The 60,948-nt window shown below is 45.9% G+C and overlaps 1 protein-coding gene across 7 annotated transcripts; it reads left to right on the top strand.

Moving 5' to 3' along the window:
• The first annotated feature begins 13,927 nt into the window (after positions 1 to 13,927).
• LOC122921731 (phospholipase DDHD1-like) lies at positions 13,928 to 46,636 on the top strand. 7 transcript variants are annotated; one of them, XM_044271928.1, is made up of 13 exons: positions 13,928 to 14,691; positions 21,457 to 21,630; positions 24,220 to 24,321; positions 26,339 to 26,467; positions 27,935 to 28,106; positions 28,474 to 28,583; positions 30,136 to 30,242; positions 32,411 to 32,667; positions 35,356 to 35,422; positions 38,037 to 38,186; positions 39,830 to 40,073; positions 40,321 to 40,503; positions 45,780 to 46,636. In XM_044271928.1, exons 1-13 carry the CDS (start codon positions 14,118 to 14,120, stop codon positions 45,971 to 45,973), a joined length of 2,463 nt encoding a protein of 820 aa, XP_044127863.1. In that variant the 5' UTR covers positions 13,928 to 14,117; the 3' UTR covers positions 45,974 to 46,636. The 7 variants fall into 7 exon arrangements, with proteins under 7 accessions (XP_044127863.1, XP_044127864.1, XP_044127865.1 ...); XM_044271929.1 differs by having other exon boundaries at positions 45,789 to 46,636; XM_044271930.1 differs by having other exon boundaries at positions 27,959 to 28,106.
• Positions 46,637 to 60,948: the final 14,312 nt, after the last annotated feature.

Raw genomic sequence — 60,948 nt, forward strand, 5'->3', positions numbered from 1 at the left:
GTTGGTGGCACAGTGTGCCAACCACCATCGCCCCCCCCCCCTCTATAGCAGTAACAACATTGGTGGCAGTGTGCGGCCTCCCATTCCCCCCCCCCCCATCATTGGTGGCAGCGGAGTTCCGATCGGAGTCCCAGTTTAATCGCTGGGGCTCCGATCGGTAACCATGGCAACCAGGAAGCTACTGCAGCCCTGGTTGCCATGGTTACTTAGCAATAGTACAACAGTAGAAGATTCATACTTACCTGCTTGCTGCTGCGATGTCTGAACGGCCGGGAGCTCCTCCTACTGGTAAGTGACAGTTCTTTAGCACTGCGCCGCACAGACCTGTCACTTACCAGTAGGAGGAGCTCCCGGCCGGACACAGACATCGCAGCAGCAAGCAGGTAAGTATGAATCTTCTACAATTGTACTATTGCTAAGTAACCATGGCAACCAGGGCTGCAGTAGCGTCCTGGTTGCCATGGTTACCGATCGGAGCCCCAGCGATTAAACTGGGACTCCGCTGCCACCAATGATGGGGGGGGGGGGGGAATGGGAGACCGCACACTGCCACCAATGTTGTTACTGCTATAGAGGGAGGGGGGGGGGGGCCGATGGTGGTTGGCACACTGTGCCACCAACGATTTAATACAATAGAGGGAGGGAGGGGGGGGCGATGGTGGGCGCACACTGTGCCACCAACGATTTATTACAATAGAAGGAGGGAGGGAGGGAGGGAGGGGGGGGCGATGGTGGGCGCACACTGTGCCACCAACAATTTCTAACATTAGAGGGAGGAAGGGGGGGCCCGATGGGGGGCGCACACTGTGCCACCAACGATATTCAAACTGGGGAGGGGGGGGTCTGCCCCCTGCTGCCTGGCAGCCCTGATCTCTTACAGGGGAATATGATAGTACAATTAACCCCTTTAGGTGCCGCACCTGAAGGGGTTAATTGTGCTATCATATCCCCCTGTAAGAGATCGGGTGCTGCCAGGCAGCAGGGGGCAGTCTTGTACAAAGTTTGTAGTGTATTCTAACCTGAAGCGTCCCCATCACCATGGGAACGCCTCTGTGTTAGAATATACTGTCGGATCTGAGGTTCACGAAGTAGCTCATATCCGACAGTATATTCTAACATAGAGGCGTTCCCATGGTGATGGGGACGCTTCAAGTTAAAATATACCATCGGATTTGGAGAAAACTCCAATCCGATGGTATAAAAGAACTCCAGACTTTACATTGAAAGTCAATGGGGACGGATCCGTTTGAAATGGCACCATATTGTGTCAACATCAAACGGATCCGTCCCCATTGACTTGCATTGTAATTCAGGACGGATCCGTTTGGCTCCGCACGGCCAGGCGGACACCAAAACGACTTTTTTTTCATGTCCGTGGATCCTCCAAAAATCAAGGAAGACCCACGGACGAAAAAACGGTCACGGATCACGGACCCCGTTTTTGCGGACCGTGAAAAAAACTGTCGTGTGCATGAGGCCTAAGGCGAATATCGCGCATTTAAATTAACTGTCACAGAAATGCGCTTTATTTTCTGAAATAAGAAAAAAAAAGCTTATTTTAAAGCTTCTTCTGTGAAGAAATAGTGCCACACAGTGGTTGGAACTGGAATTTCCTTTAAAGCTTTCTTGAATCTTTCTACTTATTAAAATTGTAGTATGCAATCAAAAAAGTCAAAGATCCCATTAAGTGGTGGTGTGTTTTTTTTAGATGGTTAGAATAAAAAGAATAAAAAAGTTTAACGGGGAAATTAATCTCTGTTTTCTTTCAACTTTTCTAGTAAATTGAGGCTGCAAATGGAAAAGATCACAGTAGTAGTGACCACTGCAAATTAGGCCTCATGCACTCGACCGTTGTCCGTTTTGCGGTCTGCAAATTGCGGATCTGCAAAACATGGATGGCGTCCGTGTGCGTTCTGTGATTTGAGGAACGGCACGGACAGCCATTGATATAACTGTCTATTCTTGTCCGCAAAACAGACAAGAATAGGACAGGTTATATTTTTTATGTGGACCACGGAACACAGTGACGGATGAGGACAGCGCACGGCGTGCTGCCCGCATCTTTTGCGGCCCCATTGAAGTGAATCGGTCCGCATCCAAGCTGCAAAAACTGCGGCTTGGATGCGGACCAAAACAACGGTCGTGTGCATGAGGCCTTAAACGAATGAGAGATCTGACATATCACTTGTGCTCTCAGCTACCAAATATACGTAAGGTTATAGCACAAAACCTTGCCCAGCCCAGAATTCTATGCAATTAAAATAAAAGTGAATAGGCGATCTATACGGGGTTAGGTATGGGTTTATGGGTCAAAAATGCATTTATATGGAAATCACTGTTAGACTACTTTCACATCTGCGTTGTGCTGTCCGGTTTTGAGCTCTAGCAGAGGGTCTCAAAACCTGGAGGAAAACTATTCAGTTTTGTCCCCATTCACTGTCAATGGGGACAAAACTGAACAAACCGGAACGGAGTGCACCAGCATGCATTTCATTCTGGTTTGTTGTGTTCCCATGCACGACACAAAATTGCTGCAAGCAATGTCTGTGTGCGGCATCGGAAACTGAAGAAGCCGGACCCAGCACCAAAAACCATGTAAGTCAATGGTGTTGGATCCATTTTTTTTCGGACATGCAAAAACAAGATCTAGAGCTCATTTGCTTACAATGGTTTTTGTGCCAGATCCGGTTTCTTCATTTTCGATATAATACAACTGGATCTGTTGTGAACGGATGCAGCCGGTTTAATTATTATAACGGCAGTGTTTTGCTGCAGTTTTGAGATCCCATGTCGGATTTCAAAACCGGACAGCAATAACGCAGATGAGAAAGTAGCCTTATCTTGGTATAAAATCATATGTTTTTGTTAAGAAAACTTACTTGTCTCAAACTTTTTTTCATCATCTCTAAAGCATTGAAGAGATGATCATTTTATCAGGATTCCTCCTGTAAGAAAAAAAAAATGTATTAAACACATGACTTGCTGGAGAGAAGCATGGCAGGAGCCACTGATTAGTTCCCATCTCATTTGCAAGCAGTGTGATGTCTGATGAAAGGGGAGTGATTTCAGGTGAGAATGTCATTCACAGGACAGTGGATGAAGCCCCTTTCCATGGGTCTCATAAAAGCCATATAGAGGAAGATTTATAAAAACTGGTGCAAAAGAAAACTGGCAACCAATCAGATTCCACCTTTCATTTTTCAAAGGAGCTCTGAAAAATGAAAAGTGGAATCTAACTGGATGCTATGCGCAACTAAGCCAGTTTTCCTTTATACCAGTTTTGATAAATCTCCCCCATAAGGGGCCATTACCCCATCACCTACTTCCCATTAGTGACAGAAAACCTTGACAGTAGTTGATCTACTTTCAATCGAGATAAACTGTACACTAACGGAAAATTAAAAAAGGAAGACTTAATGCAACTTAATTGATTAAATGTATAAACTGCTAGCGGTGCTTGGTCAAAGCTGGTGCCCCCTTTATTTTGTGTTCAGTAGCAGTGTACATGTTGATTCTGCCACTATACTGCAATGCACTGGGTGAAATCTGCAGCCTAACACCAGGAGCTCAAAATGCAGTGTGCACTGTTGCATTGAATGAATGGACATACGGTATTTTACACCAAATAACTGAAAGGTGCAGTATTTTATAGACATATATGGATAAAACATGGCACAGTATAAACCCACATCATCTAGGATCTGCCATCGCTGTGGTCTGGGCTGCTGTGTTGTATCCTCTGAGCTTTTTACTCCACAGATAACATATCCTCTCTCTAGTACGGTGAGTAAATATTGGGCATTTCCTCTACATGTATTGATCCTACAATGACTTCATTAGGCCATAAATTAAGGACTCTTTGCAGACGTGCATCAGCTGCACCATAACATGATTGACAGAGAGAGCGTGCTCAGGTCTAGAAATAAACTGTAAGGCCCCTTTCACACGAGCGAGTTTTCCGCACGGGTGCAATTCGTGACGTGAACGCATAGCACCCGCACTGAATCCTGATCCGTTCATTTCAATGGGCCTATGTACACGAGCGTTTTTTTCACGCATTAGTTCTGTGTTGCGTGAAAAACGAAGCATGTTCTATAGTCTGCTTTTTTTACGCAGCCCTGGCCCCATAGAAGTGAATTGGGCTTCAGTGAAAAACGCATTGCATCCGCAAACAAGTGCGGATGCAATGCGTTTTTCGCTGATTGTTGCTAAGAGATATTGTTTGTAAACCTCCAGTTTTTTATTATGCGCGTGAAAAACGCATTGCACCCGCGCGCAAAAAAAACTGACTGAACTTGCTTGCTAAATGGTGCGAGTTTCTCTGAACGCATCCAGACCTAATCCGTCACGCTCGTGTGAAAGAGGCCTAATGCTTCCAAATGTCTCCATCTGTGAGGTGAATAATTCATTATTCAGAGACTGATGTCCTCACCTTCTATACCTGCCTGTCACTCCTATCTACATGACCTTCATGCACCCGACAGTATTCATTGTGCAGTCTGCGACATACGGATGACGGCAGTGTGCATGACGCAATTTTCTCACTCCCATTCCTATTCTTGTCTGCAAAACGGACAAGAATAAGACATGTTCTATAATTTGCAGAGCGCCCCGCACAGATGTGAATAACAAACGGGTGACAACCGTATGCTGTATGCTGCATTTGTTGGGGATCACATGTGGACCAAAACTGTGCATGAGGCCTTAGGCCTAGTTCACACGAACGTATGGCTTTTATAGTTTTTTGCGGTCCGTTTTTCACAGATCCGTTGTTCCGTTGTGTTTCCGTTTCCTTTCCGTTTTTCCGTTCCGTTTTTCCGTATGCCATGTACAGTATACAGTAATTACATAGAAAAAATTGGGCTGGGCATAACATTTTCAATAGATGGTTCAGAAAAAACGGAACGGATACGGAAGACATACGGATGCATTTCCGTATGTGTTCTGTTTTTTTGCGGACCCATTGACTTGAATAGAGCCACGGAAAGTGATTTGCGGGCAATAATAGGACATGTTCTATCCTTCAACGGAACGGAAATACGGAAACGGAATGCATACGGAGTACATTCAGTTTTTTTTTGCAGAACCATTGAAATTAAAAACGGCCCGTACACTCGCAAAAAAAACGTTCGTGTGAACTAGGCCTAACCCTGGGTTCACACCTGAGCGTTCTGAAAGGAGCGCTCTGTATGCGCGATTGTACCGGCGTTTACAATCGCGCATACAGAGACAAGCGAACGCCCATTGTCGCGCGTTCCTGAAAGTCTATGTACGGGAACGCGCGACAAAACGCCCCAAAGAAGCTCAAGAACTTTTTTGAGCGTAGGGCGTTTTACAGCGCGTTCCAACGCGCTGTAAAACGTTCAAGTGTGAACCAGGGCCATAGGGAAGCATTGGTTTTCATGTGTTGAGCGTTTTACAGCGCGTTTGAACGCGCTGTAAAACGCTCAGGTGTGAACCCAGCGTAAGGGTATGTTCACACATGCAGGTTGTTTAAAAAATTTTTGCCGTTTTTGTAGCTAAAGTCAGGTGTGGATCAGAAAAGCAGAGAAAGTATAAAGGACAAATTCTAATTTCTAATTTTTTTTTCTTTCTAATCCACTCCTGGCTTTGGCTTCAAAAACTGCATCAAAATTGCTGAAAAAAACCTGAACATGTGAATATTGTGGACAGAAAATCTGCAGCCCGTTAGGGTCCATTCACACGTCCGCAAAATGGGTCCGCATCCGTTCCGCAATTTTGTGGAACAGGTGCATACCCATTCATTTTCAATGGGGCCGGAATGTGCTGTCCGCATCCGCATTTGAGGATCCACACTTCCAGATCCACAAAAAAATAGAACATGTCCTATTCTGGTCCGCAATTGCGGACAAGAAAAGGCATTTTCTATGAGAGTGCCGGCGATGTGTGGTCCGCAAAATGCGGAACGCACATTGCCGGTGTCCGTGTTTTGCGGATTTGCAAAACGCATAAGGAGGTGTGAATGGACCCTTACAGTAACAGCACAGCGAATGAGACTTCGGCCTCTTTCACACGAACGATACGGATTGGCTCGGTATAAGTTCAGGATGCGTTCAGTGAAACTCGCACCATTTTGCAAGCAAGTTCAGTCAGTTTTGTCTGCAATTGCGTTCAGTTTTTCCCGTGCGGGTGCAATTCGTTTTGATGCGTTTTTCATGCGTGTGATAAAAAAACTGAATGTTTACAAATAACATCTCCTAGCAACCATCAGTGAAAAACGCATTGCATCCACACTTGCTTCCGGATGCAATGCGTTTTTCACTGAAGCCCCAATCACTTCTATGGAGCCAGGGCTGCGTGAAAAATGCAGAATATAGAACATGCTGCATTTTTCACGCAACGCAGAACTGATGTACACAGATCCATTTGAGGCTGGGTTCAGACCTGAGCGTTCGGGATGGAGCGCTCTTTATGCGCGATTGTATGCGCGTTTACAATCGCGGCTCCGGAACAAGCGAACGCCCTTTGTCGCGCGTTCCCGCTGAAGTCTATGTACGGGAACGCGCGACAAGACGCCCCAAAGAAGCTCCTGTACTTCTTGGGGTGTCGGGCGTTTTACAGCCCTCCCCATAACGGTGCCATCCACAGATCCCCCTCCCCATAACGTATGTGTGAATAGAGCCTTATGGGGAGGGGGATCTGTGGATGGCACCGTTATGGGGAGGGGGATCTGTGGATGGCACCGTTATGGGGAGGGGGATCTGTGGATGGCACCGTTATGGGGAGGGGGATCTGTGGATGGCACCGTTATGGGGAGGGGGATCTGTGGATGGCACCGTTATGGGGAGGGGGATCTGTGGATGGCACCGTTATGGGGAGGGGGATCTGTGGATGGCACCGTTATGGGTAGGGGGATCTGTGGATCCCCTATGGGGGGGGGGGGGAATCTATGGATGACACTATATAGCATCTTATGCTATATGTGTCATCCACAGATCTCCCCCATAGCAGTGTCATCCACAGATCCCCCTCCCCATAAGGCCTCTTGCACATTCACTTTAATGGGTCCGCGATCCGGCCATTCCGCAAAAAGATAGGACATGTTCTATCTTTTTGCGGAACGGAAGTACGGGACGAAACCCCATGGAATCATTTCGTAGTGCTTCCGTAAGGTTCCGTTCCGTACTTTCGTTCTGCATCTCCGGATTTGCGGACCCATTCAAGTGAATGGGTCCGCATCCGTGATGCGGAATGCCCACGGAATGGCGCCCACGTATTGTGGATCCGCAATATGGCCATGGAGCGCACATGTTCGTGTGAAAGAGGCCTTACAGTGCTATCCACAGATCCCCCTCCCCATAACAGTGCCATCCAGAGATCCCCCTCCCCATAACAGCCCCGGCCCCGCCGCTCACAGCAGTATTCCTTAACCGGCAGTAACTTTTACTTTAAATCACTGCATCTTTATTACCTTACAATGAAGCTCCAGTAACAGGCAGAGCGGGCGGCAGCGTAACGACACTTACTCACGTGATGCGCCTGCTCCGCCCACTTTATGAATGAAGCAGGCGGAGCATGCGCATCACGCGAGTAAGTGACGTTACGCCGCCACCCGCTCTGCCTGTTACTGGAGCTTCATTGTAAGGTAATAAAGATGCAGTGATTTAAAGTTCAAGGACCCGTGGGCATAGCAACGAATCGGCCGATTATTGGATAACGGGATTCGTTGACAACGTCGATTAATCGTTGCAGCCCTAGGCTTTTTCCTGACCTATTTATGTAGGTGCGCCTATGACTAGTAAATAAAAAGGCCTAAGGGTTAACTTTTTATTTACTAGTCATATCTACTGAGCTGTGTGCGGGCTCATTTTTTGCGGGACGATCTGTAGTTTTTATTGATACCATTTCGGAGTGTGTGTGACTTTTTGATCACATTTTATTACATTTTTCTGGTTAAGAGAAGCAATGAAAAAAATGGCAAATCGGCTATTTTGACCCTTTTTTGCCGTATTGGAAAAATATTTTTATATTTAATAGTACGGGCGCTTTTGGACGCAGTGATGCTCCCGATGTTTATATTTTTTTGTTATTTATGTATTTATTTTTTAATTATACAGAAAGGGGGGCGATTTAAACTTTTATATTGTTTTACCTTTTTTATATTTATATTTTTTTTTTACTTTTTTATGGTTTTGTAGCTCGTGTTTGAGGCTACAAAAAGTTTTTTTTTTTTTTTATTCTTTTACAATATGTTATATATCAATATTGGTACAGAATTGCTAATTTCTTACGTCACCGGCATACTCATTGGCCGCAGAGGATACCGGTAAGGCTACATTCACACTTGCGTTCAGAGCGGATCCGTCTGGGGTCTGCCCAGACGGATCCGCTCATATAATGCAGACGATGGGATCCGTTCAGAACGGATCCGTCTGCATTATATTGTAGCAAAAATTCTAAGTATGAAAGTAGCTTCAGACGATCCGTCCAGACTTTACATTGAAAGTCAATGGGGGACGGATCAGTTTGAAAATTGAGCCATATATTGCCAAATTCAAACGGATCCGTCCCCATGGCCAGGCGGACACCCGAACGCTGCAAGCAGCGTTCAGGTGTCCGCCTGCTGAGCGGAGCGGAGGCCAAACGCTGCCAGACTGATGCATTCTGAGCGGATCCGCATCCACTCAGAATGCATTGGGGCTGTACGGATCCGTTCGGGGCCGCTTGTCAGAGCCTTCAAACGGAACTCACAAGCGGAGCCCCGAACGCAAGTGTGAAAGTAGCCTAAGAGGCCCGGAAGGGGGAGCTTTTGGGTTTTTCAACCTTTAGATGCCGTGATCACACTCGAACACAGGATTTAAGGCTTTAATGACCGCAATCGACATTATTGCCAGTCGCGGTCATTAACCGTGGGTCTCTGCTGTTTGAAACCAATGGGGAACGTTTACTAAAGTGTTTGGGCCATGTTTGCCTGTCGCTCCAGGGCTGTACATATATGGCGCTGGTAGCGAAAGGGTTAATAAATATACGGCAAAAGAAAGACAAATTAAATACGCCAGGCTAAGGCCTCATGCACACGACCGTTGTTTTATTCTGTGTCCGTTGTTCAGTTTTTCGTGATTTTCTGCGGACTTATTGACTTTCAATGGGTCCTTTGAAAACTCGACTAATGCACCGTTTGTCATCCGCGTCCGTGATTTCAGTCCGTCAAAAAAATATAACCTGTCCTATTTTTATCACGGAAAATGGTTCGCGGACCCATTCAAGTCAATGGGTCTGTGAAAAAACATGGAGGCTCACAAGATTGTCATCCGCGCGTCAGTTTTTTTCCTATCATTTGCATGGCAAACTTGACTTAGACTTTTTTTTACTTTCCTTCATGTCTGGTGATCCTCTAAAAAAACAAAAAAGGAAGACACACTGAAACGGATCACGGAACAACGGAACCCCATTTTGCGGAACGGAACGGTCGTGTGCATGAGGCCTAAACTTTATGGCCAAAAACAGGAGAGCTTGATAAACGCGGCCAATACTATTTTCCGCAAAAACTGCAGCCTCATAGAAAACCACACAGAAACCCGCACGCGTTTTTTGCCAATGTGGTTTTCATGCTGCTTCAACCACCAGACCCGAAGTCAATCACAAACAGAAATCTTGCTTGTCACAGTGTATCGGCGCAGGAAACGCAATCAAATCTGCGTCGGAGCCTCCGTTGCAGATTCCGTCCTTTTGCACCAGAAAAACTGCGCTGCATGCGGACACCTAAGCAGATCCCAACGGATGCCATGTTACATCAATGGGGTCTGTCTGGCACCGTCGGCGCCCGGCGATTTTGCAAAGCGTTTACGGTTATGGCAGGAACCACAACATTAATGTGAACGGAGCCCAAAACGTATCCAGAATGGAAACCATGCTGCATATCTTCTGGAGGATTAACTAGACCAATACATTGTAACAAACCCTCAGCTGTGAGAAGGTCTGTACAGGTATTCAGGCTCAGGATGTAAACCCTAATGTTCCCATTCACTGACAGCAAGCTGAGATCTTGAAAACGGCAAAGTAGTTTTATTGTTTCTAGTTTTGGGTACCAAAAAAAAAGGCGTCGGGGCTGTGCTCCATAAGCTTAGGACCCCAGGAAAGCGGTGTGGTGACCCCTTCGACGTGGTAAGAATTATTGCACTCCTCTCAAGTGGCCTGGGACTTTTTACCTCACAGGGAAAATTACGGTTGCGGCCATTTTATTACTCAAGGCTCTATTGGTTGTCACCCAGCTTTCCCAGAAACAGATAAAAAAGAAAAAATTCACAAGATTCCCCTTTTTCTCACAGCAGATAACCCAAATCTTGAGGACTTCAATTTACTAGACCATTTTAACCTCCAATTCTGACTGAAATCTCACCTGCCACCTCAGAAAATCCCCATTATCACCCACTAAACAATAGTACTATATTGCCATCTTCTTATTTGTGCTGTTAATCACACTTTTTACCTCAGAACATTGTATAATTCCCCTTTTTAGCAGCAGACAACTGGATTTTTCCACAGACTTGCTCTCGGCCACCATTTTGTCACCCATTTCCTCAGGCAGTGTCCAGCAGGCTCCGCCCCCTCCTTCAGCCAGACAGGTTTCTAACTCCTCCATGCAGTTTCTAGCACTCTCCTCCCCTTGTAATTCAATTGTGTGCACCCTAAGGTGCTGTTATAGTGGGTGCTGAGGTAACAATCACATTTGGGCCCCTTTGCCTGCCAAATTTCATCATGCCCAGATGGAGGGTGTCCAGGGGGGAGACACCACAAGGGCCTCCAAACACAGCGCGGTACAATAAAACCCACTATGGCGAGCGGGTTGAGTGACTGCGCAGTGAGGAGGGCGGTAACGGGGGGTTTATTTCACACATGAGGTACTTCTGAAAGTTGTTTATCACAACACCAGAGTAATGGAATTTCTGAAAAATTCCTTTAAGAAAAAAAAGGGTGCGGAACTGTATTCACATGCGGCAGTTTTGGTGCAGGTTGTATTGCTGTTTTCCCCATGTACTTAAAACAGATTTACCTGAGGGGGGGGGGGGGGGGGTATTTATCAAAACTAGAACTGGCTTAGTTGCCCATAGCAACCAATCAGGTTCCAGCTTTCATTTTTTAGCATTGCTTTGGAAAAGGAAAGGCGGAATCTGCTTGGTTGCTATGGGCAACTAAGCCAGTTTTACTGTTAGGCTACTTTCACACTAGCGGCAGGACGGATCCGACAGGCTGTTGGATCTGTCCTGACGCTATTTCGACGTGCCGCCGCTCCGTCCCCATTGACTATAATGGGGACGGGGGTGGATCTCCGGCGCAGCACGGCAGTGCACGGCGAGAGGCCACCGGACTAAAAGTACTGCATGTCCGACTTTTTAGTCCGGCGCCCTCTTGCCATGCACTGCCGTGCTGCGCCGGAGCTCCGCCCCATCCCCATTCTAGTCAATGGGGACGGAGCGGCAGTCAACTGTCAGGCGGCACGGTGAAATAGCGTCAGGACAGGTCCGACAGGGTGAACAGCCTGTCGGATCCGTCCTGCCGCTAGTGTGAAAGTACCCTTAGGCGCGCTTGATAAATCTCCCCCAGTGTGAATTTCAGGCAGATTTTGGCTTCCCTGCCATAAAAGCATCGGGCGGCTGCGCAGTAACCCTCCTCCCCAGCAGGGCGCGCTGCAGTTCATGTGGCGTGGTTTACTGCCGCAAGAAAGGCTATGTCAGGGAGCTTTTTGGTGCACAATTCTGCTTGTTGACGTCGCTGCATGAACGGTTTTTGGTGCAACTAAAACCGTATCAAAAGAACATGTTTCACCTATAAAAAAAAAGAAAAAAAGCCATGATGAAAACTACGGCAAAAACACATACGCTTTTTCCTATGTAGTTTTATGTTTAAAGGGGGTGTTCCATGAAAAATCGGAATACTTTTGTAATTGCATGTAATGAAAAATATAGCAAAGCCACTGAGCTATTCAATAAAATGTAACTGTATAGCGCCACCTGCTGTTCTTTTTCCTATTTCTTTGTCCGGCTCATTGAGATGGCCGCACATGCTCAGTTTCATCCCTCAGCAGAAGGACATGCCTTCTGAGCTACAGCGGAAAAGACACGCCCCCTGGGATGCAGCAGAAAGGACACACCTCCTGAGCTTCAGCAAAAAGGACACACCCCCTGAGCTGCAGCAGAAAGGACACGCCTCCTGAGCTACAGCAGAAAGGACACGCCTCCTGGGCCACAGCAGAAAGGACACGCCTCCTGGGCTACAGCAGAAAGGACACGCCCCCTGGGCTACAGCAGAAAGGACACGCCCCCTGGGATGCAGCAGAAAGGACACACCTCCTGAGCTGCAGCAGAAAGGACATGCCTCCTGAGCTACAGCATAAAGGACACGCCTTCTGAGCTACAGCATAAAGGACACACCTCCTGAGCTACAGCAGAAAGGACATGCCCTCTGGGATGCAGCAGAAAGGGCACACCTCCTGAGCTACAGCATAAAGGATACACCTCCTGAGCTACAGCACAAAGGACACGCCCCTGGGATGCAGCAGAAAGGACATGCCTCCTGAACTACAGCAGAAAGGACACTCTCCTTGAGCTTCCAGCTTGATATAAATCTAGCAGAGCAATAAATGTGGAGTTCTCTGGATCCATGTGAGGTCCAGGGCTGGTTCCAGCTACCTACGGGCTCAGACGACTGTATCTGTTTTGTGGTCCGCAAAGTGTGGATCCGCAAAACACGGATATCGGACATTTAGCGTAACGGAGCGGCCAGACCTATGATAGAAATGCCTATTAAGAATAGGACACGCTCTGTCTTTTTTTGGGGGGCCGCGGAACAGAACTATCGGCGCAGATAAAACCCGGTGTACTGTTCGCATCTTGAAATGAATGGGTCTGCCTCCGAGCCGCAAGATTGCAGAATGGATGTGGACACGACTGTGCGGTCGTGTGAATGAGCCCTTAGAAAAGGATTGTCATGTGCTGCATGATGTCTGATTTTCATGTTTTACGTCATTCATGGGACAACCCCTTTAACTGCACCGTCTGAATACACCCTTAGGCCTTATGCACACGAATGTAGTTTCTGAAGCGAATGGGTCCGCATCCAATCTGGAAAAAATGCGGATCGGGTGCGGACCCATTCTCTTCCATAGGCCGGCAAAAGACATGGACAGCATCCACACATCCGTTCCGAGGCCCCACAAAAAAATAGAAAGTGTCCTCTTCTTGTCTGTCTTGCAGACAATAGGCTTTTGTAACACGCTGCGGAAGGGAAAAGGCGGGATGCACCCGGCTGGTATCCGTGTTTTGTGGAACGCAAAGATTGGGGGTGCCGAGAGTCGGACCCCCACTGATCTGATATTGATAACCTGTCTTGAGGATGGGCCATCAATATCAAATTTCCGGAGAACCCCTTTAAAGAGATATTCCCGCCTGGGATATTTATTTATTGGCTCTGGGACCTGCACCTATCGGACATTTCTATGCATATCCTATCGGTATATACCAGAAATGTCCCAGATGAGAAGCCCCCTTTAAATAATGTCATTAAAGATACAGCAACAGAAACATATAAAAACTACAGCTCTTGGAGGTGGGCAAAAAGAAAATTGACTGTGGCATCACGGGGTTAAAAAAAAATCCTCTTCCCAATTCCTTCACTTCCATGTTGTCCATGAGGAAGTCACATGACCACTGTGACCAATGGCAATGAGCTGTTGCAGTCATGTGACAGGGTCAGGAGTGACACATGATAAAAGTGAATAGTGGGATAAGTTTATTTGTTTTTTCTTATAGGTAAGGAGTGAAAAATAGTTCAGCCTGGCCCTAGACAATTAAAGGGGCATGTGGTTGGGTTGTCACGTGGTGCACTGTACATTCGCGTCTCTGACATCCAGCAGCACTGACAGCCTCCTTGGAGTCACATGACCCGGCTGGACGTCACGTGACAGCGCCCGGAGCGCTCTGTAACTGGGGGGCGGCGCGCACGTCACTGGAGCTCGAGTAGGGAGCGGGTGCGTGCCCGGCAGCCGGTGTGGGACTGCGGGGAGCACGCGGCGGAATAACGGTGTCCGCGGACGGTGCGGCCTCCATGCCGGGGCCGAGAGGATTCATGAGCACTGAGAGAAGCTGGCCGTCGCCGGAATGAGTCGCTCCGGGCACCAGTCACCGGAGAAGAACGGCGAGTGCGACTGGGGAGAGGAGGAAGAAGAGGAGGACGGGGAGGCCGGGACAGAGGAGAGGCAGGAGCGCCGCCGCCGCCGCCGCCCTTCTTCCATGTCCCGGGGCCTGGAGCTGCACCTGACCGGTCATGACTTCCCTCCGGTGCCGGGCTTGGCCGGGTCCCCCTCTGAGGGTGAGGATGTGGAGGACAGCCTGCAGCTCCCGGGCAGGCGGCGGACCCGCTCCAGCAGCTCCCGGCCCCGCTATGAGATCGTCACGGAGCTGGGCGCGGAGGAGGTGCGCTGGTTCTACAGGGAGGAGAAGAAGAGCTGGAAGCCGTTCATCGGGTACGACTCCCTGCGCATCGAGCTGGCCTACCGCCGCCTGCTGGAGCTGAGCGCCGCCCCGGAGGGTGCAGCCCCGGAGCCGGGGGAGGCCGCCGGCCTGGACGTGGTCAACATCGGGGACGTGGCCAAGATCGAGCCGGTGTGTGTGAGGAGCGGCCTGTACGAGGTGGACGTCACCGAGGGGGAGTGCTACCCGGTGTACTGGAACCGTAAGTGGGGCCCCCCATCACCCCTAGTGCCCAGTGTCCACGCCATCTGGTGCTGCAACTGTGCTCCTGGTGCTGGCTCCTAAGGCTCCATTCACACGTCCGTCGTGTGTTGCGGACCCGCAAATTGCGGGTCCGCAACACACCAGCCCGGCACCCCCATAGAAATGCCTATTCTTGTCCGCACGCTGCGGACAAGAATAAGACATGTTCTATCTTTTGCGGAGGCGCGCTCCGCAATTGCGGATGCAGACAGCACACTGTTTGTTGTCCGCATCCATTCCGTCCCTATAGAGAATGAATGGGTCCGCACCCGTTCCGCAAAATTGCGGAACGGATGCGGGCACATTCTGCGGACGTGTGAATGGAGCCTAACTCTGCTCCGCCCTGGCATCTGCTCTTCCTCAGCTCTGCCCTGGTGCATGCCCTTCCTGTGCTCCACCTTTCCTCTGCTCTGCCCTGGTGCCCGCTCTTCCACTGCTTCAACTTTCCTCTGCCCTGGTGCCCGCTCTTCCACTGCTTCAACTTTCCTCTGCCCTGGCGCCCGCTCTTCCACTGCTTCAACTTTCCTCTGCCCTGGCACCCACTCTTCCACTGCTTCAACTTTCCTCTGCCCTGGCACCCACTCTTCCACTGCTTCAACTTTCCTCTGCCCTGACACCCACTCTTCCACTGCTTCAACTTTCCTCTGCCCTGGCACCCACTCTTCCACTGCTTCAACTTTCCTCTGCCCTGGCACCCACTCTTCCACTGCTTCAACTTTCCTCTGCCCTGGCACCCACTCTTCCACTGCTTCAACTTTCCTCTGCCCTGGCACCCACTCTTCCACTGCTTCAACTTTCCTCTGCTCTGCCCTGGCGCCCGCCCTTCCACTGCTCCAACTTTGCTCTGCCCTGGCGCCCGCCCTTCCACTGCTCCAACTTTGCTCTGCCCTGGTGCCCGCCCTTCCACTGCTTCAACTTTGCTCTGCCCTGGTGCCCGCTCTTCCACTGCTTCAACTTTGCTCTGCCCTGGTGCCCGCTCTTCCACTGCTCCAACTTTGCTCTGCCCTGGTGCCCGCTCTTCCACTGCTCCAACTTTGCTCTGCCCTGGTGCCCGCTCTTCCACTGCTCCAACTTTGCTCTGCCCTGGTGCCCGCTCTTCCACTGCTCCAACTTTGCTCTGCCCTGGTGCCCGCTCTTCCACTGCTCCAACTTTGCTCTGCCCTGGCGCCCGCTCTTCCACTGCTCCAACTTTGCTCTGCCCTGGCGCCCGCTCTTCCACTGCTCCAACTTTGCTCTGCCCTGGCGCCCGCTCGTCCACTGCTCCAACTTTGCTCTGCTCTGCCCTGGCGCCCGCTCTTCCTCTTCTCAATCTCTGGCTGCTGCTGCTCCTCCTCTGCTCCATTGTTTACTCCATCTGATGCTGCAACTGTGCTCAGCCTGCGCATTTCTTTGCTCCACCTTGGGCACCCACTCCTCTGCTCCTCCTTGGCATCCGCTCTTTCTCTGCTCCGCCCTGGCAGCTGTTGCTTCTCTGCTCCATCTCTGGCAGCTGTTGCTTCTCTGCTCCATCTCTGGCAGCTGTTGCTTCTCTGCTCCATCTCTGGCAGCTGTTGCTTCTCTGCTCCATCTCTGGCAGCTGTTGCTTCTCTGCTCCATCTCTGGCAGCTGTTGCTTCTCTGCTCCATCTCTGGCAGCTGTTGCTTCTCTGCTCCATCTCTGGCAGCTGTTGCTTCTCTGCTCCATCTCTGGCTGCTGCTCCTCCTCCTCTGCTCCATTGTTTACTCCATCTGATGCTGCAACTGTGCTCAGCCTTCTCATTTCTTTGCTCCACCTTGGGCACCCACTCCTCTGCTCCTCCTTGGCTTCTGCTCTTTCTCTTCTCCGCCCTGGCACCTGCCCCATCTCTGCTCTTGGTCTGGCGCCCATCCTCCTCTGGCAACTGCTGGTCCTCTGCTCTGGCTACCGGTTGTCCTCTTCTCCGTCCTGGCGCCCACCTTTCCTCTGCTCCGCACCTCATTCTTCCCTTGCTTACCCATCCAGGCACCACCTTGCCCCTTCGAGGTCCCCTTGCCTGCCACCAGTCTCATTCCCCTCTCTTTGGTGACACTGGGTGTACTGTCTCCAGTGTCCATCATGGAAGGTCCTCCTTCTCCTAACCTCCAGCGTCCCCCTTCACCCTCCTGTGAGATACATAACGTCACCCCAGGGAGGTTCTGCTTTTCTTTCCCTTTTTTCATGTTCAGTCTTTGAGGTCTGGGGCCCTTCTTAGCTTTTGCAGGGATAAAGCCCCAAATTCCATCTTCCTTTCGTCTCTTGGGGTTTTCATTTTCTGTTGTGTCCCGTGGGGCTCGCCTTGAGCGTTAAGGAGTCATTTACAGATCCCACTGGGACGGCCGGGGTCAGTAAGATCATATCCCACCAGTGGTACATGGGGGAAAAAACCTTCAGTGTAATATTGACCCGTCCCAACGACACCCCTCTGCGCCAGTCATAGGGTGTGAAGGGCGAGATCGGCACACGTATGGGGGTGCCTCATTGTACTTCATAGGGAATAGAAGGGAAGGTGTGGGTAGTCACCGCAGGCTCGGTATGTGCCCCCCGATTTATCAATGCTGCATCTGTGCCAGATCCTATTACAGCACACTGTGCGCCCAACTGGAGCGCACGCCGAGGTGACCTTTCTTTTCAGCGGCATCCAGGATGGACGGGGGTTTCCTGGGGGAGAAGATCTGTACGCAGTGACTGATAGTAAATAATTTTTCTCTCTGATTAAAGGGAACCTGTCAGCATGCTATAGAGCAGGAGGAGCGGAGCAAGATGATAATATGGTGTTCACTTAAAGGGGTTGTCCGGGTTCAGAGCTGGACCCGGAGATTCCCACATTTTCAGGCAGTCCCTCTGATGTTGGCATCGGAGCATTTCATGATCCAACCCAGGGCAAGGGATTTTTTTTGTTTATTACAACACACCGCCCAGCAGTGTTCCCAGTGACGTCACTGGTTCTGATGGGTGAAAGCCTCCGCCTAGTAGTCCTTATGGGAGCCCGTCACCGAAACCCCATAAAATGCCATTGCCCTATGCAATTCAGCTCTGAACCCGGACAACTCCTTTAAAGGGATTTTACGGGAATTGAATATTGACAACCTATCCTCAGGAAAGGTCATCGGTGTCGGATCGGAGGAGCTCGGACACCCCGGAGAAGGGGCCGCATTGCCTTGAGAGCTGCAACCTTTCTATAGTATACCGTAGCTTTGCGGCTCAGCCCCATTCACTTGAATGAGACTGCGCTGCGCAGAGGCCATGTGACCAATGAACGTGACGTCACAGGCCGAGGAAGAGGCCGCATCGCTTAGCTGATTGCTGCAGTCCCTTCCAACAACTGATCAGCGGGCGTGACAGGAGTCGGACCCCCGCCGATCTGATACAGATGACCTGTCCTTGTCCTGTACATCTCCTCATGTAGTCGGTCCTAATTGCTGTCATGCAGAGTTAGCTGTCAGTCACTAGGTGGGAACCGCCCACAATTCAATTATTTAAAGGGATCATCCAGCGTAATAAAAAAAAAAAAAAAAGAATAAATAAAAAATCCCTCACATTTATTTAACACACTGCTAATTAGGCCAGACTACCCTCTTTTAAAGGGCATCTGTCAGCAAATTTGTCCCTATGACACTGGCTGACCTGTTACATGTGCGCTTGGCAGCTGAAGGCATCTGTGTTGGTCCTATGTTCATATGTGCCCGCACTGCTGAGAAATATTATGTTTTAATGTATGCAAATGAGCCTCTAGGAGCAACAGGGGCGTTACCATTACACCTAGAGGCTCTGCTGTCTCTGCAACTGCCGCAAAGTCCGCACTTTGATAGGATCAGGCAGTGTAAACGTGTTTAAGTTTGGCCCTGATATTTCCTAAAGTCAATCAAAGTGCAGAGGATTCGGCAGTTGCAGAGAGAGCAGAGCCTCTAGGTGTAACGGTAACGCCCCCGTTGCTTCTAGAGACTCGTTTGCATATATTAAACCATCATTTTTCTCAGCAATGCGGGCACATATGAACATGGGACCAACACAGATGCCTTCAGCTGCCAAGTGCACATGTAACAGGTCAGCCGGTGCAATAGGGACAAAGCTGCTGACAGATGCCCTTTTAAGCTCTTGTACAGAACATTTACAGCATGTAACACAAGTTCAGTGCTTTTTATTTATTTTTTTTTTTTTTTTTGGCTTTGCTCCTGTCACACGTGTAAGGCTACTTTCACACTAGTGTTTTCAATTCCGCTGTTTGAGATCCGTCATAGCATCTCAATAGCGGAGGAAAACACTTCAGTTTTTTTCCCCATTCATTGTCAATGGGGACGAAACGGAATGCACCAAAATGCATTCCGTTCTGTTTGGTTGCGCTCCCATCGCGTACAGAATAACGCTGCGTTTTTCTCTCCGCGATGTGGTACGGAGCAAGACGGATCCGTCCTGGCACACAATGTAAGTCTGGCACAATAGAAAACGGATCCGTCCCCCATTTACTTTCAATAATGTTCATGACGGATCCGTCATGGCTATAGAAGACATAATACAACCAAATCCGTTCATGACGGATGCATGCGGTTGTATTATTGTAATGGAAGCATTTTTGCAGATCCATGACTGATCCGCAAAAAATGCTAATGTGAAGGTAGTCTTAGGTGACTCGCCAGGCTAAAGTACAGCATGCAGCAGGATGCAAGTCAGCAGAATGCATAAAGTACATGGAAATCCACAACTTTTATGTCCCATATGAACTCCTTCGCACGGAGCCACAATACAGCTCCCATAGAGGTAACTGGTGGCCGAGGTGTAACTTGGGCCCTCATGCAAAATCTGTAAGAGCGCCTCCACCTACCACGAGTCCCTGATCATCTTGATGTCTTTGTATGTGGCAGTGGGACCTTTTGGGTGCCTTTCACAAGGGTCCAGTTACACCAGGAACCCCCCCTATAGCCACTGCCCTGTACGGATAGGTACAGAGGTAGTAACGGTCGGAACGATGGTTTGATAGCCTTGGTGATGAGCGGTGACACAATGGCTGAGGAGGCAGACAGCAGCAGCCGCAGATCAACAGGTTTAGTCCTTCCCCTGCTCTGTCCGTTCCCTGAGCTGCTTTATCTCTAAGCTTTATCCCTTTAGCCTCAGATCCTTTAACTAATGTCATCCTTTATATATAGGACTCCGGGCCAGGCCTTTCAGTTTACCTAGAAATCACTTTTATACTCGCAGGGCCATATGTCGGGCATTAATGTGGAAAGTGCCTCCAGTTCATATCCTCTTATGAAGGAATATATTTAATGGCAAAACACATTTCCTCTCCGTAGCTTCATGTACTAATAGTCTGCAGCTATTTAACCCCCTACAGATCATCATTCCTATTTTCTTGGCTACTAAAAAAGTTGGTGACGTGCCGTATCCCAGGCACTGAGATGTTGACGCCAAAGATGTCGGTGCCTTCCAGGTTCCCTCGTCATTGCACATCTACATTGGGGAGGGTGCACATGAAATTGATCTGCGGTCTTGTGTGATTTATAGGATTTGACATTCAAATGACTTCACGTTCATCTTATTTGTTTATCGCCCTTGGGCCTGTAAGTTATCTTGCTTTCAGGCAGCTGGTCAGTATCCGATATCAGGGTGTTTAAATAGGCGCTGTCCTGTCAAAGCTAAATCGCCACCTGGATAGACAAACCTACTTGACTACCTGTGGGCGAACAAGTCAACACTTCTTGTAATTTTAACAAATTAATAATACAGGCCAAGATCTGAAAAGTTTGTAGTTTATCTTTTTAGAGGAAAAAATGAATAGATTTTTTTTCTCCACTTCTTCTCTTTCACCCCGATCATTCACCCTCGGCTCTGTCTTGCGAGACAAGACCGACTAAGATGTGAAAGATCTGATCACGCGCCAGCCATAGAAGTCTGTGGAGTGAGCTGATGGTGGGAGGCAAGAAGCAGTAACACACACACTGCTGCAGGCTCTAGTGAGCATTTTTATCCCAGTCCAGTTCTGGATTCACAGCTACACCGCTGTATGATGTCCTCCTCCATGCCGCCGCTTCTATGTGCTGCAGAGAGCTAGGAGAGCAGGATCTCCTTTTCTCTGCGTGCAGTGTATGGGAGACATCATAGCGGCTAGTTTACATCACATGAAAACTGATAATTAAAGATGGAGCCTGCAGAGGGGAAATGATGATAAATGCAGAATACAAGACTTGCAGTGGGCAGAACGCGCGCGCGCACACACACGCACGCACACGATTATTCTGAAAAGTCACCTGTAGCATTGAGTGTGAATGTGCAGTCCATTGAGGTTTATTATCAGACACAGAAAGGCTGACTCATGCTTCTGGGAGATTACAGCAGGAAAGTATCTGCGCTCCTAACCACAACCACCTTGCAGCCTTTTAAAAAAAATAAAAAATTCAGGAAATGTATAATGTGTTCCTCCCTCATTTTATTTTAGTAACTAATTACTATTGTGAAATGACTGTTTTTTTTTCTAATATTTTAAAGCCACCACTGAGGTCCAGCCAGCGCAGAGCTGTATATAGCAACTGTAGTCTATCTGCGTTTTAGTCCTTGACATTTACTATACATTAAAGGGATTGTCTCCTCCGGTGTGCAGCACGATGAATGAGCCGCCGGCAGTCCCCAGTCCCACATTTCCCAGGCCGATTGTGGCTCGTGAGTCGAACTCACTGCGTCGTAGTGCTGTGCGATCTTCAAATATATATTTTTTGGCTTCTTCTTCTTCTTTCAGAGAGCGATAAGATCCCTGTGATGCGCGGCCAGTGGTTCATCGATGGCACGTGGCAACCGCTCGACGAAGACGAGAGCAACCAGATAGAACAGGAGCATCTCGCCTGCTTTAGGGGTCAAAAGATGCACGACCACTTTGACCTGGAAGTGGCAAAGCCCGTGGACCACAAGGACGGTGAGAGCTGCCGTCTAGACTCTCCTATTTAATTTCCAAAAAGCAACTTGGCTGAATGTTTTTGTATTTCAGTTGTTGATCGTATGTTGCGTAATCTGGACCTTCATCTAAATTCATCCTATATGTATGTGCGCTAATGATGAGACAACGGATGATCGCGAAGAGGCCCGACCAGTTCATCTTGCCGATGTTCACATGGGGCAGTTAACAGAAATTTACGATGTCCAGGGATTGGCCACATAATGCCCAGATCCTCCACATTGTAAAATTAATTTGGAAGATTCCCTTCAGTCTTTTTAAGTTTTTCAGCCCAGTTCTTTTTGTTCGAAGTAATTTTACTAATCAGTTGTCACTTACACTTTTAAATGGCTTGCCTGATGTCTCAAAACTATAACTCCCAGCATGCCCTGCCAGCCATGCTTGGAGTTAAAGGTGTTGTCGCACCTCATACATTGGTAGCATATCACTAGGATATGCCACCAGTGTGACATATATGTGCAGATCTCACCTCTGGGACCCGCACCTATCTGTAGAACGGATCTCTCAAAGGGAATTAGAGCGCACAGCGCATGCACGGCCTCACTCCATTTCTATGGGAGTACTGAAAATGTGAGTGCTGGCTAGTCTTATTTCCGGCAATTCCAAAGAAATTCATGGAGCGGTGGCCCCTCTTGCACTGTGCGTCTCGCCATTCATTTCTATGGGCTTTAAAAAAATATCTGAGCATGCAGCTCGACTATTTTTGGCACTACCGTAGAGCTGAATGGAGGGCGGCCACCCATGCAAGGTGCGCTCTACTTCACTTGGGGTGCTCCGTTCTAGAGGTAGGTGTGGGTCCCAGAGGTGGACCTGCACCTATCTGACATTGGTGGCAGTAGGTGAGACAACCCCCTTTAAGTTTTGAAACTGATTGTGAGCCACAGATATCGGGTCTTTAAGGGGGTTCTTCTGGACTCTTTTGAGGATAGGCAATGACTATTAGATCTATGGGGATCTGACCTCCAACACCTCCACCGATCAGTTTGTCCCCTTCATTGGCCGCCAGGCGCAGCTCCATACTTTGTCATGGCTGTGCCCTGGTATTACATCTCGGTCCATTCAGTGGGAATGAGCTGCAGTGCCCGGCACAGCCGTTTACCAAATGTATAGAGTTGTGCCCGGAAACCAACTAAGGGGGTATAGAGGTGACTGGAGCCCCTTCAGTCGTCAATGCTGATATCAAAGGCCTGGAAGACCCCTGTAATATTTGCCACTGATCTGTGTTGATGCAGTGGTACTGATATAGTTTTGTCATTTTTGGGGGGATCCTAATTGTCTTATTTTTGTTTCCACAAAGTTATTTATTTTTATTTATTTTTTAGCTAGAAACCGATACCTCCTCCTGCCAAGCAAAGTCTTTATTAGCGACACATTAATTATTTGCCATTGGTTATCGATATATTAGGGCATTAAAAGTGTTGTGGGAGTTATGCAAAATGTGGCCAAAGACAGGGACTGTGATAACATGGCAGATAATCCCACACTCGCCCATTTGACGTACCCTCGCCGCCTCTCCTACGCCTCCCTTTGGCTTGGCTGCAGCGTTGACGTGTCTATATACACACAATCCTGCGGTATATGGCACAGGGTGACTGAGGGGAGTTATCGGCTGCATGTCTGCTGCAGCTAAGTTCACGGAGGCGTAATTGGAGCGCTGTGTTCGAAGTGGCGGGGGTAAAACGGGGAAGTATGGTGGTGACGTTCATTATAGTCCTAGTCTTTGGCCATGTTTTTTCATAATTTAGGCAGCCCCTTTAAATGTCCTCATTTATCCACTGGATAGAGGGTCATTGTTGGATTACACCAGAGTTGTATAGAGGTGCAGTCAAGAATGCACTTAGCTTTTACAACTCCTCGTTGTTTCTTCGCTGCCCGTCTGCATACGTTTACATGAACGCACGGTGAGGTAAATGTGGCCGACCCATCACGGGTTGTTGCAGTGACATAACGACCATCGTGACGTCACTACCTCAGGCCATGACGTACTGGTCCACACACATGTTGGTGGCACATCATCGCACATATATGTATATAGAGAAGTTTTTTTTTAGTCTCTTCCCCTGATCAAGTCTTGGATTTTGGTTTGCAAAAGTGAGCATGGGCATCTATACATAAGGGATGTGCCGGCGATGGATGTTCTGTTTTGACTCGTGCACATGGGCTCCATCTGTCGCACTTGATGTGAATTTTCATTAGTCGTTATTGATCGGACACTGCCATTGTAGCAGGCAATCAATATTCGCACAAGAAAGTCCATCTGCAACAATGCCGTGGGGAGAATCTCTTAGATTGTTAGTTGTCTGGCAGGCCTCGGGGGGGGGGGGGGCAGATAAGCGGCGCCCCAACAACTGACGAAGGACCTGCATGAGCTATAGTAGTACATTATACAGGATTTGTATGACAAGAGGAGGTAGAAGTTAACAAATGTAATGTAAATTTCACATGCATGTTCCGCAATGACTCTTTTGCTTTGCTCTCACCATATTGCTGTGATTGTGTGGAGTTTCCAGTTGAAAGCCAATGTAAAGTTACCTGTCTTCACTTTGCTAGTTATCTACCACCTTGCTCCCTTCTCCCTCCCTTTCCTGTTCAATTGGAGAGGATATAACGAGAGCACAGGCGCCCCATGTGCTAAAAGAACGCGTTACGAAGGTACGGTAACCGAGCTCTGCCTTGTAGATGGCTCTCTGGCTTTAGACGCTCGCTCTAGAGTAGTGTAGATATCGCCTCATGCTTCATGCTGATCCAAAGGTTGTCTTTTTAAATGGGTTATCCAATACAATAAAAATGTCCCCAATATACTTTCTCCGCTCCTTGTGCTCCTCCTGGTCCCCGCACCGCCGCTGCCGCTTCTCCCCGTGCGCGGATGAAAACATCCGGTGTCGGGAGGGAGCAGCCAATGGCAGATGGGGACGAGCCTCCCTAGCATTGCGGGTGACGCTAGAGAGGCTACTCGCCGCCTGCCATTGGCTGCTCCCCCCCCCCCCCCCCCCGGCACCGGATGTTTTCATCCGCGCACGGGGAGAAGACGCAGTGGCGGAGCGGGGTAAGTATATTCACTGTCAGGGGCCCGACGTATGGGGGACATTTTTATAGTAATGGATAACCCCTTTAAGATCTCTAATGATCCCTTTTTAGGTTTTTCTGTGTTCGAGCCGTAGATGACGTGCAGGGTGACCACCTCCGGTTTTCGCACAGATTGCACCAGGGCTGTAATGTCACAGGATGCAGAATCCACTCAAAGTTAGCAGTTTTTCAGCCAACCATGATTACTTCCCATCTTCAGTCTATTGATTCATTTCATCCCATCCGGTTTGATTGCGAGTTGTCTATTATGACCGCTACCATTTGGGGCACTTCCATGGTAGTTTGTGGTTTTGCTTAGCCCGTCTGCAAACTATGGATATGTTTAAAGGGCCTTGTACTAGGATATGCCCTCTTTTTTTTCGTGATTGTTGGGGGGGGGGGTCTAGTCTCCGTTAGCCACATTGATCCTGAGAATGAAAGCGCCACCCGCAGAGCTCGGAACTACAGCCGACCCCATTCACTTGAGTGTAGCTTTGCTGCAATACCTGGCTGGGCCACCATTGTGCCGGGAAAGACTGTGAATAGGCCACAGCAATGTGGCACCTCCATTTACAGGACCGGAGCTGGCCCTACATAGCCTTATCAGATGGATATACCCCTTTAATTGTGGTAGAATGGTCGTTCCCCTTTTATTGGGCTATTAAATCTCTTAAACAGATCAATGTCATTTATTTTTTATATAACCCAGCTACTCGCTCTGTAATTCACATCATGTTCTTTTCCATTTTTGGCTCTGATTTGATCCCCTTTTTGCTCTTTATTTAATGAATGACAATCGCTTTCTGCTCAATAGACACTAAGTGTAATAGACTTGGGCAAGGCTTGGTGCAGACCGCTGTCCTTTAGATGTTCTTCTGTTTCCTACAGTCTGTCTGATATGATCAGCGATGTCTGAGAGCTCATGAGTCATTTAGATCTGGAGACGTTCCTTACAGTGTGAAGTTTTAAAAGCTTCTAATACTCCGCTAGTGACTAATAGAAATTCAGAAGATGTTTTTTATTCTTTTCATGCAGTATGTCTGTTGGTAGTTCCCATTCTTTTCTTTATTTTTATTTTTTTAGAGCTCTAAATGCTGGGAGTTGTAGTTTTGCCAATGGTTGCACGCAGCTGGTCTACCGGCTGCCCAGATATGATACAGCACTACCTAGAAGTGAAAAGCACAGGTTCAGCTGGCCATACGCTTGAGATAGCAGTTGCCTGAACACTCATTCTGCTGACAGCCATCTATCTCCATCCTCCAATCCTCCTATACACATGCACAATAGGAGAAGAAAGAAAGCTGCTTCCAGATACCTCTGGTAGCAGCTTTTCTCCCCATTAACAAAAGGATTGACCACTTGAACTCCAACAAGTCCATTCCTCATCTTGAGAGGCCGCCATACACACTAGATGGTTTGCCAAACCCGCCTAAATTGTCAGGTTCGGCCAATACTTACACAGATGTTATACGTATGTGTGAGGATATCTGGTAGCTGCGCATTTCGGGTTCACGCTTCTATATTTTGAGTGGAAGGGGCACACATCGACATGGTTTTGTATTTCCCTGATTGACCGTCGTCTATCTGTTGTTCAATTTTGCAGCTGTCCACAGTCTGAAGTTGAGCCGCAACCACGTGGATTGGCATAGCGTGGATGAAGTCTATCTCTACAGCGATGCAACCACTTCAAAGATAGCACGGACTGTTACCCAAAAGTTGGGCTTCTCTAAAGGTAAGCTGTGCAGTCACTTATGCCCAACCAGCATTTCTGCTTTAAGAAGTGGTGGTCCCAGTCAGTTAGACTTGGTATTTTCCTTGGTTAAATAAATCACATAATAACCCTTCAAAGGAGTCGGCCACTATTAACTAATTAACTGCTTCCTAGCTCTGCGCTTCCCGAATGGCCACTGATGGAAGGTCCCGTCCAGCAGCATCCTCGGTTCACTTTCACTGGGGACGGACAGGTGTGAGTGAACAGAGGCCGCTGATGGACAGGACTCTCTGTCGGTGGCACAGTGCCAGGAAGCCGGTTAAGTGGACCTTAAAGTAAACCATTGCATGTTGGCTCCGATGGTTTAACAATGCCAATTACTATCTGCATGTATGTGCTGTTCCCAGCATATGTGCAGCTAGTAAAAGATAGTGGCCAAGCCCTTCAAAGGGGGGGGTGGTATTCCTTCCTTAGGCCTCTTTCACACGGCCGTTGCGGAAACGTGTGCGGGTGCGTTGCGGGAACACCCGCAATTTTTCCGCGCGCATGTTTGGTACCCAAACCTGAACTTCACAGACGTTCGGGCTTAGGATCGGTATTCTGTAGATTGTATTATTTTCTCTTATAACATGGTTATAAGGGGAAATAATAGCATTAAAATAAAAATTTTAACTCACCTTAGTCCACTTGCTCGCGTAGCCGGCATCCCCTTCTGTCTTCATCTTAGCTGTGTGGAGGAACAAGGACCTTTGGTGACATCAGTCATCACATGATCTTTTACCATGGTGATGGATCATGTGATGACTGTGACGTCACCAAAGGTCCTTGTTCCTCCACACAGCTAAGATGAAGACAGAAGGAGATGCCGGCTACGCGAGCAAGTGGACTAAGGTGAGTTAAAATGTTATTATTTTTTTAACCCCTCCAGCGCTATTGTACTATGCATTCTGTATTCAGAATGCTATTATTTTCCCTTTATAACCATGTTATAAGGGAAAATAATAATGATCGGGTCTCTATCCCGATCGGCTCCTAGTAACCGTGTGTGAAAATTGCACCGCATCCGCACTTGCTTGCGATTTTCACGCAACCCCATTTATTTCTATGGGGCCTGCGTTACGTGAAAAACGCAGAATATAGAGCATGCTGCGATTTTTCACGCAACGCACAAGTGATGCGTGAAAATCGCTGCTCATTTGAACAGCCCCATAGAAATGAATGGGTCGGTATTCAGTGCGGGTGCAATGCGTTCAACTCGCGCATCGCATCCGCGCGGAATACTCGCCCGTGTGAAAGGGGCCTTAGTAAGTAATGGTGTCTGACTGCTGAGACTCTTTGGCCATCCTTTATGCAGAGAACCGCAGCAAAGCAATTAATCTGCAGAAATTCCTTCACGACCCCATTCAGATGGACTAGACTTTTCTGCAACAAACCTTGTGTGTGAATTTACACTTACAGGTCCTTGTAGGTATCGTTTTTTTTTTTTAGTTTATGCGGCACCTGTCTTTACAGCTTCAAGCAGTGGTACCAGGCTCCATAGAGGTTATGTTGAAGAAGCTACATACGAAGACAAGCCTGTCGACACAACCCACATAGTTTTTGTTGTCCACGGTATTGGGCAGAAGATGGATCAAGGGAGAATTATCAAAAATACAGCCATGTAAGTTTTTATTTCCATTTTTCTGATGATTTTTATAGTTGAGGTCTGACCTTCTCGATGAACCTAACCTATATAGTCATTACTAGAGGTGAGCCTAATTGTTTTGTCTGATTTGCCTTTTTGGCCTATGCTCAGTGCTGCCAGTTCATAAAAAACAATGGCAGGATCAGTAGGGCCTCTCCATCTCAGCAAATGCGTCACTAAAACCTTGCAAATAAATTCACCCAGTGAATCTCAATGGGAATTAAATCGCACAACAAATTTTTGCATAAGCAGAATTCAGCTTGGGTGAAGAATCCACTTATGCCTAGCTTGCATCCATCAGTTGCACATCGTAGGCTTGATACCCATCTGTATTTGGTTACAGGATGAGAGAGACTGCAAGAAAGATTGAAGAGAAGCACTTTTCTAATCAGACTTCAGAGCATGTTGAGTTCCTTCCTGTGGAATGGCGTTCCAAGCTTGCTCTGGATGGAGGTAACCTGGAATAAAAGAAACGGAATGCTTGCTCTGGGGTTGCTATGGTAGCATGAATGGCATTAAAAACTGCTCTGTGCATAGAGCATCCTTTGCACAGGATTTTTATGCTCATATAATTTAAAGGGGTTTTACAGTACTATTGATGGTCTATCTTCAGGATAGGCCATCAACATTAGATTGGTAGGAATCCAATCCCCCCCCCCCCCCCCCCAATCAGCAGTTTTGGGCAGTCTCTGGAAACTATACAGTGAACAGATCCAGAAGCACAAGGTTCCGTCCACTGTGTAGCGGTCATGCCAGGATACTGCAATTCAACTCCCAGTTGAATATAAAATCTGTCTTTGATCTTGTGTCTCTCATTGGCCCTCAGTTAGGCCTAGTTCACACAAACGTTTTTTTTGCGAGTGTACGGGCTGCTTTTTTGTGTTCCGTATACGGAACCATTCATTTCAATGGTTCCGCCAAAAAACCGGAATGTGTTCCGTATGCATTCCGTTTCCGTTTTTCCGTTCCGTTGAAAGATAGTTTGTCCTATATTTGGCCGTAAATCACGGGTCGTGGCTCCATTCAAGTCAAGGGGTCCGCAAAAAAAACAGCACACATACGGAAATGCATCCGTATGTCTTGAGTTTCCGTTCCGTTTTTTCGGAACCATCTATTGAAAATGTTTTAGCCAGCCCAATTTTTTCTATGTAATTACTGTATACTGTACATGGCATACGGAAAAACGGTAAGGAAACGGAAACACAACGGAACTCAAAAACTGAACAATGGATCCGTGAAAAACGGACCGCAAAAAACAATAAAAGCCATACGGTCGTGTGAACTAGGCCTTATATAGACCAGTGCAGGCAAAAGCGGAGCACTTGTTCCTTGCAACAAATCAGATTTCAGCTTCCATTTTTCCAATGGTAGTAAAACAAGTGATTTTACTGGTTACTGTAGCGGACTGCCCCCACTTTTTGTCTAAAACTGTGGTTGCAAGGGCCTTAATTTCAGCTGAACACAATGGGGGAGATTTATGATCGCCCAGTGGAGTACGCTGGGCTTTGATAACCAGGTGCACTGCCGGATGCTGTACCTAATTTTTTAACAAGGTGTACGTCTCATCATAAATTAGGCGCAGCATCCGGCAGTCTGTGCCCCATAACTGAAATGTACGCCAGCCTCTGGCTGGTGTAGATTAGTGTTCTTCCACGCCAGAAAACTGGCGTAGAATATGATAATTGTGGCAGAGCCGCCCACCCTCGCGGAAGTGGCAAGTAATGTTCAAAAAGTTGCAGAAAACTGTTTTATAATTAAATGATAAATACGCTTGTGTTTGGATTCTCGGTTGTGTTGTACAGTAGCAGCAAAGTTTAAAGAAATCTCAGCCACTTGCTGCGGAAATAGAATTTTAAATCTGCAGCATATCAACTTATGCTGTGGATCGCCACTGCGGATTGTACCCTTTGCAGTATACTGATGTGAACATCCAAGTGTTATTGCCTTTTATAGTATATCACAAAGTATAGGTTATTTACCAGTGAATGTTGTTTTCCTTGTGTAGATACAGTGGATTCTATTACTCCAGATAAGGTGCGTGGAATTCGGGACATGCTGAACAGCAGCGCAATGGACATTATGTACTATACCAGCCCTCTTTATAGAGATGAGGTAAGTGATACGGGATCATGCCAAAATCCAAATAGAAGCATGTGCACACCCGGCTCGTGTTTGCCATCACTATCGAGAAGTCTGTAAACAATCTGTGACTTAGAGTTTTTCATTTTTCAGTTGATCAGTTGTTTCATTGTGTTTGGACACGGCACATAATTAATAAGCTGGTTTCTTTAAAGTAAGATCTTGTCCGCCTTGTTTTTAGTATATCCAGATGGAGATGATTATCCTTCGCTAACATATTGATATTGGGATCGAGTATGGGGACAGAGCAACCTACTGGAAGTTCATGTGCAGGATTGTCTCTGTAATTATTGAGTGAAACACTAAACACTGAACTGTGTTTGTTTAATATGTTTTCCGAGAATTTTATATTGATGGCTCACCCTAAGGATAGGTCATCACAATATGATCGGTGAGGGGTCAGATGCCTAGCACCCCCACGTTCAGCTGTTTAAAGAGTGGCGCGCTGCGGCCTGCTCACAGCTTACCTCGCACAGCGCCACACATTGTTTAGTGGCTGTGACGATGAATATGACATGACGCACTCGCCAGAGCACTTCAGCCCTGATATTGGACCTCCACCAGTCCGGTATTGACCTGTCCCAAGGTCATCAATATTAAACTCCTGGAAAAACCTCTTTAGTAATTCCCCTTCCTAATCCATATTTCTGGTAGCTTTAGGCTATGTTCATACAGTGCTGTTTAGATGTAGCTTTATCAATATACAAAGAACAAATACGGTAGATGGAAACAAAACCTTAAATACATAAATTAAGACTTTTTTGTTGTTGTTGTTGTTTACCTCCCACCCTCTGTTAGTGCTGCCCGTCCTGTCGCTGTACTGGGGTTGAAGTCTTGCAGGACTGCAGCACAGAGGAGGTGCTGGACTGGGGGCTTTTCTTTTTTTCATGTTCTAATTTTCTACAACCGTGCTGACATTCATTACATGGCCAGTATAATAAGTGAACTGGAAAGCCCATGTCAATGATGTTTGCTCTTGTTCTGCTATTTGGACAAAAACAATGCAATTTCTTATTAAAGAGTATCAGTATCACCAGCTCAGCCTTGTAACTCATCAATTATTGAGCTTTAAGCCTCATGTGCAGAAATGTGTCGCTGTCGCCTGCACCCACTTTGTTGGCCAAGACTTTCTTGCCATGCACCTATGAGCTGCCAGATGAGCAGCTGCCCCCTCGACTCTCGCACAGACACGACTGTCCGCATTAGTGGAAGTAGCGCATTTCTGTGCGGGAGAAAAGTGGCTGCCCAGGCACCGATGGTACATTTTATCTCAAAGGGAAACAACTGATCTGAATAACTAAAATCTAACCCCCTTACTTTCCGCGACTGGTAGTTTGTCTGGTTGTACCCATAGCTAGCAGAGTATTAGTATAAGGGCTCATGCACACGACCGTGTGCCCCCCTTGGCCATATTTCGGTCCGCAATACACGGGCACCGGCCGTGTGAATCCCGCATCGCGGACCCATTCACTTCAATGGGTCCGCAATCCGGGAGATGTGGAACGGAGGCACGGAACCGAAGCCCACAGAAGCACTACGGGTGGGTTTCCTGTCCGTGCCTCTGCACCGCAAAATAGTGCATGCGCACACAAGTTGAATGGGTCTGGATCAGTCTGCGGCCGCCGCATGGATGTTGCCGTGCATTGGGGGGACTGCAAATTGCGGTCCCCAATGCACGGAACGGCCAGCAGCACAAGGTCGTGTGCATGAGCCTTAATAGCAATATACGGTAATCAGAAATTTTGCTGAACAGACTTTTTAGTACGGCCGACGAACAGATCTGAAATAAGAAATAAAGAAGTTTTGATTTAAAAAAAATAAAAATAAATAAAAAAATACAGTTTCGGTGTTGGCCAATCAGGGAGCAGGAGGATGTCTTAGACTACAGAAGCGTAGTGTGCATAGGATACTCCGAGATGCTGATGGACATTATGGGTGAATGTCTGATCCACGGCACAAGGACTAGAGATTTTAACAAACCTCTGACATCTCATACAGATGCGTTAGGATCCAAGTACTGATCTGTAAAACAAAGGGGCAGAAGCACTCGGCTTCTCTAATAGTCATAGGTTTGCATAACATTCGAAATTGTATTTTTGCCATAATTTCACTCCTATAAAGCTTTATCTTTTGTTTTACAGTTGGTGAAAGGATTGCAGCAGGAGCTGAACCGACTCTACAACTTGTTCTGCTCCCGGAACCCAGAATTTAAAGACGGAGGCGGCAAAGTGTCTATTGTGTCCCACTCCCTGGGATGTGTGATTACATACGATATCATGACTGGGTGGAATCCAGTCTATGTCTACGAACAGGTGGACCAGGATGAGGAGCCTGAGGACCAGTGGATAAGTTATGAAGAGCAGCATCTCCTTCGAGAGCTCTGCCTGACCAAACAACGGTACGTAGCCTGATGGGTTGGGACATGCTCACTTGCTTTTTATCGAGTTCTGAAGCGTCACCAAGATGGCGTCATACGTACAATACGTCATACAGCATGTGCGTTCACATGTGGTCACCAGTAAACTTTGCTCATTGGGCAAAAGGAATGGCAGAGGCAAGGTCTGGGTGCCTAAACCTGTGGGGGGACTAATTTGCAGCCACCAGACTGGAGCAAAATTGATGGACTCTTTCTAAATCTTCTGTGGGGGATAAAAAACATCTTTCAAGTCCTGTCAAAAACTTAAGGGGGTATTTGGACCCTTATGCTCTATACGCAGGATATGCCACTGATAATTGATGGATGCAGGTCCCACACCTATGTGGAGAACGGTGGCCCCCAATCCGCCTAATGCATCATGGCTTCTTGCCTGGTTCCAAAACTTCCTTGGAAGTGAATGGAGAGATCTGCGCAGACATCTTCCATTCCTTCTCTGACTTGATGGAGCAGCTGACGGGTTTTGGGGATGTCCATTCTCCACATAGGTGCAGGGGAGACCACTCTCAGCACATATCCTGTGGGTGTGAAAAAAAATTTAAGACCACATCCACATTCTGCAATTCAAAGGGATTGTGTCATCAGAAAATGACCTATTGTTTAAATCATGTTTTGTGATAGAGATATATATTCATTCTTTATTTTAGAATTTTTGTAATTTTTCAGGTCTATCTAGATTTAAAAAAAAAATTATATAATCAATTTTCGCGCATATAGCTGCTCTGAAAAGACAGGAAGTCATTAAGGGAATTTGTCAACAGACAATGACCTATTTTTTTTAAATCATGTTTTTATGTTAAGCACATTTTTTAAGAATTTTAGGCGATTCTTTTTTTATTTTGTTTGTCAAATTTTCCATGTCACTACCTGTATAAAAAAAATAAAATCCTGCAGTTTTCACACTGGCCACTAGGCCTAAAGTATGTTTAGACTTCTTGTCTTCCTGTCTGTCACCTTGTGACCTTGTGGCCACATTTCCAAAGCTGATGCCTGTTATGCAGTTTGTCACGGTCAGCAGATTCTGATTCAGTGGGTGAGAAGCGACATAATTCACATGCCATAATTCCGGCTGGCTTTGAAACAGAAGACTCTGTGCAGATCCAAATGAATGTCTGTCCAGTTTTCTGTTTCTCAGCAACCGCTTTACCCAATCGAGGTCTTTTGTATGAGAAACTTTGTCTCAGTAAAAATATGTAGAAGAAAAGTGACCAGGGCTGTGGAGTTGGTAGAAATGTTCTGGCTCCAGCTTAAAAAATATTATTTGTTGTTCATATTGTGTAATTTATTAACTATTATTTAAATTTAGGAATGTTGCTTATAAATTATGTTATGCTCTATCACTCTAAGGCCCTTTTATCCATCTAGTCGTGATGGATAATCTGTTCTAACTTCTTCTGTGTTCTCCCATGTCCCCTACACTATAATTAGTGATAAGCAGCATGTTCTAGTGGTGACAGATAATCAGTTCTCACCTCTCCTGTCCTTACACTATAATCAATGATAAGCAGGGTGTTCTAGTAGTGATAGATAACCAGCTCACCAGTTCTCACTTTCTCCTGTGTTCTCCCCTGTCCTCTACACTTTAATTAGTGATGAGCAGCATGTTCTAGTGGTGACAGATAATCAGTTCTCGCCTCTCCTGTCCTTACACTATAATCAATGATAAGCAGGGTGTTCTAGTAGTGATACATAACCAGCTCACCAGTTCTCACTTTCTCCTGTGTTCTCCCCTGTCTTCTACACTTTAATTAGTGATGAGCAGCATGTTCTAGTTATGATAATTAGTTCTCACCTCTACTGTGTTCTCCCCTGTCCCCTACACTTTAATTAGTGATAAGCAGCTTGTTCTAGTTGTGATAATCATTTCTCACCCCTCCTGTGTTCTGTCCTGTCCCTTACAATATAATCAGTGACAAGCAGGGTGTTCTAGAGGTGATAGACAATCAGTTCTCACCTCTCCTGTGTTTTTCCCTGTCCCCTACACTTTAATTAGTGGTAAGCAGCTAGTTGTTAAAGATAATCAGTTCTCACCACTCCTGTGTTCTCTCCTGTCCCTTACACTATAATCAGTGATAAGCAGGCTGGTCTAGTGGTGATAGATAATCAGTTCTCTTCTGTGTTCCCTCCTGTCCTATATATTCTGGGACCGGAGCTGCAGATAGCAGGTAAGTGAATCTTTCCATAGCGGAGGCTGCGGCTCCTGTGAAAAGTTATTTGTTCCCAGACAACCCCTTTAAGAAGAGCACTGAATATAGCGGTTTTGATTCCCATTTAGACTTGCACAGGATTCTCTGCGTTTCCAGCCCAGCACATACATATAGAGCTTCTCTAACTGTCGCTGTGGACGAATTCATACATTTTTTTCAATTTATTAAGTGTACAACAGTTTTCCAGTTATTAAATGCATATTTACTTACAGGAATTTAGAAAATGTCAGGAATTCCAGAAATTGTGTTCCAATAAGTATGGTTTAGGTTCTAAGTCACCCGATTACTTACACGATAGTAAGAAAAAGCCCAATGTCACCGTTTTACTACAGGAAAATTATTAGTAACTTATTGACCATTTATGAAGGAGCCTGTGGAGTCAGATCTTTGTGTTACCGACTCCACGGCCCTAAAAATGATGATACAAATTTATTATCCCTTACAGGTTAAAAGAACTGGAAGACAGATTACATGGGCTGAAGACTCCTAATTCCCCTGTTCTAAAATTTAAGGCAAGTGCATTGCTGGGGATTGGGTTTTTGGAAAGCTATGTTGCTATACAGAAAAATATGCTTGTAGGTTATTTTTTTTATTTTTACCAAAAGCAAGAGATGCCCCTAATCAAAAGTAGAAAGGAACGGTTTCTAATAGTTATCTTATTTTCCAAATTTTTTAGCAGATTAATTTCTTAATGTATCACGTATTCTGTTCTGGAGCTCCAAATCTCCTGCATAAACATAGTGGGGACATTACTGAGACTGGCATTTTATGCGGCAGTTGTAATAATACTGCGTTGGAATATGATGTGGCACATTTTTTTATAAGAGGAGCAGGCCTCCTAATAAATGTGTTGCGTCTTCTGGCAGTCTACGCGCCAGCTATGAGCTAGCTTAGGTTTTCTACCTATAGTAAAGTCAGTTGACCATGAGGTAACTTACCCCCTCTCACAAAGGCTCACCCACTACTTTTGTGACCCTTAAAACTGGCATACTAAATTTAGAAAATTCTACTTAAAGAGGACCTTTCACCAAAAAACATTACCTAACAGTGCGGCCCCCAGTGATGTATTTCCGATTATTATTTTTCAGAGGACCCCCCCCTTTAGTCAGCTGTGGTCTCCGGTAGTTCTGGCGCCCCATATGCTAATGAGGCGATTCGGTTCGAGTAGGCGGTGACTAGAATTTGCACAGGGCGCGGTTTTCTTCTCCCTGGCTAAGAGCGCATCCAATCAGAGCGCCACGCTCTTAGCCAGGGAGAAGGAGCTCAAGTTCTCGCGAAAGGATCACGCCATCTTGGAATCCCCGGCGGAGAGGATCGCATAGGCGGCAGCAGCCGCATCCTGTCAGTAAGTATGAAAACTTACTGACAGGATGATGCCGCCTGTGCCGCCGCTGCGATCCTCTCTGCCGATGGCGCACGCCTCAGGATGTGTAAAAGCTCAAGTTCTCGCGAGAACTCCCTGGCTAAGAGCGCGGCGCACTGATTGGATGTGCTCTTAGCCAGGGAGAAGAGAACCGCGCCCTGTACAAATTCTAGTCATCGCCTACTCGAACGGAATCGCCTCATTATCATATGAGGCGCCAGAAATACCGGAGACCACAGCCTACAAAAAGTGGGGGGTCCTCTGAAAAAAATAATAATCGGAAATACATCACTGGGGGCCACACTGTTAGGTAATGTAACTGTTTCTATAAATGTTTTTTGGTGAAAGGTCCTCTTTAAAATTATTAAATTCTGTTTGCCTGCAGTCACCACTAGAGGGAGCTAATTATTCACTGGAATGGGAGTTGAGCTGCAGTACCCCGACACACTGTGCACAGAAGCTTCTGCTTCCAGCTCCATGAACTGTACAGTCTCCAGCGGTTGCCCAAAACAGCTGAAGTGTCAGACCCCCACTAATCTGATATGGATAACCTATCCTGGGGATAGATCATCCGTATCCAAGTCCTGGGAAGCCCTTTTGGCTCATTGCAGGAGATCTAGAGCTCTATATTACAAAAACTTAGCTTCAATGCTATAAAGATATATACAGTGATTATTCTGTACCTAAAATTCACTTTGTACAGCCACTTTCCACTAGTGAGCAGAAAAGTAGAACTATTTAAACCTCTGGATAGATCATCAGCATCTGATCGGCGGGGGCGCTGCTGGAGCCCGCGGCCTTCTCACTGTTTACCGCTGGCACAGTGACATCACGACTAGTATCAACTAGCGTGGGCGGGGCTAAGCTCTGTTCACTTGAATGGAGCTTAGCCCCGCCCACGCTAGTTGATACTAGTCGTGACGTCACTGGGCCAGCGGTAAACAATGAGAAGGCCGCGGCGCCGCTGCCTTCTCAAACTGCTGATCGGCGGGGGTCCCGGATGTTGGACCCCCGCCGATCAGATGCTGATGATCTATCCTGAGGATAGATCATCAGTTAAAACCAAGTGCAGAACCCCTTTAAATCCAATTAGAGCTTGGTCACACAGTAAAGAAATTTAAAGGGGTTTTCATATACATATATATATATATATAATTTTTTATTTTTTTTTATAATACCAATGACCTATCCTTTTTGAATAGGTCATCAATATCTGATGCCTGGGGGTCTGACACCCAGGACCCTCGCCAATCAGCTGTTGGAGGAGACCACGGAGCTCTGGTGAGCGCCACTGCCTCCTCGCAGCTTACCAAGCACAGTGTCAGCCATTGTATAGTGGCTGTGCTTCGTATCGCAGCTCAGCCCTGTTTACTTGAATTGGACTCAGCTGCATCTAAGTCACGTGACCAATGGACGCGACGTCACATGGCCTAGGGAAAGCTGCATGGCGCTACTGCGAGCACCGGTGCCTTTGCAAACAGCTGATCAGCGGGGACCCCAGAGTGTCGGACCCCAACCAGTCACATACTGATGACCTATCCAGAGGATAAAAAAGTCAGAAAACCTCTTTTTGACAACATTTTGGTTCTGCTTGTGGATTGAGAGCGCTATTATTTTTCCAACAAGTGGGTCTTAGAAAATGTTTGTCTGCCAAAAGAAAGCCATAATCATTCAGCTAGGAGGGGATTATTTTTTATTTTTTATACAGTTTACACACCGTGCATTATAATTTGACTCACTGTTTACCTGCATGAACCCCTTAGGTTGAGAATTTTTTCTGCATGGGTTCGCCCCTAGCAGTATTCTTGGCGTTGCGTGGAATTCGTCCTGGAAATCGCGGAACTCAAGATCAAATTCTACCTAGAGCTATTTGTAATCGTTTGTTTAATGTATTCCACCCTGCAGATCCTGTGGTAAGTCTCTACTCGTTGTGTGGCTGTAGGGAAAATAACCGTTTAACCACTTCATTACCAAGCGATTCTTTTTTTAACTCTCTGCCTTCCCAGAGTTATAACTTATTTTTATTTTTCCATTCACACAGCTGTATGAGGGGCTTGTTTTTTTTTGCAGGACAAGTTGCACTTTGTAATGGCACCAATTTACTATTTCATTTGACGTAGCGGGAAGCTGGAAAAAAAATTACAAATGGAGTGTATTTGGTTAAAAAAAAAACATGCAATTCCACAAAATTTCATTTTCTTTTTTTTTTTTCTTTTTTTTTTTAATGTTCCCTGGGCAGTAAAAATTGTGGGGCACTTTTATTAAGACCGGCGTCTTAGACCCCAGTTGATCAGCTCATTGAGAAGGCCCCAACGTTGCTGTGAGCGCTATGGCTTTCTCGCTGTTTACCACTGACATCGCAACCACCGACATGTGGCCTAGGTGCAGCTCAGCCCTATTCACTTAAATGAGGCCGAGCTTCAGGGTATATCATAGACTGGCGTAAAACACCGGTCTACGATAAATTCACCCCCATCGGTTTCATCAGTTTAGTATAAAATGCTGAAGAAAATCCTGCACATAAGTAGTCACCCACTATTGAAGCTAAAGGGGTCCAGAAGAGCAGGGGGATCCACCACTATGGGACTTTCACTTCGGTGACCCGTGCTAGACATAGGAGTGGGTCCCAGATGAAGAACCCACATCTGACATGTATGGCATACCCTAGAGTTATGCTATAAATGTCCTGCTTGGGACAACCCCTTCACTACGGAATATGGAGGTCGTTCGGTGAGCATATTCCCTACAGTTAAACATAACCACACGGTCTCTGCCTGGGACCAGACCTCAAATGTCTAATGCCCACTGTTAATCTTTTTAATTACGTAACTGGTCGATAAGTATTGAAGAAGATGGGTCTGCACGTGGTGCACGTGTCCAGGGAAGGTGTCCCACTAGTATATAGCGAAGAAGGACCGGCACTCACTTTCTTGATGATATGAAGAGACGTTTATTCAAGGCATAATGGCATCATCAGTGACTAGTTTCGGCTCAAGCCTGAGCCTTGCAGTCTAAAAAAGGTTCAGGCTTGAGCCCAAACTATTCACTGATGATGCTATTATGCCTTGAATAAGGGTCCATTCACACATCCGCAAATCGGGTCCGCATCCATTCCGCAATTTTGCGGAACAGGTACGGACCCATTCATTTTCAATCGGAAATTGCGGATCCGCACTTCTGTTCCGCAAAAAAATAGAACATGTCCTATTCTTGTCCGCAATTGCAGACAAGAAAAGGTATTTTCTATGTGAGTGCCAGCGATGTGCGGTCCGCAAAATGCGGAACGCACATTGCTGATGTCCGTGTTTTGCGGATCCGCAAAACACATTCGGACGTGTTAATGGACCCTAAACGTCTCTTCATATCATCAAGAAAGTGAGTGCCGGTCACCCTTCGCTATATAACTGGTCGATAAGACATAAGTCTTCGTCTCGTAGTAAAGTTGAACATTAAGCCCAGTATTATATGTTCTGTCGATCCTGGGGAAGTCAGAACAGAAGAAGAGGATAGACCTATAAAGCTAAATTACCTGACTGTTCAACTTTGTCGTCTTTAGGCCTACAGACTCGAGCCATTAATCCTGAAGCACTACAGCAATGTCTCACCTGTCCAGATCCACTCCTCCAACACCACAAATCCCATCCTATACAAGCACGTGAGACCGTGTCTCATCAACCCGTCCAAAGATACTACCTCAATGTCCGATACAGAAAGCATACCGAGCCCAAGCACTTCACCGGTTCTGCCTCGAAGACACTATGGAGAGTCCATAACCAATATAGGCAAAGCAAGTATATTAGGTAATTGATTTGGTTAGCTCTCCGTGTTTGTGCCGAAAATTGTAATTCTACTTTTAAAGTTCATCCCACCTGTTTACTGGTTTGGGTATCTAGAGAATTTTTATTTTATTGATCACGTATACAGTCCTAAAGACACACACATTTGTACAGATTTCATGGCAAGATGTCTTTGCGGAAGCCAGCCACTAGATGGCAGCAGCGTTTCAGGATTTGTTCATTGCGGGTCTTGTCTCATTCATCCATTCAGGTGCAGCAAGCATCGGAAAAGGCCTGGGGGGAATGTTATTCTCAAGATTTGCACGTTCTAGTGCAACCACAGCTCAAGGTTACGAGGTAAAAGACTCCGCTGATGGGGAAGACAAAAAGTCAGTACAGAGTACTGCGACATCCCAAAGCATTCCACACAGCATCTCAGGCTCACTGGACACAGGTAACTTGTATGACTGAGTAATTCCTCATCTACTTGTTAGTAGGGACTTTGTCATAAACTCTGAGCAGTCATACAGCGTTTAAAGGGGTTGTCCCAACATTACATGTCATTGTATACATCAAAAATGATCTAACCAGTAACAAGTACACATCTGCTTACTGATCTGAACAGAGCCGGAAATGCATGTTCTGTTACTCTCCCCACTGCGAGGTATCTACATATTAATCGCCTGTACGCTGAGGATCAGCCGGTAGGTGTAGCTTGCTGCCACGCTCGTTAGGGAAAGTGAGAAGCTGAGAAGATACCTCTTGCAAGTGAAGTAAGAAGGGACTATTGTTTAAAGGGAACCTGTCACCGGGATTTTGTGTATAGAGCGGAGGACATGGGTTGCTAGATGGCCGCTAGCACATCCGCAATACCCAGTCCCCATAGCTCTGTGTGCTTTTCTTGTGTAAAAAAAAAAACTAACTGATTTGATAAATATGAAAATTAACCTGAGATGAGTCCTGTCCCTGACTCATCTCACATACAGGAATCATCTCAGGTTAATTTGCATATTTATCAAATCAGTTTATTTTTTTATTTTTTTACACAATAAAAGCACACAGAGCTATGGGGACTGGGTATTGCGGATGTGCTAGCGGCCATCTAGCAACCCATGTCCTCAGCTCTATACCCAAAATCCAGGTGACAGGTTCCCTTTAAGTTTCCAGAAGGGAAAGGAGGCTGATTCTGCCCAGAGACGGTCTTCAGCAGCACCAAGATGGGACACATGGAGTCCAAAAAAGGATGAAATCAATTTTTTATGTTGGCTGTTTTAAATTAATTTAGTTTCTATGTGTCAGACTGCATTGATGCATGCTCAAAAATGTATTTCTACCTAATATTGGTTAGTTCCTTTTCATGCCGGAGTAGAATCCACATTGTGATTGACAGGGCCAGGGAACGGAATCGTTCTCCGCTGGCCCTGTTTGAATTCAAAATATCGCGCCTGCGCCGTACCTTTCTTCAATCGGCGCAGGCGTACTGAGAGGCGGCCGCTCACTCGGCCGCTCCATCCTCAATGCGCCTGCGCCGGGTGTAGATGTGCGCCTGCGCCGATTGAAGAAAGGTACGGCGCAGGCGCGATATTTTGAATTCAAACAGGGCCAGCAGAGAACGATTCCGTTCCCTGGCCCTGTCAATCACAATGTGGAGGGGGCGTCATTAGGATCAGAGGATGCGGCTGCTACCAGCAAGTAACCGCCCTACTTGCTGGTAGCAAGGTAATTTGCATATTTTTAAATTACGTTTTTAACAAATTCTACTGAACAGAAATGATTATTTAGCTTATGTAGGCAGAAATCGCACTATAGGGATTATAAGTAAACAAAAAAAGAAAAACGATTTAGTGGGGTGACGGAAGCCCTTTAAGAGCAATCGGCTAATTTTTTTTGTATGTACAGGACCAGGATAAATAACCTCATCTCATAGATGCATAGATTTATAGTCCCCGCCAACCACCTTGAAATACATATTGCTATAAATTTGGTTGTAGATGAAAGGGAGGGGGGGGGTGGATCGGTGCCTAAAGGAAGCATTTTTGCTAATAGCATTGTTTCCACAAGCTGCTTCTTAAGCTATTTTATACTCCTTTTGTATAGGTCATCGGTAAAGGTGGGGGTCCGACACCTGGGATCCCTGCCGATCAGCTATATGAGAAGGCACCGGTGCTCGTAGTAGCGCCACGGCCTTCTTTCATCTCCCTAGGACAGGTGACGTCGCGTTCATCAGTCACATGTTCTAGGCGCAGCTCAGCCCCATAAAAGTGAATGGGGCTGAGTGCAATACCAAGCACAGCCACTATCAAATGGATGGTGCTGTGCTTGGTAAGCAGAGAGAAGGTTGCGGTGCTAAGGTACGTGCCAGTGCCTTCTCAAACAGCTGATCGGCGGATACGGATGACCTATCCAGAGAATAGGTCATTCGTTATAAAGTCTGGACGAATCCTTTTAAGCATTCTAGAAGGTTAGTAAAACAAATATTCCAGGGTCTCCTGTTAGGACAAGGGAGCCTCATCCATCACTGCGATGCAGGTAATTACCATTTGCTTGTGTGAAGCATTCCTCCATTCTTGTATTTCTATTCGGAGCGATTCCTGCACAGGCTGGCTGCTATGGTAGTTTGCATTACGTACTACATACGCACCGCGTCACCCCATTGTTATCCTCTGCCTGTCCCTCTAGTAAAGGAAATGATCTCAGCCCTTGGACAGACACCAATATTGTCTCTTTACAAGAGACACGGGTCAGAGATGCAGATCATTTGTCCAGACCGTCCAATTCCCTGCTTCTTTATAGATTCTGAAGGGCCACTTTCACTTATGATTTTTTATTTTTTTAGTAGCTTGACAGTTTTTCCAGTATTTGCACACGTGACCATTGCTCATGCATAGTCCCTTTTAAGGGGTTGTCTCATTTCAGCAAATGGCATTGATCATGTAGAGAAAGTGAATACAAGGCACTTACTAATGTATTGTGGTTGTCCGTTTTGACTCCTTTGTTGGATTCATTTTTCCATCGCGTTCCATTGTTACAACCACCCTAAAATCCAGCAGCTGTGGCCGTGCTTGCACACCAGAAAGCTTTTTCCTATAGTGAGCAATCATGGCCACCACTGATGGATTGCAAGGGTGGTCATAACTAGGGATGAGTGGTACCTTGGAACCGAACCTGAGTTCAGGAAATTGTTTTTTTTTACAGTACAAATTAATTAAGTTGTAGCACGAAGTCTCGTGAGACTTCGCTAAGCAATAACTTCAGCTCATCGGAGCCAATACATTCTAATATTGTACGGAGCTCCTGCTCCGCACAGTATTAGAACGAAGTATTATGCGAATCGACTAAGGATGTTTCATCCGAAGTCGATTCGCTCATCCTTAGTCCTAACCATGGAAACGAGAAGTGTATAATGTAATGGAAAAATAAATCAAGCCAGCACAGGAGGCAATATGTGCATTCACAATACATTAGTAAGTGCTTTGTATTAACTTTCTCTACATGATTAATGCCATTTGCTGAAGTGAGAGGCACATGGTGGTACGTTCCATTGTGTGCCATATTATGGAGGTTTTCTCCCATAGTCGAATCTAGAAGCATTCTTGGTAGGTACGAATATGGTGGTTGACGAGAAGACTGAACCATAGGGCATCCATGTGCCAACATACAAGCTTTATACACAGAACTGCCAGTAGAAGAAATGCCCATATAGAAAATTTAACTTCTTGAGTACCATCAAAGGCTTGAGGCATCTACGTTGGCTTTCATCCTTCATTGCAGTCTCCTGTACCATTTCCCTCCAGACACATTAGACCTTGGTTGTCCAAACACTTCTGTTTGCCATACTTAATATGTGCTACCCATAGAAGTCAGTAGCTGTAACTGGAAGGGTTAATACAGTGTACGAGTGTGCGTTCAGCTTAAAGAGGACCTGTCGCCACTCCTGACCACCCCGTTTTAATAGCTTCATGCATTCCCCATGTAATAACAATTCTGGAGCATCTATTCTTAGGTCTGTATGTTGTGCCATTCCTGTGTTATTTCTACTAGAAGTTATGAATGAACTACTAGCAGTCTGCAGTAAGGGTACAAAGGGGAGGTAACCAGTTGGGGTGTGTCCCTGCACAGACTCGCTCTATCCAATCAGTGCTGCCATTTTCAGACTGTACACACCCCCATCTGGTTACCACCCCTCTGTACCCTTGCTGCAGACTGCTAGTAGTTCATTCATAACTTCTAGTAGAAATAATTAAGGAATGGCACAATATACAGACCTAAGAATAGATGCTCCAGAATTGTTATTACACAGGGAATGCATGAAGCTATTAAAACAGCCATGTCAGGAGAGGGGGGAGGTCCTCTTTAAAGTAGCTCATAGGTACAAAGTCAGTTGGAACAAGGGCTCCTCCACTTTGGACAATTTCCACTTGTTCTTTGACAATAAGTTGCTCACAATGTGACCCACAGTTAAGATCCCCAGCAAGAATCCCTACATCCCCACCGCAGGAGCCTCTACGTACCCATCAATGGACAAGTCCTCCGGGGAGAGGCGCTCTTTGTAGCTGCTGTAAATTATCAATGAGGATCCTGTTAACTCAGAATTCCAGAGGTTGTCCAGGAATTTGAGATTGATTGACCTATCCTCGGGATAGGTCATCAATATCAGATCAGTGGGGGTCCGACACCAGGCTCCCCCGCCAATCAGCTGTTGGGAAGAGGCTGCTCCACTCGGCTTAGCTCCCGTGAGCACTGCAGTCTCTTCACACCTGAGCTCAGACCCCATTCACTTGAACGAGACTGAGCTGCACCTAGGCCATGTGACCCAATGTACAGTGATGTCACTGGCGTAGGAAGTGCCCGGAGCGCTTGTGCCTCTTCCAACAGCTTCCAGGCCCTCCACCGATCGGATATTGGTGATCTATCCTGAGGATCGGTATGAAAAACTCTGACCGCCCCTTTAATAGAATCTATGGAAAAAAAGTTTTCAAAGTGGACAACCCCTTTAATTGTCTAATGCGTTGCTATATAAATAAATGATATGACTCTATGGGAAAGCCGTGAAAGCGGCGGCAAAGTTATGATCCTCACTCGCTGCCACGAATTCACAAGCCCATGAACTTTGGATGCTCCCTGTTTCAGATCTGGTCCATCCAGTTTCAGACAGACATTGCGGTGATCACCAGATGATTATTTTGTGGTTTCCCAAGCTAAATTTAAAGGGGTTGTGCACGTTTAGCCCCCCTCCGCCAGGCAGACCTGCGAAGGGCAGCATTATCAATGAGGATACCTGCTTTCCATCACTGGCTGTCGACCCTGTTCTCTCTGGTCTCTGCTGTTCTGCTCCGGTCCCTGGATGTAAACTTCCATCATGACAAATAGTCCCATAACACAGGTCACTGCAGCTGCCAGCGATTGCCGGCAGCAGCGCCAAACCAGAGGTGAACATTTAGGGACCCGTGTGGAGCATTAGGATCCAGTATCAGGAAGCAGGTAAGTATGCTTCTTTGCGCAGGTCTGCCCCCCCCCCTTACAGTGCACAACCCTTTTAATCTCTCTTTATATACCGGACTGCAGGGTCAGACTACACAGGGTGTTTGTAGTCTGTTACCATGGAGACACATAGGAGCTGTACATTCAAAATGATCATTTCAGAGAATGCCTACACGATTTACGGTTATGTAAATTATAATACGAACCTAAAATGACTATATGATCATTATTTTCTCTTTTTTTATACTGATCTTCCAGTGGACTTGGAGCACCGGATTGACTTTGAGCTGCGAGAAGGGCTGGTAGAAAGCAGATACTGGTCAGCCATGACATCGCACACTGCATACTGGTCCTCCATGGACGTGGCGCTCTTTCTCCTAACGTTCTTGTACAAAGATGGCCAACTGGACGAAGAAGACAAGCTAGGTGTAGATGAACTATAGTGGGCCACTTGCTCTAAACCAGTGTTCAGCTGGTGGACTGGCAGACTGTATGAGGCATTGAAGATGCACGTTTGAATGTTTTCGTTTTTGTTCCTAGGACGCACCTTAATTATTATAATTTACTTCTTATCCGTTCCTTTTAACCCCCCCCCCTCCCCATTGTTCCCATACATAACAGCAATAGAGACCCCCTCCATAGTTGCCTGATGCAGCACGTAGTTTGTATATGCGAGTGCCTAATCTCCTCAACGTCTCTTTAGGTGACCTATAGGCGTTGCGGGAGGAGACCAGCGCGGTTTTGCCGCCCGGCGATGGTGTGAGACGTTGTCCGGAACGCGTTTGACTCTGCATTAACCTAATGAGCTATTCAGGATTGTGTTCTAATAAAATTAAGAAAACTTCAGACTAGCGTGACCTAATTCTAGCTTATTAATACCTCTCATTAGTCTTATTTAATTTATTATTATTATTATTATTATTATTATTATTTTAATTTTTTTTATGACTTTTTTTGGGGAGCCAAGAACCATAATTATTTTCTACATATTTTGGAGTTTATTTCCCAAAATACATATCTTTGTACAAAAATAACTGTGGACACTGGCGCACTCTTCAGTAATATTTTCATTATAAAAAGTCAATAAATCTTTGTGGTTTCACATACAAGAGTGTGGATGGAATTCTTTAGGAAATGCTGAGAATGTGTCGTAGCAGCTACTGATATGTGATCCTCGGGAGGGGGAATGGATTATAGAGACCCCCAAATATTAGTGTCAACATCTGATTTTAATTAATGGAGTATGTGGCCTCGGATTTCAGGCCAAGCTGAGCTTTGTAGAAGAAGTTAAGACATTGATGTGGAAGATCTTATTAACCGCTTAAAGGCTAAGGACACCTTTTGGGGCAAATTTTTTGTGATTGCGTTTTACTTATTTTTGGCTAAAAATATATATATATATATTTTTTTTTAAGTTGGTCTTCATTAAAACGTCAAAATCAGTTTATTTGCTCTTTAGTTCTGACAGCTCATGGGAAGCCTTATCTCTGATATCCTGACCTCATAAACACTCATGTAAGCTATATTCTTATCAGTGTGAGTGCTTATGATTTCAGTAGATCAGAGACGAGGCTTCACATGAACAGTACAGCTATTGGGACTCAGGAGCAACAGTCTGCAAATGTGAAGATTTTTAACCCCATAAAAACTGCTGATTTTTTTTAAATCAAGATTTTTAGCCCTAATCCAATCATAAAATATTGGCCCTAGGTCCATAGCCTTTAAAGGGATCGTCTAGGACAGGGATGCTTAACCTGCGACTATCCAGCTGTTGCAAAACTACAACTCCCAGCATGCCTGGACAGCCTACAGCTATTAGGGCATGCTGGGAGTTGTAGATTTGCAACAGCTGGAGGGCCGCAGGTTGGGCATCCCTGGTCTGGGATTTTGATATGGATGGCCATCAGATCAGGCGGGGGTCCGACACCCAGCACCCCCTAGCTCTGAAACTGTAGTGGACAGAGCTGGTGACTGCATGTTTTGCTTGGTAATATCTGTTTCTGGGAAAGCTGGGAGACTTCTGCTGTCTCTGTAGGAGCGCAGTTATAAGGTCTATACCTGGGCAGTCGTTCCCCATGTGAAACCTGGGTGTAAAGATAGTTATTGAATCTGGCAGTCAGATGATGATGTTGCTGTGACTCCCATTAATTGTAGGTCCACCATATGGAAGAAATTAGAAGCACATGTGGACACCACAGCCGTGCGCATTCCTCACATGTCAGGCAGTCATGGTGTCCAAACCCTACTAATGTGCTGAGCTACTGGATGCCACTAAAGTCCAAAATCCCAAAGGAAAACAAACCTCCGCGATGGATTTACAGAGCGAGTTGGAGACCATAGATTACTATAGGCTGAGCTTTCGCCATGTATGTCGGAAGAGAGATTAGCAAAAGCGTTGAATGAGAGGTCACATACAGAATATTACAAATGACGCGTGACAAAAAGCAAAACCCAGTGCAAAGGGATGCTCATAGCATGTTGGGTGTTGAAAAATAATGCAGTGATTTATCATTAGCTGTATACACATGGAATTGCCTTTTTTAAAGGGGTTGTCCAACCCTTTCCTCAGCATAGGCCATCCCTATCTGATCTGCAGGGGTCTGACACCCGGGACCCCTGCGGTTCTGCAAGTGTCTCCGGTACAACACGGCTCCGTCTGTTGTGCAGTGGACAGAGCTGGGTACTACAACGCTGCTCCCATTCACTATGGGTCAAAAGTGGGCAGCTAAAGTGTTAAATGGAGTGAGCGGACTACACTAACCAGAAAGGTTCCCAAAATTAGGGTTATTTAGTTTAGAATAGACAAAAAAGGAGTTCTCTCCTCTGGGACATAGATGGAATATCACAAAGATGTCAGCATTGTCAGATAGGTACGGGTTTCCACCTCTGGGACCCTCTCGTATCTCTGGCACATGCGCTTCGATCCTCTGTTCACCGCTTTAGGAGTTCTGAAAATAGCGGTGTGGCGGCTCGGCCATTTCCGACATTCTCACAGTGGTGAATAGAATGGCGGTGGCACTTATGCGGTACACTCACCATTCACCACTATGGGACTTTGGAAAACTGCTAAGAACGCTTGGCTCACCTATTTTCGGAACTCCCATAGCGACAATGAGGATGCCGCGTTTGCTCCTTCACTAAAGGTGCTCCTGTCCTGGTGACGGGACTGGGACCCCCAGATTGGCTAACCCCTTTAATAATTATGTGTAAGCTATCGGCGGTCAGTACAGAAATCTCCCCCATCCTCCATTTATACCCAAGGCATTAACGATAATTAGGGGGTGTCTGCTCCCAACATTGATGGAACCATGTTACGACCTGCCACCCAGTAATATCATCAGACCTCACCGGCTGATGTAATAGGTCATAGGCTGCATAACTAGTTATCACCAGAGCATGGAAGGTGGCTTGATGATGTCATCAGACTGCATCCACCAGGTGGCTTCTATCCGCAATGGAATGAATAGCAATAGGTAAAGCAAAGTATTTACAGAGTTACTCAACTTCATAAGCAGATGTAACCGGTAAAATGTCCAGGAGCAGCAATGCTGTGTACACGTAGCAGGGTCGGAACGGTCAGTAATGCACCCTCAAACCTGCAGAGAGACTCCATACAAGCTCCACTGCGGTGTTCACACATTGTACTATTAGTGGGAGACTTCGCTGGCAGCTTTTTCATCACATTATAAACCTTTTAGCAGGTCCCTGTCCCCCCCGCCCTTCTCCGCCACTCACACGCATACTGGTGAAAGGCTAGGCTTCCACCCTATAGTGAAAGCTTTACTGTACCCACATGCATACCAGTAGTAAAGAATGCTTCTGCCGTTTACACAGCTGGTTTATATCTGCGCTACGAGTGCTGGAAACATGTCATCCATAGATCTGTGTGTCAAGTGCCGAAATAGCACAAATATTTCTCTATCATAGCCTTGATATTTCAGGCTGCATAATATGGAGCCGTTCTGGCAGAGAAGTCAGTTATGACCTTGACCCCCCCCCCCCCAGCCGAGAATTGGGTAACATTTTAGGTCTAGAAAAAAAGGCTATTCCAGTCTGATAAAATACATAGGAGCAGTATTACAGTAGTTATACTCTTGTACATAGGAGCAGTATTATAGTAGTTATATTCTTGTACATAGGAGGCAGTATTATAGTAGTTATATTCTTGTACATAGGAGGCAGTATTATAGTAGTTATATTCTTGTACATAGGAGGCAGTATTATAGTAGTTATACTCTTGTACATAGGAGCAGTATTATAGTAGTTATATTCTTGTACATAGGAGGCAGTATTATAGTAGTTATATTCTTGTACATAGGAGCAGTATTATAGTAGTTATATTCTTGTACATAGGAGCAGTATTATAGTAGTTATGTTCTTGTATATAGGAGCAGTATTATAGTAGTTATATTCTTGTACATAGGAGCAGTATTATAGTAGTTATATTCTTGTACATAGGAGGCAGTATTATAGTAGATATATTCTTGTACATAGGAGCAGTATTATAGTAGTTATATTCTTGTACATAGGAGGCAGTATTATAGTAGTTATATTCTTGTACATAGGAGGCAGTATTATAGTAGTTATATTCCTGTACATAGAAGCAGTATTATAGTAGTTATATTCTTGTACATAGGAGCAGTATTATAGTAGTTATATTCTTGTACATAGGAGCAGTATTATAGTAGTTATGTTCTTGTACATAGGGGCAGTATTATAGTAGTTATATTCTTGTATATAGGAGCAGTATTATAGCAGTTATATTCTTGTACATAGGAGCAGTATTATAGTAGTTATATTCTTGTACATAGGAGCAGTATTATAGTAGTTATATTCTTGTACATAGGAGCAGTATTATAGTAGTTATATTCTTGTACATAGGAGGCAGTATTATAGTAGATATATTCTTGTACATAGGAGCAGTATTATAGTAGTTATATTCTTGTACATAGGAGGCAGTATTATAGTAGTTATATTCTTGTACATAGGAGGCAGTATTATAGTAGTTATGTTCTTGTACATAGGGGCAGTATTATAGTAGTTATATTCTTGTATATAGGAGCAGTATTATAGCAGTTATATTCTTGTACATAGGAGCAGTATTATAGTAGTTATGTTCTTGTATATAGGAGCAGTATTATAGTAGTTATATTCTTGTACATAGGAGCAGTATTATAGTAGTTATATTCTTGTACATAGGAGGCAGTATTATAGTAGATATATTCTTGTACATAGGAGCAGTATTATAGTAGTTATATTCTTGTACATAGGAGGCAGTATTATAGTAGTTATATTCTTGTACATAGGAGGCAGTATTATAGTAGTTATATTCCTGTACATAGAAGCAGTATTATAGTAGTTATATTCTTGTACATAGGAGCAGTATTATAGTAGTTATATTCTTGTACATAGGAGCAGTATTATAGTAGTTATGTTCTTGTACATAGGGGCAGTATTATAGTAGTTATATTCTTGTATATAGGAGCAGTATTATAGCAGTTATATTCTTGTACATAGGAGCAGTATTATAGTAGTTATATTCTTGTACATAGGGGGAAGTATTATAGTAGTTATATTCTTGTACATAGGAGCAGTATTATAGTAGTTATATTCCTGTACATAGAGCAGTATTATAGTAGTTATATTCTTGTACATAGAGCAGTATTATAGTAGTTATATTCTTGTACATAGGAGCAGTATTATAGTAGTTATATTCTTGTACATTGGAGGCAGTATTATAGTAGTTATATTCTTGTACATAGGAGGCAGTATTATAGTAGTTATATCCCTGTACATAGGAGCAGTATTTTCTATAGGAGCAGTAATTTACATAGAAGCAGTAATTTCTTAAACTTCTAGCGTAAAGTTTCAGTATATAAATGTTCCTAAATCTTCAGACGGCGCTGACTCATAACCCAGTCTATTTTCGCATCAGGGCTGCCACCCACAGCATTACTGCGCAGCACATCAGGATCGGGAGAAATTCATATGACTGGTCATGTTACGCAGTAACACTTTCTTGTCTTGACCACATAGGAAAGATTAATCATGGCTTACAAGAGGCGGAGGTCTCAGCTGTAACTATGGAGAACATAACATCAGCGCAGATAACCAGTATACCGTCCTGTCATGCTATCCTTCCCTATCTTTCATCAGTCTTTTTGACTTCTTGCACAGTTAGAAAACTATGTTATCTTTGTGGTATTTGTAGTCACATGGTAACTTATATGTTTCAGAATTATTATTTTTTGTTTGTTTTTTTAATTCAAAATCTACCATTTTCTGTCTGCAGCTCTTATGCGTCTCCATGGCACTTCTGTCTCTCAACTTCCCCATTCACATACATGCTCAGAGAAGCATGTATGAATTTTCAATGGGGAGAGAGGAGAAGGTTGCTGCCACACACTCCTGGCGGTAGGTTATCTCCTGGGACAGTGATAGGCAAACTGCGGCTCTCCAGCTGTTGCAGAACTACAACTCCCAGCATGCAGACTGCCTACAGCTTTCAGCCTACAGCAGGGCATGATGGGAGTTGTAGTTTTGCAACAGCTGGAGAGCCGCAGTTTGCCTATCGCTGTCCTGGGAGAACAAAAGGATCGGGCGCTAAAATGCACGCCGGATGCGTCTCCCCCCCAACATCTCCTGTACCAGAATCTAACCACTAATATACTGCCTCTTATATACAAGAATATAACTACTAGAATACTGCTCTTATGTACAAGAATATAACTACTAGAATACTGCTCTTATGTACAAGTATATAACTACTGTAATACCACCTCCTATGTACAAGTATATAACTACTATAATACTGCCTCCTATGTACAAGTATATAACTACTATAATACCGCCTCCTATGTACAAGAATATAACTACTATAATACCGCCTCCTATGTACAAGAATATAACTATTATAATACTGCACCTATGTACAAGAATATAGCTACTATAATACTGCTGCCTATGGTACAAGAATATAACTACTATAATAATGCCTCCTATGTACAGGAATATAACTACTATAATACTGCCTCCTATGTACAAGAATATAACTATTATAATACTGCACCTATGTACAAGAATATAGCTACTATAATACTGCTGCCTATGGTACAAGAATATAACTACTATAATACTGCCTCCTATGTACAGGAATATAACTACTATAATACTGGTCCTATGTACAAGAATATAACTACTATAATACTGCTCCTATGTACGAGAATATAACTACTATAATACTGCCTCCTATGTACGAGAATATAACTACTATAATACTGCCTCCTATGTACAAGAATATAACTACTATAATACTGCTCCTATGTACAAGAATATAACTACTATAATACTGCTCCTATGTACAAGAATATAACTACTATAATACTGCTCCTATGTACAAGAATATAACTACTATAATACTGCTCCTATGTACAAGAATATAACTTTGGATTCTCCAAAAATCAAGGAAGACCCACGGAAGAAAAAATGGTCAAGGAACAACGGAAACCGTTTTTGCGGACCGCAAAAAAAAAATGTTTGTGTGCATGAGGCCTTAGGCAAAGTCTTGAAGCTGGTAGTGAGAAGTTCAGATTATGGTGGACGTCGGTTGTAAATAGTTTGCAGAGCGTAGCGCACGGGTAATGTGGTGGACAGAGATGAGGGAAGAGATGCAGCACTGTGGAGAGCTTAGTGGGTGAGAACGAGCAGTTTAAATTGGATTCTATGGTTCTAGATTATGCCACAAAAAGATCCCCTATCTAATGTATAAGTGATAAAAGTATCACTGCTGTGAGCGCCACCGACCACCAAAACAAGGGTGCTGAGCCCCCTCATCCCACCTCACTGCACATTTTTCATGGCTGCATTTCTTCCTGAAACGGCTCCACTCATGGGCTGTGTTTGGTATTGTAGCACAGCCCCATGCAAGTGAATTAAAGACCAACCTCATAGGCATAGGGGGGTGCACTTTTCTAAAAGTCTTTAAATGTAGCAAAACCTTTCAGGGGCTATGGCTTAGGCTACTTTCACACTAGCGTTCGATCGGATCCGTCTGCATTATTTTTAGCATATAAAAGCTAAGTGTGAAAATAGCCTCGTACGGATCCGTCCAGACTTTCAATGTAAAGTCAATGGGGGACGGATCCGCTTGAACATTGAGCCATATTGTGGCATCTTCAAACGGATCCGTCCCCATTGACTTACATTGTAAGTCTGGACGGATCCGCTCGCCTCCGCACGGCCAGGCGGACACCCGAACGCTGCAAGCAGCGTTCAGCTGTCCGCCTGTCCGTGCGGAGGCGAGCGGAGCGGAGGCTGAACGCCGCCAGACTGATGCAGTCTGAGCGGATCCGCATCCATTCAGACTGCATCAGGGCTGGACAGAAGCGTTCGGGTCCGCTCGTGAGCCCCTTCAAACGGAGCTCACGAGCGGACAGCCGAACGCTAGTGTGAAAGTAGCCTAAGGAGTAGGATGTTGTCACTGAGCTAGAGGGTCCAGGAAACCCTGCAAATCCAGTGAACGGAATAGGGGTCGACAGTTACAACTCTGCTTCCTGTGAAAAACATTTGGCTCCGATTGTAATTGTGGCAAGTGAGACCTTTTCAGGGGGTGAGAGATCAAGGTTAACGCTGCCAAAGGCTGACTTTTCGGATTTCATTTTGAGATGCCGTTTCATTTTCATTATCTAGAACCTCCAGAATCCCATTTTTTCATCAGTCCAAGTGTAGACAAAACCTGATAATTATTTTCCAAAATTATAATTTTTCATTATTATTACTCTAATGGAAACCAGCTCAGCATATGCTTATAGACAATCTGAACAGGCAGAGCTGCAGTGTAAAACATGGAGCACAGCGCTGGAGAAATTTCATACCACCTCAGTCTCCAGCAGACATTATATTTAAAGGGCATCTGTCAGCAGTTTTGTACCTATGACACCGGCTGACCTGTTACATGTGCGCTTGGCAGCTGAAGACATCTGTGTTGGTCCCATGTTCGTATGTGCCCGCACTGCTGAGAAAAGTGAAGTTTTAATATATTCTAATTATGCTAATGAACCTCAGCATTTTGATTGACAGGGCCAGACAGTGTAAACATGCTCATACCTGCCTTGCCCTGTCAATCAAAGTGAAGAGGGTGCAGCGGTTGCAGAGAGAGCAGAGCCTCAAAGTGCAATGGCAATGCCCCCGTTGCTCCGAGAGACTCATTTGCATATATTAAAACATTGTTTTTCTCAGCAATTAGGGCACATATGAACATGGAACCGACACAGATGTCTTCAGTTGCCAAGAGCACATGGAACAGGTCAGCCGGTGCAATAGGGACAAATCTGCTGACAGATGCCCTTTAAGAAGAGTCGCTCATTATAAGGCCCCCAGCATACGACTGGCTTTTTGGTCCGCATCTCATGTGCATTTTTCGCGAATCAGAGGCAGACCCATTAATTTCTATGGGGCCACAAAAAATGCGAACAGCACGTCCGTATGTCCTTCCCACAAAACAGATAGAGCATGTCCTATTGTCTGTATGTCTGGAAAAATGCGGAGGGCACACAGGCCGGTACCAGTGTTTTTCAGATCCACGATTTGTGGACTGCAAGATGGCTACGGTCGTGTGCATGAGGCCTAACTGTGTCCTAATGGATGACAGCTTAAAAAAGAACAGGCAACACTGATGCCAATGAATAAAAGACCAGCATGATACCTAGAAGGATTGTGGTATGGGTGTCCACTTCAGTGGGTACTGTAAAGCTTACTAATTTATTAGCCCAGTTTAAAAAAATAAATAAAAAATACCCAAAAATTTTAAGGGAACCTGTCACATTAAACATGGTGTTGGAGTTACAGGCGGCATGTTATAGAGCAGGAGGAGCTGAGCAGATTGATATATAGTTTTATGGAAAAAGATTTTGTATAATTTGTAATTTAGCCATTTACATTACTGCTTTGAAGTCCAGGAGGCGGTCCTATCAGTGATTGACATCCTGCCCCCATGACTGTGTATACAGAGACAGCTGTCAATCACTGATAGGACCGCCTCCTGGACTTTAAAGCAGGAATGTAAATGGGTAAATTACAAATGATACAAAATCTTTTTCCATAAAACTATATATCAGTCTGCTCAGCTCCTCCTGCTCTATAACCTGCCGCCTGTAGATTACACTGCATTTACACGGTGACAGGCTCCCTTTAAGATACCGCATTTGTGCCCTGAAGGCTGTATACACCTCCCCACTATGATGGGACAGGAATGCTGCACGCTGCTAAACTGTAACCAGAAAGAAGACGTGGGGCTCTTTCCGTCTCTCAGGATTGCAGATTTATTGGACAATACAAAGATGGAATCCGGGATTTCCAGGGACGGGATGTAATTATTGGAAGGCGGCGGGTCTTGCATCATACTCTGCAGCTGGAACTGTGCTCGGCTCCCAGTGTTTGCAGCTTCTAACAGCCTGGGCCTTCTCCATCTGTGATATCCAAATAAGGACCCAAAGCTCAGGGGTTTGGATTCACGCGAAATATCACCTAGAGCAGAGGCATCATTAATTTCAGCGCAGAGGCTGATGTCAGGCGCACTCCCACTGACTGCTGGCTCTCGCCCTCTCCGCCTGTCAGACTTTATATAGTATACTCAGCTAATTCCTGAGCGAAACGCCCAGAGGACAGAGCTATACTGGTAATACTGGCGGCAAATGAAACGTCTCTTTAGGGCGGCTCTACGGTATAGCTACACGTACCCCTACAGATTGTCACAAGGCCTTCCAATGCATTCTTCCTGATCCCTGGCATGAACCAGGAAGACCAGGATGAACAGGGTATGTTGAATCACTGGATGACGCAGGTGGAAATGTGATTGCGTATGATTAAAATATACCAGCGTATTAATCCACTGTGAGCTAAATGCAGGGACACACATCTCCTCCCGGAGGAAAGCTCTACCTATACTGACGTATTGCAGCAGACCTTCAGCTGTGCGAATGGCTTTAACGCAGTCTTTTAGCCTGTGAGTATAAACAGGAATATTTCCATTTCCTTACAGCAAGCAGAGCCCTTAAAAACAATGAGCAATTAAAACAGGGAAACTTATCTAAACTGGTGTAAAGTAAAACTGGCTTAGTTGCCACTAGCAATCAGATTCCACCTTTTATTTTTCTCAGTTCCTTTGGAAAATGAAAGGATCAATCTGATCGGTTGCAAAGGGGGAAATGAAGGCAGTTTTCCTTTACACCAGTTTTGATAAGTCTCCCCCCAAAGGTTTAAGTATGAGAAGGTTGTGGAGTGGTTCCTTATACCATGAAAGACTGGAGGAGCCTGTGGAGTACAACGTACACAGTGACTGCACCAGCAGAATAGTGAGTGCAGCTCTGCAGTATAATGCAGGATGTAACTCAGGATCAGTACAGGATAAGTAATGTATGTACACAGAGAATGCACCAGCAGAATAGTGAGTGCAGCTCTGGAGTATAATACAGGATGTAACTCAGGATAAGTAATGTATGTGCACAGTGACTGCACCAGTAGAAGACTGAGTGCAGCTCTGGAGTATAATACAGGATGTAACTCAGGATCAGTACAGGATAAGTAATGTATGTACACAGTGACTGCACCAGCAGAATAGTGAGTGCAGCTCTGGAGTATAATACAGGATGTAACTCAGGATCAGTACAGGATAAGTAATGTATGTACACAGTGACTGCACCAGCAGAATAGTGAGTGCAGCTCTGGAGTATAAGACAGGATGTAACTCAGGATCAGTACAGGATAAGTAATGTATGTACACAGTGACTGCACCAGCAGAATAGTGAGTGCAGCTCTGGAGTATAATACAGGATGTAACATAGGATCAGTACAGGATAAGTAATGTATATACACAGTGACTCCACCAGCAGAATAGTGAGTGCAGCTCTGGAGTATAATACAGGATGTAACTCAGGATCAGTACAGGATAAGTAATGTATGTACACAGTGACTGCACCAGTAGAAGAGTGAGTGCAGCTCTGGAGTATAATACAGGATGTAACTCAGGATCAGTACAGGATAAGTAATGTATGTACACAGTGACTGCACCAGTGGAAGAGTGAGTGCAGCTCTGGAGTATAATACAGGATGTAACTCAGGATCAGTACAGGATAAGTAATGTATGTACACAGTGACTGCACCAGCAGAATAGTGAGTGCAGCTCTGGAGTATAATACAGGATGTAACTCAGGATCAGTACAGGATAAGTAATGTATGTACACAGTGACTGCACCAGTAGAAGAGTGAGTGCAGCTCTGGAGTATAATACAGGATGTAACTCAGGATCAGTACAGGATAAGTAATGTATGTACACAGTGACTGTACCAGCAGAATAGTGAGTGCAGCTCTGGAGTATAATACAGGATGTAACTGCATGATTTTCCTAGTCTATGACGTAAAGTCATGGTTTTATTAAAGACACGGAGCCGAGTATTGCTATCCCTTTCTTTACTGTCCACCAATAGCAGCAAAGAATACATTTTACAAAATTAAGAAAGACATGTAACCATGGTAACAAGGTCCCTCCCCTGACAGCCCCCTATAATAGGCAGCTCCTCCTCTGGACCTTCCTCTTTCTTTGTGAATCTGACACCAAGGCCGGAGACACGAACTGGAACCACGAACCGAATCCTGAACTGGAACCGTGCAACTGGAGGAAAAACCGTCTCAGAACTGCACCACGAAGCCAACGTGGCCAACTTGTGAGAAGGAGAACAAAAAATGTGGTATGTCGTGGTCGGTAGAAACTTCAACCTGAAAAGAGAAAAAATTGAGAATATAGGGAAATAAATAGTGCGTAGACACCAAACTCGCTGGCCAGTCAAAATCATCTAAATGCAGGCATAATAAATAATACAAATATAAATGTCCATTAGCATTAATAAGGGAGGGGCAAACAAGGACGGGCAATACTCGCCTCCGTGTCTTTAATAAAACCATGACTTTACGTCATAGACTAGGAAAATCATGCAGTTTTACATCAAGACACGGAGGCTCCTATTGCAAGTTCAAAGCTGGTTAATTATTGATAAAAACACATGAGGAGGAGAAAAAAAAAATTCCCTGAACGTCGTGACCCTAGACCAGTCAGCTAAACGTAAGATTTCCTCCAAATTTGCCCCCTAAATCGCCAAAGAGGTGGCGGCCGCACCTCTCGCCGAATGTGCGGAGAAGATGGAAGTATCCACACCAGCCAGGGACATAACCCACTTCATCCAAACGAGCCAAAGTAGGGCTGGAGAGGGCCGAAAGGATGGCGAATGGAAAGGAAAAGTTGAAAAACCATAGGAGAACGATGAGCCATCGTCCGGGATTCATACTCCCGTAAACAGGCGACTGGACAGAGAGCCGGCGATGCCGGGAGACTGGGATACTAAACCAATCTGATGTTGGTCTTGGTGCGTCGGGAAATGTTGAAGGTGACGCCTTCAGGGGTAAAGGATCTGGCGTCAAGATCGAGGGCTCGAATGTCAGAGACCCTTTTGCAAGAAATAAGGCAAAAGAGCACCAATAACTTGGCCGACAGCTGTCACAAAGAGAGCTCCGGATTACTGGGCCATAAGAAAAGAAGGAAAATACCAACGAAACATCCCAAGCCGTAGAAAAATTAGGCTGGGGAGGGCGAGCCAAGCGAGCGCCGCGCAATAAGCGACAAACCAAAGGATGTTGTCCCGCAGGGGTGCCCTCAAAACCCTGATGTGTAGAGGAAATGGCAGACCTAAAGAGGTTAGTCGTCCGATAAACCTTTCCCGCCTCAAATAAGGAGGTGAAGAACTGTAACAGGTGAGTCACAGGTGCCGAAACGGGATCCAGGTCCCGTTCTAAGCACCAGCTAGCCCAAGTTCTCCAGGCCGCCCTATAAGATTTTCTTGTGCCGGGAGCCCATGCGTTGTCTAGGAGGCGTCTAGTTGCGTCTGAAATGCCCTCGACCTCTCCGGGTGTCCTGAGATCCAGCATGCTAGCAACTGAAGGGATCCGTCCAGCAGGAGCGGGTGGTGAAGCCCCTGAGGGTCGCGGAGAAGATCCACGTGACTCGGCAGAAGAAGAGGCACATCTACGATGAGTTCCAGAAGAGCCGGAAATCAAGCCTGAGTTCCCCCAAAAGGGGATCACCACGACCAGGTCGGCCAACTGGCGACGAGTCTGAAGCAGCATCCTTGGGATCATTGCGAAAGGTGGAAACGCATAAAGAAGAGAATCGGACCAGTCTTGAAGGAAAGCGTCCACCGCCCCTGCCTCCGGGTCCGTGCGCCAGCTGAAGAAGCGAGGAAGCTGAGTGTTGTCGCGAGGTGAAAAGGTCTATGACAAAAGGACCCCAAACGAGTGATATTGCAGAGAAGACTTCCGGAGCCAGCTTCCAATCGCTGCCGTCCATGTATTGGGAACTCCAATCTGCTCGACTGTTGTGGAGACCCGGAAGGTATTCCGCCTGAACCATGATATCCTTGGAGAGGCAATAAGACCCAAATTCCTTTGACAAACGTGCTAGTGTCGCAGAGTGTGTTCCGCCCAAATGGTTGACGTAACGTACAGCCGAGACATTGTCCATACGTAATCTGATGCACGTGTGGGCAATCCCATTGGTGAAGCTCCGAATGGCAAAGGAGCCTGCCAGAAGCTCCAAAGCATTAATGTGGAGAAGTGTCTCGTCCTCCGACCAACGTCCGCCTGTAGAGATCCCGTTGCAGTGAGCCCCCCCGCCTTGGAGGAATTCGGGCTGGAACCCGAAAATCGCCCTGCTGTTCCACGCCTCCAGGTTGTTGATCCACCAGTGGAGTTCCTCTCGAGCTTTCGAATCCAGGACCACCGAATCCGCAAACGCAGCACCGGAACGAAGGTGTGCGATCTTCAGTCGCTGAAGTGCGCGGTAATGCAACGAAGCCTGGAACGCGGCTTGAATCGAGGAAGCCAACAGGTCGATGATTCGGGCTAGATGGCGCAGAGACAAATGGGGAGCGGACAGAGCGTGCCTGAGCTCCTTGCGTATAGAGCGTAACTTAGTTGTCGGGAGACTGAGCGATTCCGCAATCGAGTCCATGGTGAAGCCCAAAAACTCTATCCTTTGTAACGGGGTGTCACACACTTTATTGGGGACTAAAGGCCTTGGGACACTCCGACCTGAGTCTCCTTACTGAGGGGGCGACGCACCCAGTGTTCTAGGTATCTGCCCACGTGATCAGCCGGAAGCCACTCCGCCAATCTCGGATGATGGAGGGCATCCGGATCAAACATGGGTTCACCCGCTGGGTCTACTAGGGAGGTGGATAAATTATTGGTGGAGGAGGAAGCAGAATCCCTGACCACGGAAGTGGAAGGAGTGGGGCAGTTATGGGCCGAATGTGGATCAGGGGTCTCCTCCTCCTAATCGTGACTAGCGTCCGCGAAAGCCTCCTCATCTGAA

This window comes from Bufo gargarizans, chromosome 11, assembly GCF_014858855.1.
Source record: "Bufo gargarizans isolate SCDJY-AF-19 chromosome 11, ASM1485885v1, whole genome shotgun sequence".
In the NCBI taxonomy this organism is placed as follows: domain Eukaryota; kingdom Metazoa; phylum Chordata; class Amphibia; order Anura; family Bufonidae; genus Bufo; species Bufo gargarizans.

Excerpts from the sequence above, each read along its gene's own strand:
- LOC122921731 (XM_044271928.1), top strand. The coding sequence starts at position 14,118 with ATGAGTCGCTCCGGGCACCAGTCACCGGAGAAGAACGGCGAGTGCGAC. Across the intron at positions 28,107-28,473 it reads ATTATCAAAAATACAGCCAT|GATGAGAGAGACTGCAAGAA; the intron begins GTAAGTTTTTAT and ends ATTTGGTTACAG. Across the intron at positions 28,584-30,135 it reads CAAGCTTGCTCTGGATGGAG|ATACAGTGGATTCTATTACT; the intron begins GTAACCTGGAAT and ends TTCCTTGTGTAG.